The 72,089-nt window shown below is 38.9% G+C and overlaps 1 protein-coding gene and 1 pseudogene across 2 annotated transcripts; one reads left to right on the top strand and one right to left on the bottom strand.

Annotated features, from left to right (window-relative positions):
- Window positions 1-27,368: 27,368 nt before the first annotated feature.
- On the bottom strand, window positions 27,369-29,265 carry LOC308637875 (sorting nexin-25-like; the record flags this gene model as incomplete). Its single annotated transcript, XM_081274722.1, has 2 exons — window positions 27,369-27,374; window positions 28,684-29,265. 2 exons carry the CDS (start codon window positions 29,263-29,265, stop codon window positions 27,369-27,371), a joined length of 588 nt encoding a protein of 195 aa, XP_081130848.1.
- Window positions 29,266-29,281: 16 nt separating this feature from the next.
- On the top strand, window positions 29,282-37,981 carry LOC308637874 (annotated as a pseudogene). Its single transcript has 2 exons — window positions 29,282-30,285; window positions 37,940-37,981. The product of its transcript is annotated as an uncharacterized misc_RNA (transcript).
- Window positions 37,982-72,089: the final 34,108 nt, after the last annotated feature.

Genomic DNA, 72,089 nt, shown 5'->3' with positions numbered 1-72,089 from the left:
AGAACCAGCATCCTATATCCTCTCTGTATTAAGGCTAATTTGAGTTCATTACCAAACTATGTCCTGGTGTGTTTCCAGAATATGGACAATCCTTTTTAATCTCAATCAGGCATTTCTTTTCTTTAATTTGGTAATCTTAAAATGTCTTTGTGTGTGTGTGTGTGGTGGGGGGAGTAAGCTGGGATTGAACTCAGGGGCACTCGACCACTGAGCCACATCCCCAGTCCTATTTTGTATTTTATTTAGAGACCGGGTTTCAATGAGTTGCTTAGTACCTTGTTAAGTTTCTGAGGCTGGCTTTGAATTCAAGATCCTCCTGCCTTAGCCTCCGAGCCACCACTGGGATTAAGGTGCGTGCTACTGGGTCTGGCTAAAATGTCTTTTCATTTCTCTTTTTCTTGTCTTCCTTTTGTACCCCATAAGTTATCAGTCTCTGTATACATTGGACATCTGTATTATTGTGCCCTGGGTCTCTGCTTTACTATGCCGTGTTTAAAAATCACTATTTAGTGTCAGGGATTTCGGTGCCTCCATGGAGCCTTTGGCAAAGTCTAGGCACATGTTAGTGACATCTATCTATAGACATGTTAGGGGCACCTCATGGGTAGAGGTCAGGGATCTTTTATAGTGCACAAAACAGCCACTGCCATAACAAAGAATTAGCAAATCCAAAATATCAAGAGTCATCATTGACAAACCCTCTCCTAAAGTAAAGCTTGATCCTGATACGTCTTTAATTTCAAATGATTATGGAAAAAAACCAGAGCTTCCCTGGGAGCAATGTGTAGATATTTCCTCCCGCAAATAATATTCCCTGATATTATTGTTAATGCTGGAAACATTTGGGAGCATGTGTATGTAAATTTGAAGGAAAAAATATAAGCGTGATATTCTTAGTGTATTTAGCCCATATGCTAAATAATAGATACTATGATAAACCTTGATTAAGCCTTGACTATTTGCATATGCTCAGGGCTTGGGTTATTTGTGTGGGTTATATTTTCTAATTCATGAAAGCTTCACCTCCAAATACTTTCATCTTGACAGTTGTTTTTCAAAACAATGACATTTCTGACTTAGCCTCTTGCAGTATCTCTGGATCATGAAGCAAGTTGAAAACCTCAAAATTCTATATGGACTTAGAAGGGGAGTACTGTGGTCATCAACACAGTTTTTCTTAATCATGAGAGAGGACTAAAGTGGTAATTGAACACGTGTATTTTCTAAGAGATTTTTTAAAAGCCAATATTTAGCAGTGTTGGGTTCCAGTTAATCAACCTTTGACTGAAATTTTATTCAGCCCCTCAATCACCAGCATATATCAGTCTTATCATGGTGGAGAAATCCCATGAGACTATTGTACTGACTCAGGCTTATTATCTCATTTTCCCATAAATACACATATCTGAGGGCTTGCTGTTCTGTTTGCAAATTCATTTGCATGATTTCCTTCCATATTTCATAGAAGTTACTAAATTAATTACTTGATCTCTTTAAGAATAAGCATCCTGTATCCTCCCTTTCTGTACTAAGGCTAATTTAAAAGGAGGAATTTAATTCAATAGTCTTATTGTTTACTCAAATTACACAGTATAATGAGATCTCAGTAGGAAAAGATGCTGAATGCCACCTTTGAGACTCATTCTGTACATTGGGGGCAAAAATATGACTTAATGACTTCTAACCATGAAATCATTAAGACTGTAGATTATAGCCTTTGGATGGTCAACCTTGTAGATTCCTGGTATCTGATTGATTCTAAAAAGCTAAAAAAACAGGTTGAGAGAAATGTGGGCAATATCTTTCCAAAGTAGAAATCTCCATTGCCCTCATCACGGTGGATCATCTGGGTTTCAGAATTTCCAAAACTAGCTAATGCTCTACATTTGACAAAATAATGTGATAAGTAAAAACAGGACACAGAAAAAATATTCTCCCACTTATTTTTCTTTTCTATGGTTATTTCTTGATATTCCCTAACATGTTCTTTACTGAGAATTGGAATAAGGTAATGGGTACAGATATTGTCTACCTGGAGCAAATCTGGCTTGCTATTTTCATTTCTCTATGCTAGTCTGTCTCAGTAGTTCTGTGGGGTGAACAAGAGAAATAATAAGTGTAAGTGCACATTCTTTCAGAGATTTTTTTTAAGTTCAATAAAGATCATTTTCATTTATGAAAGCAGTTAATGCTGAAGTTATTCAACCCATCAATTTTTTGGATGTTGTGGCATTATTTATACCAGTGGAGTTGGACCACACCACTTGGCTTACACCTAACCATATTTCAAAAGGTGTTTAAATTTGCTTTTAAAGATGAAAAATTACATGAACAAAAAAATAGATGGAATATATTTTAATTATTTTGAGTTCACATTTTACCACTCACGAAATTCTAAAGGCAATAGAAATAGTAGCTACAGTATAGACAGTGTAATCAACAAGTCATTTGTCCAGTGTTTGCCATGGCTTGATGGAGTACTGAGCTTGACCCTGTGAAAACATCAAAGTGTTATCTGGTAGATTTTATCAACTCCAGGTACACTTCTCTTATCTATCTAGGATTCAGCTATCCAGAAGATCTCTTTAAGAAATCGTCAAGAGACATGAATTAAATCTTGGATCAGCCCACATAGAGTAGTAACGCTAGTCCTTACTGAATATCTTGTGACTGGAACTTTGTACATCAAGTTTAACAATTATGATTCTTGGATTCCCAAGCTCATAGCCTTTTTTTAGAAGCAGGAAGTGGTGGTATGGTGATAAATTTCCACGGCTGGCACCCCAATGCCTGAAAGCTTCTGCAAGAAGAGATTTGAAAAACAGATAAAAGACAAAAGTCTCCAGACCAGGAGGGCTTGTACAGGCACATCCAGTAACAAGGCCCAAGGCAGTCATGGATGACAGAGATGTACTTAACACATTGTGCTTAAAAAGACAGAGACACATGTGATATGCCACAAATATATTCCTTGCCAAACTGTTTAAACTCTTTGAAAAAAAAAAAAACAAACTTGGGCATAAGGAAGAAACCCCTTAAGTATCTGGAAAACTCAACCACTTTGCTGGATTCATTTTTTTTGGATAGCCAAGGGTTCAGCATTATTGATGAAGCAGGACTCATAGTACACAGCAAGTGACAGGATGTCGTTAAATTTGGGGTCATCCGCCATCACTTTTGATGGGTTCTGAGGGAAAGTGATTGAAAGCTCTAACAGTGAGAGAATATTTACAAATTTGTGCAAGGCCTTGAAGTTGGACTAGAAGTTGGAGTAGGCGATGGGGTTTCACACTGAATAAATATGAAGTTAATTTGCTTGGAACTTTTGTCCTTATCTTATCTCTGGAAAGTGACCACTTGGGGGTAGGGACTCCAAAAGGGGTGGGTCGTGGTACCAGTGCAAAACCTTCTCTCTTAAACATTTTTTGCAGCATCCTTCAATCACATGGGCCTTTCTCAGATCATCCTAAGTCAAAGCATGTTGCTTCAATATGATGCGGGGAGTACACCAAGGCAGGAGGACCACTTTGTAAGTTCAATTCAAATTCTAGAGCCATATCAATAAAGTGACCTTGATCAAGGTGAGCCTGAGCTCCTGGCCATGACACCTGTACTCCCAAATCACGATCCTCCTGATCATGATGAGACAATAAAGGGAGTGAATATTTTTTGAACTCCATTATCTTAGATATGTTACTAAGCATTAGTTTCTCACTGAGTGATGAGATTCTTCAAGATTCCTCTTTTTCCTCTTCGCAAACCTAGGACCTTGGGGTCCTGATTGTGGGAACAAACTGCCCTTCAGAACCTTCAATGATTTGGTCATAATAACAATGTTGTGATTATTAGCACATGTTGTTTAAATCTCAGCACGAGGGGCAAGCTGTCATAAAGCCTCCTTCTTTCCAGCATGTAGGCTAGGAAAGAATGTAAAAATGGGAATTATTTGGCTGATCAAGTGAAATGTACTAGGGAATTATAAAAATGTAGATGGCCAGACCAAGAAAGAGAGAACAGCTATGATTTCTAGTCTGTCCAGAGGTTTGGAGAGAGTTTGATAATGATCAATGATTGCCCGTTGGAGCTGGTATGGCCTATTAGGTTTAAGTACCCAGGATGGAAATCCTAATCAATCAAACGAGGGGGGCAGTGTGGCCACTCAGACAAGATGAACTTATTTCCATCCAAACCACCACTTCATTTACCAGGAGCAAGGCTTGTTGTGTCTCACTGAGAACTGTACTCTGCTCAAGTTTTGCTCTTAATGAGAATGATCTCCCTGGTCTAATTGGTTGGAGAGTAAATCTCAGTCTGTGTCCCCTGGGGAAATCTACAAATGCTCAGGGCTCATCTCTCATCACCATCTAGGCCCACCCCCTTGAATCCTCCTCACCATCGGAGCTGAAATGATCTATTTAAAATGTGAATCTAACAACTACTATTATCTTTCAAGATCTTTGGAATAAATCCAAATTCCTGATCCTGGACTACAAAGCCCTCCCGGAGATCTGGTCTCCTGATCAGTGATATAACCTCACCTTCTGCCTGTCTCTAGCTAGAAACTTATACTCTAACTTGTGGTCACCCAGGCACCTCTTTTCTTACACACCCTTCTCTGCCCTCCTCACCTGGCTATACCTCTTCATGCTTCAAGACTTAACTCAGATGCTTTTTCCAGCATGCTTTCCTTGCATCTCCACAGTGAGCTACAAGGAAGGCTGTGCTCTGTGCTCACATTCATCTTTCTGCACAGCTCTCTACTTACCATGAAACATCGAAATGGTTTGACTGTGTGCCCTCTTTCTGTATTAGTTAGCTTTATGTCACTGTGAGCCAAATACCTGAAAAGAACCACGTAGAGGAGAAAAAGTTTATTCTGCATCATGGTTTCAGAGGTTCAGTCCTTGGTTGGCCAACTCCATTGCTCTGGCCAGAGGTGAGACAGATCATCATGGAAAAAAGGTATGGCAGAGGAGTGCCACTCAGTTCTTGACAGCCAGGAAACAGAGAGAGCTTGAATGCAAGGAGGCGGGGATAATATCATCCCCCAGGGCACCCCCCAGTTACCTACTTCATCCAGCCACACCCTACTCCCTACAGTTACTACCCATTAGTCCACTGAATGGATTAATGTCCTGATTAGGTTACAACTCTCATAATCTAAGAATTTCACCTCCGAACAGTCCTTCATTGTCTCACACATAAGCTTTCAGGGGAACAACTCATATCCAAACCACAACATCTTCCCATCAGAAATATGTTAATTTCAAGGGCACAGACTATTTTCTCTCTAAACCATGAGCACTTAGCACAAGACCTAGCTTCTTTCTCACTATGTTTCTAGAAAGGAATGATTAATTGTGTATCTCGAAACTCCTGACAGTGCAATATATTTGTGGCCCCTGATTGGAGATCTACTTTCATTAACAAAGGGAAGTACTGGAGTGTTTACCAAACTAATATACATTAACTGGCTGTTGTCCACATTTTCCACTGAATAAAAATCCCTGTGTTTTAAGGATCTTCGCTGTTCCTTGCATCATAATAGGCATTATGTGGGTAGACCAGTGGCCAGGCAGGACACCTGCCCTCATAGGGTTTGCTTTCTAGGCACACAAAGCTAAATATACATGCTATAAGAAAAGTCGTAGGCTTGAGTTTTAATGAGTAAAGACCAAATGCTCCCAATTGAGTTAGGATAAAAGACACTCCAAGTAACCTTGGAATATGGCCAAGATTTAAAAAATTAGAGATTGGGGAGAGGTGAAGAGGGAGGGGGAGATGATACATTCTGTCCAGAGGAATATCATAGGCAAAGAGATTAAAAAAATAAAAACAACTCTGAGCATATTTAGGTAATAAGAGTACCTGTGACTATTTGCAATCTGATCTGAAATCAGTCTTTTCCACCCAGTACTCCCACCTCCACGTTCTAGTCATCCCAATTCTTCTCCTTAGCCTAATGGTTCACAGACTTGGGTGAGCCACAGAATAACTGAGTCTCACATCTCCAGTTCTCACACTGGATTTCAAATTCAGTGGGTTTAGCTGTGCCGATGCTGCAATTAAGGCCATGTTCTAGAACCACTGGGAAACTTCCCGGTTGGCAGCATCCTGAACAGGGTTGGGAGGTGGACCTTGGCACTTGCCCCCAGACTCTGGCCCTTTGGGCTCTGGAGGAACAACTGCCTTTGGAAACCACACCTACCACCCGTCAGCAGTGTGGTCACGCCATGTAAGTGGCAGATTAGGCAGTGTTTCCCCAGCATCCTGGCAAACGAAAGACTAACTTAGACCATCTGGTTCTGTAACACCCTCCTACACCACTGCTTAAAAGCAGCCGAACATATTTTCTCTTACATTTTGTCAATAAAATATTGCTCCCCCAGGCTGTCGGCTTGCCATGTTCCCAGCCCTTCAGCAAACTCGGAGCAGTTAGTGGTGGCAGCCCTTTAGCCCTTCAGACTTTTGTTGCTGATGCTCCCTGACCCGCTCTTCCTGGGGCACATTCTCTAAACTCAGACCTTAAAGTATTTTATTTTTTTTAAGTGGAACCAAAATATATTGAGACCTTTCTTGGCTGCTGTCCCCTTTCTGTCCTGTTAATTTTGCTTTGCCTTATGACAGTGAAAAATCAATGTCTAGCATTTCCAACGGCCAGGTAGAGTGTGTACACATTTATTAAGATTAATTAAAAAGTAACAAATTGTAAAGTAATAACATTAACAACCAGTAGAAAAAGTGTAGACATTTTGACAGTCTTTTTGAATTTCATTAAAAGATGGTGGTGACAAAAACCCCAGAGACGATTTCTACTTTACTAAAGAAATAGGTCACAGATTCAATTACAGTCACTGAAGCATGGACTCAATCTATCATGGCAAATTAAGTACATTTTAGCAACCTACTTTCCTTTAAAAATTTTATAGACACTTTCAGTGGAAGAAGAAAGACTATAGAAAAACGAAAAAAAAATTGCAAAACCACATCCCACCCTTACCGCCCCCCTTCTCAGGCTTTGAGTAAGCATTTGGCTTATTTGCTTTAGGTATAAGACATAAAATCATTAAGAAATACTCAGCTTGCTAACAATTATTACTTTTCCCTCGTTCATGGTTTAATGATGCAGATTTGGAACTGGGAGTGGGAGAAGGCTCCAAATGAGAACCGCTATTCTTCAAAGGGGGGCTTTGTTCTACAGGCTCAGCCCTCCTCCCTTCTCTTAAAAGAGGACTTTTGTACTTTATAGCTTTTATGAAAATTTTGCCTTAGACTCTTAGTAGATACCTTGTGTTCATTTTAGAAAAGATAAATAAGTAAATAAAGAGAAGTTGTCTGGCCCTTGGGTATGGTTTAGCCAAGTGCAAACATTGGGACAATGAAATACCCGTTTGCCCATAGTGAGATTGATTTCATGTTGACAACTGAAATTTATGAGGGGCCTCTTGCAGAGAAGCAGCGAATGTAGAGAATGAGGGGTCCAGGACCTTCTCTTGCCCTTTGATAGGGAGGAACCTGGGGCAAGAACATTGCCATCCTAGGGAAAGAGTCTTAGGAATCCTGTTTGGCATGGCCAGTTTAGGTCTTGTTCCCAAAACACAGTGCTACCAAATCACCTACTCAGCATAGTGCTGGCATTGCTTAATCCAGTCTCACCTTTTCTTCCAGAACTCTTGACTAGCCTTCTCTCCATGCCTCTGTATAATCAGGAACAAGATAAGCAATTTCATTTGCTCCACAGACCAGTGGTAGAGATCCCTCATGCATCTGTGAATGGTCTTGTTGCTACTGTCCAATTCAAGGAGAGCCTCTCTTCACCTGCCTACAAGTGGAAGCCTGGAAAACTGCATTTCTAATTTTAATGACAAAATTGCAGCTCCCTTGGGAATTCGGTTTAACATCAGCTCATAAGATGAAGATCTCATATGGTCAACATCACTCTTCAAACTATGGCAGATCCATAGGTATGCTCTTGCTTGGCAGGATATGTGGGACAGTGAGTCAAGAGCCTATATGTCTTCTTCCAGCCCTGGCTTCTTCAAACTAGAGAGAGATAAAGTAAGGGTGGACTGCTGGTCTACCTGGTATGCTGGGAAAATCCCACTAGAGACCCTGATCCTGGAAGGGGGCAGTGATGATCTGGGAGGTGACATATGGGAACAGAAAGGTAAAAAAATTGGCAGCCAATGGAGGCTGCTCGTTCTCCATGTACAGATGAGACACAGGTTGGTGCTCTTCTGTAGCAGCTATCCCTGCCTTGAATGTGCTGAGGCCTGCCCTGCTGCTCACTGTGTTTAAGGTGGTGGGCTGGCTGCATTTCCTCTATTTACCCTTAAGCTAATTCCAGGTAGAGGTAAAGCCTAGTGTGTCTCCAGAGCTGTAACTTGTATCCACTGCACTGCTGGTACAAAATCCCTCAATACTCAGTTGCATTTATAAATTTATAATATGCACAAAAGTCATATCATGTAATGATTTTGTACTTTATGTATACTTTTACAGTTACTGATTTATGCTTTTTCAACTTTATGATGGTGCAAAAGCGATAGATATTCAGTAGAAATATACTTTGAAATTTGAGAGGTTTTTTTTTTTTTGGTACTAGGGATTGAACCTAGGGGTGCTCAACCACTGAGCCACATCCCCATCCCTTTTTATATTTTATTTTGAGACAGGTATTGCTAAGTTGCTTAGAATTTTGCTAAGTTGCTGAACTTGTGATACTCCTGCCTCAGCCTCCCAAGCCTCTGGGATTACAGGCGAGCACCACTGTGCTGATGAAATTTGAGTTTTAATCTTTTCCTGGGCTCATGTGATGCAGGACTGATGGTCTCTCATGAGGCTGGTCAGTGGCAGCTCCCAGTGACCAGGGGAAAAGACCAATACTCTATGGTGTAGAGTGTTGCTAAGCTATGGTATTCAATCAGCTAAGTGTAGTAAGTGCATTTTGGACTTATGATATTTTCAGGTTAGGATGGGTTTAACATGACATAATCCAATTGTAAATTGATAAGCAAATATGTATTTTGAATTACACTTGGCACAGCCAGCATCTTACAATGAAAGCTCCTAAGGAACTGAGACCAAAAAAGAGCTGTTCCCATCTCAAGTTCACTTGCCAAGTATGGAAAATGCATGCAGTATTTAAATCAAAGTCCTGTCCTCACATATTCTGGTTTAACTCATTTGAAGTGGGCCAAGTATTGGTAGTTAATTTTCAAGTTTTATCAGGTGGTTCTAATGTATAGCACCGTCTAGTATCATTGAATTAAGTAGTTTTTCTTTCTCATTTTATATGTGTATAATTTAAAATAACTTTCAATGTGACTTCCTTTTTTTTTCTTCTCTGTCATTTAGGGAGCAGACAACTTCCAAAACTATCCTTGTTTGTGGAGAAGTATTCTTTACCATTGAAGAGACAAAGATGGTGCTGAGTATGGCGAGTCCCCACAGGGGCCTTGGAGTGTACCTACACATTCCCAAAACTGACAAAGCAGACAGGAAGTGAGGCTGCCCAGAAGAGCAAGTGCTTAGCTTTGCAACCTTCAAGATGATTTTAAACCTCAGAGGTCAATGCTGATAAGGTGAGCACTTGAGATCAATGCTGAGCAATAGGAGGTCAAGAACTGGTGGGAGGATCTCTGGAAATATGTGAGAGACAACTCACAACCTTGGGTAAAAGGCATCTCTCCCTTGTTTGAGTGTTTAAAAGGCACAATCAAATAGTGCACTAAGCTTAGCATCCCAGGGAGGTGGCATAGCAGGATGATTGGGATTAGAGACCTGGTAGCTAATTTGCCTGTATTGAGTACTCTATCACTTGCTAAGTGATTTTGAGCTGGGTACTTAGCCCCTATGCACCTCTCATTCATCGTCTGCAAAACAGAGACTATATTCACATCCACTTCACAGGGTTATTCCCAAGATTAAGTTAGTTAGTGTATGTAAGTTGCTTAGAGTATGTGCTGCTTTCAGAAATATCACCATCGTTATACGTACCATCCTAGGCATTAGGCAGAATAGTTCAGAATAGTTCAGTTGGCTCATTTCTTTGTCTTCAGTTACTGTGTGAGTCAGATTTCCATCACTATGACAAAAAGCTGAGATAAATAAACTTAATAAGAAAAAAAAACTTTGTCATGGTTTCAGATGTTTCAGTGCATGCAGAGTCTGTTGACTCCATTGACTTTGGGAGGCCTTGGCAAAGCAGAGCATCATGACAGGGAGCATGTGGTAGAGCACAGCTGCTCACCTCCTGCTGGCCGGGTAGCCAAGAGTAACAGGAAGGGGCCAGGCTCCCAAGAGCTCCCTTAAGGGCACTGTCCCTAATGACCAAACTTCCTTCCACTAGATCCTTCCAATAGCGCCACAGGCTGGGGTCCAAGTTTTCATTGTGCAGCCCTTTGGGACACATTCAAGATTCAAACTATGGCAATTACATTTTCCTGTCCTAGCTTAAATGATAGGAGAGCAAAAGTTGTATTTCAGGAAAAACTATTGATATCCATCCATAATAACTCCTTACTAACTCACCAGAGTAACATGGAATTAGAACCCCAAGACCTATCCCATTCTACTTCCTGTAGGTGAATTTGCTCAAGTTGCTTTGTGAATTCCAGTTTCATTAAGTGCAAACATGGAAATTCTCAATTTTCCTTGCATCTTCTACTGGGATTCTCCTTAAAGCCTTATGAAACAAATTCTTTGTGTTTATGTTCTATGTATTTGAGAGAATTTCTCATAACTCATTGTATTTAAGCCTCTTGCTCAACAGTTGAGAAAGATATAATTGTTTATAATTTACAGATGAAGAAATGGAGTTCAAGATGTTCATAGGACCACTGCGCTGGTTAAGTGGTGAGTACTTAAGTTTCCCAAGTTCAGCAGTATCTCTATTAGACCCTATGGGCATTGTTTTAGATAAATGGTACATGCAAACATGCTTCCGGAGATATAGCATATGATATAAATAGTATGTTGTGCTTAATTTGGCAATTGTCACTCTGGTATTATAAAGAGAAAGGTAACCTGGGATTGACAAGCTTCAGCCATGAGTCAGTCACTCATCACTCATTAGTACTGAATCTGGTACCCAAACAGTGACCAAATCCTGATATCTAGTGTTGGCTTAGGATGGATATCATACTATTGATTTATTTTATCGTTTACCCTCTTTTTTTGCTGATTAGAGTGACACATTATGGATCTATTAACAGTGATCTTTATCCACGTGGACACTAATTTATTGATATAACACTGAATAAGAGCTGGGGTCAGGGGTAGAAGGAAGAACTCTGCAAAGTAGACTAACCAGAGTTTCTTGCTTGAGTTACTACCTTCCATCCGAGCCTCATTCTGCCTTCCTCTGCTCCTGCTCCCTGAGAAGCTCAACTATCTCTTGATGAACTTGGCATAATATCTGTGCACAGCTGGACTGCAATATGGCTTGAGAAGAAGTACACTCACAGCCTGTGGTGTTAGATGAGCTTCAATTTGTTCAAACGACTCGCTGTGTCAGTCTGACTCCAGGCATCAGTGTGAAAAATGGGAAATTTAGTTACCTATATAGATAGTAATACCAACAGTCATACCTTGAAATTTTGTAATATTTTTCAAGTTGCTACACACATGCACGTAAGGTTTCAGGCAATTCCTTCAACTGTTGGGTGAAATAAACAGGATGACTATTAGGATAGAGTAAATAAACCTGAGACTCAGGGAATTTTGGACTCCTCTTATCCTACAGCTGATCAGGTACAGACATGTGCCTTTCTTGACTCTGTCCTTTTGTGTGGACATTCTTCTACCTGCCCGGAACTGCTGCCGTATTCTTTTCCCTAGAAATAGCCTTCCCTTTTTATTTTGGCTACTCCTGTGCTCTCAACTACAAACACTGGTTTCCTGTGGCAATGTGCTCACCAGGCCCTATTCCCCTGACCAGCCTTGATTGATACAGGGTTGGACATCAGAACCAATGTCAGCCATTGAACGTTTTGAATAGGAAATAGAATGTTTTGAATAGGAAATAGGAGATAGAATCAAGACTTTTCCAGTAATGGAAGCTTAGGCAGGCATGTCCTGTGTTGAACAAGCTGGCTTGCAGGAGAACAGTGGAGCTGACATCAGAGAATCAGAGCTGGGGACACAGGGAGAATTGGTGGCACTGGAATCAGTGGTTCCTACAGTTCCTAAGATGGCAGGCGTTGTCCCTTCTCCCCTAAGTTTCTTTAAGCTGGGGTTTCCTGTCATTTATGTCTCAAAAGTGTGTACCAACACAGTCTCATTTTTCTAAATTAATACAATGACATAATTTAAACCTAAAAATCATCTGGGTTTATGTCAAAAAAAGTCCTGTTTTCCATGTCTGTCCTTGCTCGGTAGTTGCTTAACTAATTCATTGAAACGGTTGTATGCGATTCAGAAAGTTGAATAAGACTGCTAATTAACTAGGCAGGTTATAGCTACCTAAGGTCTCATGGTAGAAATTGGCTCATACATAGATAAGTGATCCTCCACCCTCCACACCAAAATTAGTGGTATTCAAAACCATGAAGATCATGGGTTACAACTTCACATAAGGAATATAATTATATTCCTGAACAGATTTGAATGAGATCGTATTTCTTGGCTTTTCTAATCATGATTACAAATCCTTACTCTGTAGAAGTATTTTTGATTTGGGCCCAGAATATGGAGACAAAGAGACATGTGATGTAGTTCACTAAAGGTTAAAAATTTGGGCTCTGACATTTACCCTCTGGGTAACTTTAGGCCCATTTCTTCTCCTAATTCATCTGTAAAATTCGAGATAATAATAGACTCACTTCCTAAGGTTCAAGAGAAAGTAAAAGAGTCAATATTTGTAAAGTGCTTAAAATAGTATTTATGATATAATCTTTCTACATAAAATAGGCTATTGTTATTATTATTATTCAGCTTTTTATTTTGTAATTATTATAAGCAAATCCTTTCAAGTTGTACTTTTAAGTGTCAAGAGAAACAAATGGGGTCTCTAAAGAGAAGAACCTTTCCGTACACTTCTCAGGAGTTAAAAGTTGCTGAAAAACAGTTGATAAAATTTAAATTTAAAATGATTCTTTGGCAAGAAGATTCATGATGCTACTAAACAGAAGAATGTTAGAGAAAGAGAGATGTAGACAAGGAGTTCCTGAAACGTCCATGCTTAAGAAAAGGATATTTCTAAGAGTTAGGACTTAAGCATGTGATTATGAGTTTGGAAAATTCTTTTTAGTTTGAGCTACCTTTGAGAGCAAAGGTTAACAACTTGAAGGTAGGGACTCACATTTGTTTGTATCCCCAGCACTTAGCGAAGTGCCTGATTCCATGTCATGTTAAATATGAAAACGTCTTTCATTTTTGAATTTCATATTTTGCTATCACAGGATACTGGTAGCAGAGTTCACTAGTGGAACTGAGATGATAGGAATGACAGCCTGACTCTGATGTAGTTAACTAAAGATTTTTCATGCCTGGGAAGGGAAAAGGAGGAAATCTTCACATCATTTTTTTTTTTTCCCTGAGAGCCCAGAAACATTATAGGTACACAAAAGGAGTATCTTATAGTATAACTTCAGCTACTAAGAAAATAATCAGAGCCAATTATTTTTATAAGAGAAAAGTGATTACCATTGAGGTTAAAAGTGAGAGAAAATATTCTTGTGCACTAAGAATTATATGTCTTCTGAGTTTGCTCCTTGTATAATTCCTTTATATCCAACTCTAATAGCTAGTGACTGCCATTTCTATAAAATTGCATGTTTTATTCAGAAAAAAACACTAATATTTGCTCTATGGGCTGATACTCAACAAGCCACATCCAAGAAAATGTTTCTATCTACTGTACACTCACTGTTTTCGAGGTAGGGCTTCCTAATAATATCCATGTGTATGTCACAAATGGCATCACAAAGGAAATGAGTTTGTGTTTTCTCTTGAATCCAGCACTATTAGGCAATGATAGGGATTACATTTCAGAATTTTTAGCTCATAATATATATATATATATATATATATATATATATATATATATATATGTATTTTAGATTTTAGATTTTTGACTGAAAAATTCTTAATGGTTTCCTCTGCAAATGGAGCCAATTACCCAATGCTGAAAACAGGCATTTGGATTCATATATACAATTTAGGATGTGCAAAAATTTCAGTGTGCACTGTGTGGAATGTATTAGTCGAACTTCTGAGAGATTTAAGATTGGTGGAGTAGAGATAATGGGAGAGGGGTGCATGTAAACTGACACTCACCCATTTTGGAAAAACCAATGTAGAATCTGGCTTTTGGCTATTGTGTCTTCCTTACATAGAAACTTAAAACTACAAAGAGAAACGTAGGCCGTGTAATTCTTGCATTTGTGGATATTTACTTTAACAAAGCTTTTTATGCATGTTATTGCCTTTCATTTTAACAAAATCCTTCGAGGAAAGTAGGTCTTACCACCCCAAACACTTGTACTAATGAGGAAATTGTGGCTTGGAGAAATAAGTGGTTGGGGAGGCAGAATATGCTCAGAGGTTTAATTGGATAACCCTTTTCCTCATCGATGTTTATACAAAGGACCTAGCAGGTTTCCAAACCAAATGGGTATTTTAAGTTCTTGGTATTTTTTCCCACTTGTGGCCTCTCAACACTTACCTGCTGTAGAAGTCTGGGCTCTCCGGGGGGTGCTAGGCAATCCCCTGCTTTTTAGTCACCAGGTATCACTCATGCAATGCCTGTACTTTTGGCTTTTAAATTTTCTAAAGTTAATGCCTAAGACCTTCTTCAGAATATTTTCCCAGTGGTTTATTACTCTTTTATGATTATACATTGAACAAGTTTGATCTGGAATTTTTATGAATTAAAAAAGGTAACACATTATAATTTGTTAAAGTCTAGAAAAAGCAGATTTCTCTTATGATTTCCTAGAAACTATTTTTTTTTCTTTTGACTTTCCTTATGGACAATATAGACCATTCACTATTCTTATGAACAAGGATTTAGATGAGATTGGCTTCAGTGTTGAGATGGGGATTAGATTAAACCTATAAACCACACCTATACTCTCAGCTGAGATTAAAACGAACCCATGACCCAGTGTGAGGTGATGAGAGGGTGAGACACAGGTGAGGAAATTTTCAGGAGAGGCACCATTTTCTCATGAACAATATGGTGCAGAGGGACCATGTGAAATCTGGAGCTGCTCAGATTTATTTTGTTACCACAGGGAGAGCGTTTGGAACCATTGAAGCTACTGGGTGATGCTGGTAGATGAACCCAAGACTTTAAGGACTTGGTCCATGATGACATCCTCCGAGCAACCTAGACTTCTGAATTTTTCTTATGTGAGCTAATATTTTATTTGGATTGTTCAAGCTAGTTTGAATGGGCTTCCTGGCTCATTTACGTGTGTATTTGGCCCTGATACAAGTACATGAATAAGCCCTGGTATAAGTACAGGGATAAGCTCCCTGGATAAGTCCTTTCTTCCTTTTCTATCTTTCACCACTCCTGCCCTTGGAGTTTGAGAACTGCAGCCTGAAGACCTATATCCATGCCTATCTCCAGCAGTTTCCTCCTGTGCATACTTGAATAAGTAAATATTCCATATTGCATACTTGTGAGCAATTGATGATACAAAATAATATTTAGCCTACAAGGCTGTTGGGAGAGTCAAATGAGATCATGATTATAAAAATACCACACAAATATTAATTATCCTTCTAAAGAGTGCTAATTTAATGTAGAAACTACCGTCAAGCCCATTTCGCCCAAGTTCTTTCCAGAGATAAATTTATAATGATCTGCTAACAGATCTATAGCCAGATAGAAGCAAGAAGGGTTCTGTGAAAATAGGTCTTAGGTAGAATAATAAAACTCGAGTGTCATAATTATTTTATGTAGGGCCTGACTTAATGCCTCGTGGAATATTCCACTGCATGAAATCACTGCAGACTGTAAGCAGCAGATATTAGGAGGCAGAATTTACTCATTGTGATTGATCATATTAAAATAATTTGGTTCAAAATAGGCATCATTATATCTCATCTAGAATTTCCTCCTAATGTGAGGCAGAGTTTCTGCATGGTAAATTTGCTCAATTGTGCAGCAGCTGTTCCCGAGAGCTGGAGACCCTTGTAATTCCACGGGGCTGGAATTCGAAGGGCTCTGGAAGCTGGGCAGCCTCCCTTTGACCTCACTGGGGAGTGGGCATGCGCCGCAGCTTCTCCCATGTACCCGAGGCTCTCTCTTCTGGACTAACTATTGTCTGCCGCAGGACTGATGTTTTCAGGAAATGCTATTCAGTTGCATAAACAAGTTCAAAACCGGCTCCATTTTTCTCATCTGACGGAATCAGGCTGCTTAACATGGAAAATACATTCACTAGTGCTTACCCCTTTGTGGTCGAATTCATTCTGATGGCCCCATCTAGTGGAAGAAATAAAAAATGCTAGATTTCCCCCTGCTTTGGACATACATATACTCCCCTGAAGAATAAATTCCACTCAGTTCTCTCTCTCCATCTTTCTATATAATTTCTTCTCTTTCTCATAATGTATTTTAAATAAGCTATTTTGAAGAAATGCTGGTATTCCTCATATTTTCAGTATCTACTTCTTTCTTTACTGATAAGAAACAATTGCATATTATTTGCATGCAGAAGTATTAGACAGAAGTCTCTTGATACTTGGAGGATCCAGCCCTCCTTGCTACCACGTAGGCCAAGGTCAGATTGCATTTCTGCACTACTCCCAGCCTGCTGAGTTCTTGTCAGAATTCTAGAACCATAGTTTTTGTTACACTTACAGAGGAGATATTCTCTACCACTTCCCACTTTCACCCTACTTTGTTCTTGTACAAAGAAGAGTGTTCTTGTACATGTTCATAATCACGCATTCATCCCTTGAACGTGTATTTATTCACTATGCTCCCTGAGACATCAGCATGCTAGGTCCTAGGGAAATATTAATGGGCAAAACAGCCACATTCTCCACCCTTATGGAATTTGAACCTCAGTTGGAGTGTACACAGGGTAAATAATCAGACAATATATAATTGCCATCTGTGATAAATCTAGAAAGGGAAATTAAAGGGTACTATGAGACCATAAAAGAAAGACCTGAGCTATGATAACAGTTCTCTCATGGTAAAGGGGCATGTGAGCTGACATCTGAAGGAGCATTTGCCAACAGGACTATAAGTAGGCACAGCAAGAATAGAATCTGTGAGCTAAGAGAAGCATCGTGGTTCATGTAGAAAGAACTCAATAGCTGGGGTACAGACAGAAGAGAAGAGCTGACTACTGATGCTGATGTACGAGTGGGCAGGGCCCTGATTATGTGGGGTCTTGAGGACATGCTAGGAGCTTGACCATCTGACCATGTGGCTTGCAACCATGAAGTACATCAGATGACAATGATTTAGTCCAACCTTCCTCAGCTCTGACTCAGAACACTTGGGGCTTTCTGGGTGTCCTCATCTCTTTCTGGGCCATCAACAAATGCAGTGGGTTCCACTATGCATCCGGGCTTGTTCAGTCCAGCTCTTGATTCACAGCTGCATCATTAGAAGTTGCTGCCTACTTTCTCAAATTACAGTTATGTGTGTACATGCGTGTGCATGCATGTGTATGTGTGCGTGTGTGCAGCAGTGAGCCTCCAAGGTTTACCTAGCACCTGTGAGTGTTAGGTTTGTATGTATAAATGACTATGGATTCTGTCTCTAGGTGATAAAGATGAGTTTGCCTCCTCCAGCGGTCAGCCTGAAAGTTGCACAATACTGACATCTGCTGCTTGTGTGTGGTTGGAGATTGTACCAGGTCAGAGGCCCTCCAGAGTTTAGCCCACGCTGCAAAATGCAGCAAAACTAAATGTTTGAAAATATTGAACGCACACACACACACACATACACCTCCTTTATAATCTTTGATCTTAAATGTGTGGTTTTTCAATAATATGCTGAATACAAGGTTAATTTCAGTATGATGTTTACTTGCTGTCAATATTTGCAGTGGGTCAAAGATGTTCACATGATGGAATGAGAGGTTCTGCTTAGCTTTGCAGAAAAACAACTGACAACAAAGCACATTGACGTTTTCATCTCATATAATAATTCAAGGCATAGAATTAAGTGAATAAAAAGGTCTCATTCAAGATAAAGGCAACTTACTAATGGTGATTTTTATGGATGACTCATAATATTTGCATAGTAATTCATTATTTCTAAAGCTTTTTAAGAGAGAAATTTCCACAATCCTTCAGTCATTCAACCACTGTTCATTCACATAATGAGCATCCACTTTATGTGACTAATTGGTCTAGGCTGTAAGAAGTCTTCTGGTCCTAGGGTAATTAGCAGAGAAGATAGTACAGCTCTTAATTAAGTGTGCTTTGGAATCAGTATTAGCTACTATAAGTGGCTATGTATCCCAGTGTTTTGTGGCCAGGGATAGAAAATATATCTGTATAATAGAAATGTTATGAAGATTTGTTTTAGAGTAAGCATTCACCACAATGCCTAGTATATCCCAAGCTACCGATGGATAATGGCTTCGGGCAAGGCAAAAATTATTTTATTCCCAAATTTCCCAGTTAGAAAAGTTTTAGACAGGTTTTGTTGTTGTTGTTTTTCTTTTTTTCTTTCTTTCTTTTTTTTTTTTTTGCTGCTGCTGTTGTGGCCAAAAGACATGAGAAGAAAAATTTTAAAGGAGGAAAAGTTTATTTGGAGCTCACAGTTTCAGAGGAGGTGAGTCAGAACATCAGGGCAGATGTGCATGGTGAAGGAGAGCCGCTCAGGGCATGGTAACCAGGAAGCCAAGAAAGAGCTCCTCTCATCAGGGACAAAATATGAACCCCAATGCATACCCCCCAAGTGACCTCTTTCCCCCAGTCACAACCTGTCTACAGTTACCACCCAGTTAATCCATATCAGTGGATTAATGCAGAGATTAGATTAAGACTTCCATAATCCAATCATTTCACCTCTAAACTTTCTTGCATGGTCTCACACCCGAGCTTTTGGGGAACACCTCATCTCTAAATGATAACAGAAAACAAATGATATTAAGCTTGAACATAGTTAGTGATGGGAAGGTGATAAAAAAAGAAATAAATATGCAGTTTGTGGTTTGTCAATCTGGGAATATATGAAGGTTAATGGAAAAGAGAAGGTAGGAAGGCTAAAAAGGAGGGCTGGTCCTATTGTCAGCAAACTCTGACATCTGAGAGTAGGGAGGTTGAAGGAAGTGCTGTCCTCAGAGTAATGTTTTAGGGTAGAGGTTGCTGGGACTGGGTGATGGGAAGAGCCAGAGGTGGAAAACAGAACCATCCGTTAAGAGGCACTTACAAGGGTCCTGGACTGAATTCAGTGGGCCTTGAAGCCGACTGGAGGGCATGGTGGGAATGCCCTGGAGGATGGTGAAGAGTGAATCTGGATGACAGGTGGCCTGTTTGTTGTTTATTGATCTTGGTGTGAGATGGTTGCACTGTCACCTACGTGGATTTTATTCCTAGGAAACATAGAGAAAAGCTGTTGATATTGTGTAGAGATCAAGTTCCACTCCAGAGAACTCAGTGTGTCCCAGCAATGCATTTATGTAGGGAACCCTTTATCCGAGGGGGACTTCTGGTGACTGTAAGAACAGCCCCACATTCTTGCTTCTGAGAAGGAGCTGGGGATACTTTGCAAATATGAACTGATTGGTCTCAGACCTGGAAGATCTGGGCTTAGCTTTCCTAAGGAAGTGTCTAAAAGGTGATTCTAGAAAAGTAAAGAGAGTCAGGTTTTAAATGTAGTAAAAATTAAGAGGAATCAAATTAAAAGATGGAAGCTACTAACACATTTAATAAATAAACACAAAACTTTATTGTCTGTGGAAAATACTCATTTCTTATGACCAAAACAGTTTTTTAATACTTATCATAGGGTCATATAAAAAAAAACAAATTGTAAAGTATGGAGACCTTGGAAAAACTCAAACCCAACTTTACAAATCATTTATTAAACTATGTATTATCATTATGGATGTTTTAGTTATTAAGCAAGAAAGATTTTTAAGAATTGAAATGAATTAAATATTTGACTTAAGAAACTAAAGATAACACTAAAACATTCCAAATGAAAGTAAGAGAAAGGGATGAAAAATGTTGATCTTGTTGAGATGGACAACCAAAGTCCAATAATAAACCAAAAATTTCCTCAGAGCATCAAAATTGTGCCCTCTTCCCTGACAGTCTAGGAGAAAATACACAAGAAGAAATAGACACCTTTAGAATAAAACAGAAGACATAACTATAAAAGTTAAGAAATTAGATTAGAAGAAGAAGGAATTTATTTGTGGAAACTTGTCAATGAATTTCAAAATCCAGATTGAGTGGAAAATTCCAAAGAGCATGAATTCTTAAAATAGGCTCAGTCAAGATAAATATCCATACTGTTTCAATAACCAGCAAAGAAATGTAAACAGTATTATGAACAATGTTATGTATAAAAATTTGATAACCTGGATAAAACAGAACAACTGCTTGAATTACACAACCTGTGAAACTAACAGAAAGAAATAGATGATCTGAATAAACCTGTATCAGCTAAACAAATTGAACCAATAACTGATGACCTTCCAAAACAGAAAGCACCACGTTCAGATGGGTTACTGGTGAGTTTGAACAAATACATAAGACACATCGGTACCAATTCTTTACAGTCTCTTACAGAAAATAGAAACAGATGTAATACTTCCCAATGCATTCTGAGCATCCAGCATTACCCTAATACCAAAATCAAGCATTACCAGAAAAGAAAACTAAAGACCAATATTTCCCATCAAAATAGATAGAAATCAATTAATATAATCATCACATCAATAGGCTAATAATGAAAAATTATATGATCATATTAATAGATGGGGAAAACCATTTTATAAAATCTAACATTTATAAAAACTCTCAATGAATTAAGAACAGAGGGAAACTTCCTTAACTTGACAAAGAAATCTAACAAAAACCTACAGTTAATATCAGACTTAATGGTGAGAAGTCAGAAAATGTTGTTCTAAGAGCAAGAGAAAGGCAAAGATGCTGACTATCACTACTCTTATTCAGCTTTACCCTGGAAACCCTAGCTAATGCAATACAACAAGAAAAGGAAATACAATCATGGCAGGTTAGATTAAAAAAAAAAGACAAAAAAATTTCATTCACAGATGCAATGATTGTCTATGAAGAAGACTCCAAAGAATCAACATCAAAAAATTACTGGTTCTATTAAGCAATTACAGCAAGACTGTGGGACAGAATGCTAAGATATGAAAGTCAATTTCTTTTCTACATATCAACAAATAACACTTGAGATTTGAAATTAAAAACATAGTACCATTTATAGTGGCACTCAAAAAGGTGAAACAACTATAAGTCTAATAAAAAATATATGAGATTTATATAAGGGAAAACTGCAATTCTCTGATGAAGGAAACCAATGAAAATTTAAATAAATGAAGAGTAATTCCATACATGAGTAGGAAGCCTCAGTACTGTCAGGATGTTAGTGTTCCCCCAAATACACCTCTCTCTCTCTCTCTCTCTCTCTCTCTCTCTATATATATATATATATATATATATATACATATATATATATATATACACATATACATACACACACATCTATATATAATTAGTACAGACTCAATTTGAATAACATTATGTGATTTTATGGATATTAACAAACAGAATCGAAAATTTATATGAAAAGGCAAAAGACCCACTATAGCCAGCATGGTTTTGAGGAGAGGGGCAAAATCTGAACACAGACCCTACCTATTTTTAAGACTTACCATAAAGCTATAGTAATCAAGAAGGTGTGGTATTAGTAAATTTTTTCTTTTACTAATTCTTTTTACTTATATAAAACTTTAGGATACACTGTGACATAATCACAAATGTATGAATTAGAATTTGCTCTCATTCAGTCCCCAGAACTTCCCCAGTTCCCCTCCCTCTCCCAGTTCCCTTCCCTCTACTCTACTAATCTTTCTTCAATTTATTTATTTATGGTTTTTTTTAAATAAGTGTCTGTGGATAAATTGATGCTAGAATTCATTGTACTATATTCACGTGTGTATATATGAAAGTTTGATTGATTCATTCCACTGTTTTCCCCTTTCCTTATCCCTCCTTTCCCTCAGTCCCCTTCATCTACTCTACTGATCTTTCCTGTATTTGGATGCAATTTTCCCCCTTACAGGACACCAAATGTGCAAAATTACAACAGATTACAACCAAGGCACATTATAGTGAAAATGTGTAACATACAGAATAAGGATAAAATTTTAAAAGCTGCAAGAGAGAGGAATCAGATCACATATCAGGGGAGACCAATTCTTATCTCAGCAGATTTTTTCAATCCAGACCCCCAAAGCCAGAAGATCTTGGAACAACACATACCAAGCTCTGAAAGAAAATGGATGCCAACCAAGAATCTTATATCCAGCAAAACTAAGCTTTAGATTTGATGATGAAATCAAAACCTTCCAAGATAAACAAAATAAAAAAAAATTACAACTAAAAAGCCTGCACTACAGAACATCCTCAGCAAAATGTTCCATGAAGAGGAAATGAAAAACAATAATGAAAATCATGGGAGGAAGGGATTACACTAAAGGAAAAAGTAATCAGAGAAGAAACTAAGTCACGTTAAATACCAAAGATAAACAAAAATGGCTGGGAATACAAATCATGTCTCAATAATAACCCTGAATATTAATGGCCTGAACTCACTAATCAAAAGACATAGACTAGCAGATTGGATCCAAAAAAAAAAAAAAAAGAAAAAGAAAAAAAAAGAAAAAGACCCAACAATATGCTGCTTCCAAGAGACTCATCTCATAGAAAAAGACATCCACAGACAACAGACTGAAGGTGAAGGGTTGGGAAAATCATACCACTCACATGGACTGTGGAAGCAAGCAGGAGTTTCTATCCTCATATCAAATAAAGCAGACTTCAAACTAAAGTCAATCAAAAAGGCTAAAGAAGGACACTACATACTGCTCAAGGGAACCATACACCAACAAGACTTAATAATTATAAATATATATTCTCCAAACAATGGAGCATCTACATTCATCAAACAAACTCTTCTCAAGGTCAAGAGTCATATGAAACACAACATAATAATTTTGGGTGACTTTAACACACCTCTTTCATCACTAGATAGATCTTCCAAACAAAAGCTGAACAAAGAAACTATAGAACTGAATAATACAATCAATAACTTAGACTTAACTGACATATATAGAATATTTCATCCTTCAATGAGAGAATACACTTTCTTCTCAGCAGCACGTGATCCTTCTCTAAAATAAATCATATACTATGCCACAAAGCAACTCTTAGCAAATATAAATAAGTAGAGATACTACCCTGCATTCTATCAGATCATAATGGAATGAAATTAGAAATCAATAATAAAATAAGAAATAAAATCCACTCCAACACCTGGAGACTAAATAATATGCTACTGAATGAGCAATGGGTTACAGAAAACATTGAGGAGATTAAAAAAATTTTAGAAGTGAATGAGAACGCAGATATAATGTATTGAAATCTTTGGGACACTAAGAAAGCAGTTCTAAGATGAAAGTTCATTACACACACACACACACACACACACACACACACACACATACATATATTAATGCTCTATCTGACGAGCAAGTGGCAAAGATCTACAATTTTGTAGGCTTTATCTTCATGTTCTTATTTCATTTGCAGAAGCTCTTTAGTTTGGTGGCATCTGGCTTATTAATCTTTTATTTCTTACCCTTTAGGAGTATTATTAAGGCAGTCAGTTCCTGTGCTGCCCTGCTGAAGTGTTGGGCCTACAATTTTTTCTAGCAGTTGCAAAGCTTCTGGTCTAATGCCTAGGCCTTTTCTGATCCACTTTTATTTGGCTTTTGTGCAGGGTGAGAGAAAGGGGTCATATTTCATTCTTCTACATGTTGATTTCCAGTTTTCTGCAATATCATTTCCTAAAAAGGCCTTCTTTTCTCCAAAGTATGTTTCTAGCACTTTTGTCTAATATCAGATAACTGTATTTATGTGGGTTTGTCTCTGTGTCTTCTGCTCTGTTCCTTTGGTCTTTATGTCTGTTTTGGTCCCAGTGCCATGCTGTTTTTGTTACTATAACTCTGCAGTATACTTTGAGGTCCAGTGTTGTGATGACTCCAGCCTTGTTTTCCTAGCTAAGGATTGTTTTGGCTATTCTGAGTTCTTTATGCTTTCCAGATGAATTCCAGCACTACTTCTAGTTCAGTGAAGAATGTCATTAATGTTTTGATAGAGATTGCTTTGAATCTGTACAGCACTTTTTGTGGTATGAACATTCTGACAATATTAATTCTGCCTGTCTGAAAACAAGGGAGGTCTGTCCATCCTCAAAGGTCTTCTTCAATTTCTTTCTTTGGTTTTCATTGTAAATGTCATTGACCTCTTTTGTTAGATTGATTCCCAAGCATTTTACTTTTTTGAGGTTACTGTGAATGAGATAGTTTTCCTAATTTCTTTGTCACAGATTCATTATTGGAGTATAGAAAAGCAATTGACCTATGAATGTTGATCTTTCCTGCTACTTTGATAAATTCATTTATCAGCTCTTCAAGTCTTCTGATGGAGGTTTCTTGGGTCTTCTAAATATAGCATCATATCATCAGTGAACAGAGGTAATTTGAGCTATTATTTTTCCCTATTTATATCCCTTTAATTTTCTTCTCTTGCCTAAATTTTCTAGCTAGAGTTTCAAGGACTGTGTTGAATAGGGCATCCTTATCTTGTTCCTGTTTTTAGAGGAAATGCTTTCAGTTTTTCTTCATTCAGTATATTTGTGGCCTTGGGTTTGTCATATATATGGCCTTTACACTGATGAGGTAAGTTCCTTCTATCTCTAGTTTTTCTAGTGTTTAGACATGAAATAATGTTGTACTTTGTCATTTTTTTTTTGGTATCTACTAAGATTATTATATGGTTCTTATGTGGTGAATTACATATCTTGACTTCTGAATGTTGAACTAACCTTACATCCCTGAGATAAAACCCGCTAGATCATGGTGCCCCATATTTTTAATGTGATTTTGTACGTGATTTTCCAATATTTTATTGAGAACTTTTACATTTATATTCATCAAGTATATTGGCTTGAAATTTTTATACCTCTATGTGTCCTTGTCTGTTTTTGGTACTGGGGTGATACTAATTTTGTAGAATGAGTTTGACAGTGTTCTCTCCTTTTCTATTTCATGGAATAATTTGAGGATTGGTGTTAGTTCTTCTTTAAAAGTGTGTTAGAATTCTGCTGAGGATCTGCCTGGTCCTAGGCTTTCTTATGTTGGAAGATTTTTTTATAGCTGCTTCAATTTCATTAGTTGATATTGATCTGTTTAAGTTTTCAATAAACTCATACTTCAATTTGAATAGGTCATATGTCTCTATGAATTTGTCAATATCTTCAATATTTTCTAGTTTATTATAATATAAATTTTCAATATAGTTTCTGATGATCTCCTGGGCTTCAGTACTCTCTGTGGTAATTTTTCCTTTTTCATTTCTGATTTTGTTAATTTGAGTGCTTCCTCTTTCTTTTGGTTAGTTTGGCCAAGAATTTATTAATTTTGTTTAGCCTTTAAAAAAATCAGCTCTTCATTTCATAGATCTTTTGTATTGCTCTTTTTTTTTTCAATTCTCAATTTCATTGCTTTTGACTCTGATTTTAATTTTTTCCCAGCTTCTACTGATTTGGGTGTTTTTTCCTTCTATTTATGGGGCCTTGTGATGCAGTGTTAGATTATTAATTTCATATCATTCTATGAAAAGGTAAAATGCCCACAATAACAAGCACAGTATTGAAAGAGAAGAACAAAATCTGAATTGACACTACCCATCTTCAAGACTTAGCATAAAGTTATGGTAATTAAGACAGTGTGGTATTGAGAGAGAGAGAGAGAGAGAGAGAGAGAGAGAGAGAGAGAGAGAGAAGGAATCAACGGAACAGAATAGATAACCCAGAAACAACCCACAGGAATATGTATAGTCAATTAATTTTTGACCAAGGAACAAAGGCAAGTCAATGGATAAAGAAAAGTCTTTTCAATAGATGGAGCTGAAACAATGAGGAAAAAAAAAACAGCTACAAACAGGCCTTATGCTTGCCACAAAAATCAGTCAAAAATAGATTATGTACCTAAATGTAAATGCAAAATTATGAAGCTCCTAGAAGATAACAGAAGAGAAAATCCAGATGACTTTGGGTTGGCATTGATGTTTTAGATCAAAATAATGAGTTGGACTTAAAATTAAAAAGTCCCTGCAGAAGACACTGTCAAGAAAATGAAAAGATAAATCATAGTAATGGATAAAATATTTGCAAAGCATATGTCTGCTATAGGACTGGTATCCAAAATATGACAATCTATCTCTGAAAACTCACAATAACAAAAAAACCCAATTTAAATGGGTGAAAGAGCTGAACAGTTACCTCACTAAAGAAGATGTGCAGATGGAAAATAAACATACAAAGAAAGTCTTAACATCACATTTAAGTGTGGAATTGCAAACTAAACCAGCAATGAGTTATATTACTGTGCACCTGTTACAATGGCTAAAATCCAGAATACTGATAGTACCAAATGCTGGCAAGGATATAGAGCGACAGGACTCTCTTAATTCCTGGTGGGAATGCAAAGTGATGCAACCACTTTGGAAGACAGTTAGGCAGTTTCTTAATAAATAAACATAGTCCTGCCATATAATCAGCAACTGCCATTAGTATTTATCCAAACAAATTGAAAATTCATGTTCACATAAAAACCTGTTTACATATGTTTACATAGCTTTATTCATAATTGACCAAACATGGCAGCAACTAAGATATCCTTCAAGGAAATGAATAAACAAATGATAGCAAGCCCATACAATACTATTTTATCATGCAAAAGAAAAAAAGAAAAGAATGAAGGAATAAATGAGTTAGCAAGCTATGACAAGACATGTAGAATAAGTGAAGGAAGTCAGCCTGTAAAGGTTAAATACTACATGATTCCATCTCTGGAACATTCTGGAAATGGCATAACTACAGTAAAAATATCAATGTTTTTGCCAGGGGCTTGGGTTGTGGAGGGCAAGAGAGGGAAGAAGGGATTGAATAGGTGGAATTTGGGATTTTTAGGGCAGTGAAACTGTTCTGCATGATTTTATATTGGTGCATACATGCTGTTTTATGTTTATCAGAATCCATAAAGTATATAGTACCCAAAGTGAACCCTAATACAAACTATCGAATTAGTTAAAAGGAATGCATCAGTATTGGCTCCTCAATTCTAAAAAACAAAATCACAATACATGAGATGTTTGCAATAAGGAAAACGGTGTGTGGACGTGGAATGGGAAAGAGGGGCCGATGGGAAGCCCAAGTACTTTCTCCTCAATTTCTCTGTACATGTAAAACTGCTCTAAAAAAGAGGTCTATTCATTTTTAAGTGTTTTTATTAGTGAATTCTAGTTATACATAATAGTGGGGTTCATTTTGATATGACCATACATGTATGGGATATAGTTTAATTCATTTTGGTCTGTTCATTTTTAAAAGTTATATAAAAATAACTAAAATTTTAAAAAAGATACCAAGGTGGTTTCATTGAACACTCTTTTAAAACTGTTAAACATTATCCAAATACATTATCCAAATGATGATAGAATATGAGGAAAAGGCAAATCTTACTTCTTTGAAAAATGACCAAAATGAAATAAAAATAATGCTCCATCTTACTTATAAATGAAGATTCAAACATTCGCTACAACATCAGCATAGAGAATACAATCATGTATTAAAAGAAAAAAAAAATCTTTACAGGCTGTAGCTTTCATTTTGAAAGCTTCAGAAAGTACCAATAGTTTGGGATCCTATTAAGAATTCCATGTCAAATCTATTCAGGAAGTAAGTGCTTGGAAATTCACCATACCCAACATTGTATTAAAAATTCTTGAAATCCTACAGTAAAGAAACGTGTTATGGGTTTTAAACCAGTTCCTCATAGTTGGCGAGAGAACACTGCAACTTTTGTGAGTCACCCATTAACATCCCATAAAAGGATACAGGACTCAAAGCAGCCAGGCTTCCATTCTTCAAGTTGCTTAAACAGTAAATAGACAGAGGGTCCCAAGATGCCCTGTCCCCATCCTGGCATCCAGGGAGTATGTTACTCACAGGGTGAAGGGGAATTGAGGTTACAGATGGAGGTAAGGTTGCTGATGTGTTGGCATTCACATAAGAATCATCCTGAATCATCCAACGGGGTTCAAAGTAATCATGGGTCTTCAAAATGGAAGAGGAGGCAGGAAAGAAAATTAGAGAAAGAGAGATGAAATGGGAACAGGTCAGGATGATGTGATATGACAATGACCATCCACCCTTGTTTGTTTGCAGATTCAAGAAGGGGTCCTAGGCAGACTCTAGAAGAGGGAGGAGACAAGAAATGAGACCATCCCCGGGGGGCCTCCAAAAATGAGTGCATCCCTTTTGGCACCTCGATTTTAGCCAAGTGGTTTAAACAGAGAGGGGGAGATGTTGAGAGCCACAGCCAAAGGGGCCCCAGCAAACTTCCAGCTGCCTGCTGATGATTGGCTCACAGCGGCCCCAGCAACATCTAGCTGATTGGCTCCTCTGCGGTGATGTTCATTGATCTGTTCTCTGTACTCCAACTGGGCAAGCAGCATTTGGTTAATGTAATCTGGATTACTCAATAACTCCACTATTGGCTTCAAGACTTTCGTCGTGAGAATTTCTGCGAGCATTATACGTAAGCTGAGAGACTGGACATCCTTTGATGGGAGTAGACAGAACACCAGAACCCGAGAACATGTTTGTAAAAATCTTACTTCTTCATCTGAGTTCCTTAAGCATGCATGCAACACAAAAGGCCTTGGCTGTTCTTCATGTCTGGTATTAGCAGCTTTCAGGTCACAGAAATGAGTGAGTAAAGTTCTTACAACATCATTGCAGACAACTTTAACCACATCCACGTGACTCAATCTGTGTCGCAGCTGTCTGGCAATTTCCCAAAAGTCTTCCAAAAGCAGATTGTAAAGCTGCCCCTCATCTCTGCTGAGATTTCCATACCAGGAGAGAATGTAATCTCTGTAACTGTAGTCAAACACTTCTTTCAGAGCTTTATCCATATTATGAGAAATTACTACTCTTCTAGGTCTCATTTGAGTTTCCACACACACAACTCCGCAGCGGGCAGCCGGGGGCAGCGGCCATCCTGCCCCGGGCTGCGCGGGCGGGCAGCAGCCAGAGTTGCTGGAGAACGCCCAGGCGGCGGCGGCGGCGGCGGCGGCGGCGCCCAGGGGTCCCGGCGGCGGTTGCTGGCGGGTGCCGGTGGCCGTGGCCGCATTCGCCGCCGTGGCTCTCTCCTTCTTGGGGCCCGGCTGCTGGGAGGCGGCGGGAGGCGCGGGGCCGTGCACCGTCCTGCTCCGGCTCAGCCTGTACCTGAGCTGCGCGGCGGCCGGCCGCCTTCCTGCTGGGGACCCTCTTCGCCGTCGTTGGCTGGAGCCTTCGCGCCTCGCCGCCCGACTTCGTCGGCGCCTGGAGCCGGCTGGCCGCTGCCCCCGGCTGCCCGCTGCGGAGTTGTGTGTGTGGAAACTCAAATGAGACCTAGAAGAGTAGTAATTTCTCATAATATGGATAAAGCTCTGAAAGAAGTGTTTGACTACAGTTACAGAGATTACATTCTCTCCTGGTATGGAAATCTCAGCAGAGATGAGGGGCAGCTTTACAATCTGCTTTTGGAAGACTTTTGGGAAATTGCCAGACAGCTGCGACACAGATTGAGTCACGTGGATGTGGTTAAAGTTGTCTGCAATGATGTTGTAAGAACTTTACTCACTCATTTCTGTGACCTGAAAGCTGCTAATACCAGACATGAAGAACAGCCAAGGCCTTTTGTGTTGCATGCATGCTTAAGGAACTCAGATGAAGAAGTAAGATTTTTACAAACATGTTCTCGGGTTCTGGTGTTCTGTCTACTCCCATCAAAGGATGTCCAGTCTCTCAGCTTACGTATAATGCTCGCAGAAATTCTCACGACGAAAGTCTTGAAGCCAATAGTGGAGTTATTGAGTAATCCAGATTACATTAACCAAATGCTGCTTGCCCAGTTGGAGTACAGAGAACAGATCAATGAACATCACCGCAGAGGAGCCAATCAGCTAGATGTTGCTGGGGCCGCTGTGAGCCAATCATCAGCAGGCAGCTGGAAGTTTGCTGGGGCCCCTTTGGCTGTGGCTCTCAACAGGACCTGTGTTGACCAGCAGCACAGGAAGGTGACACATTTGTGTTGTTCTGAGTTTGTGGAAACTTTTAGAACTGTTATAGAAAACAAATACAGAGACTGTTTCGACACCACCTTTAAAAACCTTATGATTTATTTTTGTGCTTTTACAATTAATCCTATGAAACACAAAGGGAAAGCAAATTAGAATTAGTCTCAAGTCAAAATTTTAGAACACGTTTAGAGTGTGCTTGTAAAGACCTTCATCACGGCTGTGGTATAGAGGAAGGAAGTAGTATTTGCAGATTTAATGTGTAATAAAGTTCACTCACATGTGTGAAAACCCAAAAAACCCATTATAGAATTCCAAACAGGGAAATGTCATTCTCTTAATTTCGTTCTCATTATGCTCAGTCCCCCTGCCACTCCCTACTCCAACATCACAAGGAACCCACCATTCTTGGTGCCTTGTGTGTATTCCAGACTTATCTTATGAAATTCAAGGCAAAAGGGAGACTCATAATTTATACAAAAGATCACACATATCATGTTACATTGTTTTCTTTTATACCTTCTCTCTCTCTCTCTCTCTCACTCACACACACACACACACACACACACACACACACACATATATTGGGATTGAAACCAGTGCTTAACCACTGAGACACACCCCCGACTCTTTTAATATTTTATTTATAAAAAGGATCTCGCTAAGTTGCTGAGGCTTTTTGCTTTTTAATTGAACCATTATTCTTTTTAAAATTTTGTTTTTTTCTAGATAGACATGACAGTAGAATATATTTTGATATATTTTACATATATAGAATAAGTATAACTTTTTCCAATTAGGAGCCCACTATTGTGGTTATGTATTATGTGGAGTTACATTGGTCGTGTATTCACATATAAGGATAGGAAAGTTATATCTGATTCATTCTATAGTCTTTTCTATTTCCATCCCCTCCGTCCCTTCATCCCACCTTGTATAGTCCAGTGAATTTACAATCTTCCCCTCCCTTGTTGTAGCTTAGCATCCACATATCAGATGAGATCCGGTGTGTTCAGGGTTGTATGGCCGTAGATGCATCCATATATCAGAGAGAACATTCTGTCTTTGATTTGTGGGGGGGGGGGACTGGCTTGTTTTGCTTAGCATGGTATTCTCCAGTTCCATTCATTTATCAGCAAATGCAATGATTTCATTCTTCTTTGCAGCTGAGTAATATTTCATTGTGTATATGTACCACATTTTCTTTATCCAACTGTTGCTACTCCAAAAGGATAGATATATTCTGAACTTTCTGAAACTTCTACAATTTTAAGGAAAGAATTCTAAAAAAAAAAATCAGGACAAAATGACTTGTGTAATAGAAAGTGTATCAGACTAGACAGCCATCATCATTTTCCAGCTTATCCCAACCAAAATCTTTCTATGTGAGCCTGAAAAAATTATGTAATTACTCTGGTCCTTTATCTTATTTGTCCTGCTACATTTGCAAGAATATTTAGTACCCCAAATCTGTCTCAGATTTGCCCCTCCTGTTTCTCCCTGGTACTGGTGCATTGGATTTACTCTGTTGATTGCAATTAAAATCAACTTTCTCTAGCTTGAATTCACTTCTGGGAACAGTAGTGGTTAATACACTGGAAGAATGTCGATCCAAAATCTTTGCATTTTGAATACTAAGTTTTATGATGCCACCTTGCATAGAGGCTTATAAAATGGTAGAAAGGATGAATGGTGAGAAGGAGGATTCACCTTTCCACACACTCAAGTCTAATTGCTTATGCAAAACCTAAGTTGACTTGGTTGACACTCAGCAAGCAGGTCTTTGCTACAGTTCTAGATTTGGAAATCATCAGAGTTTAGTGGTGGTCAGCCCAGGGGCACAGATGACATACCCACAGAGACGGGTACCCAGAGGAGAAAACCAGGCAAACGATTGATGGATGTCTTACATGCCATCCCTTCTCTCTCCCTCAAAAACCCACCAAAACTAAAGACAGAGACAGGGAGTGTAGTTTCCATGCAGTTGGTTTATTTTGGGAAATGGTCTCAAAACAGGAATGAGGTCCTGCCAGAGCAGAAGGAAAAGAGGAAAAATCTTAAAAGTGTTCTTCAAGCTGATCTCTAGGTTGGGCAATGGGAGCTGTGTTCCTTGGAGACATTCTGAGGAGCCCTGAGAAATGAATCCCAATCAGCTTTAGCCCCAGTGAGCAAAGGTTGCTCATGGGCATTAACTCCCTCAGACTTGTAGGCACCCTGCACAGAGATGACAAGAAGCCCTGGACTTCTTTTTTGTTTGTTCCTTCCTTGGTTTCATGAAATACACTCCTATTTTAAACATCTATGTTATAGACACTAGGAAATGTTTAAAGATAAGAGATTCATTCTTTGCCATTCAATAGGGATGAGCCAACACAGGGATGGAGAAATGGAGAGGGTGTGGAAGAGGTGAAGAACGACACAGGTGGCCACAGATCCAACCTTTGTACCTACATGAGCCCTAATTTTCCACCCTTAATTACTTCTCACTCTTCCTATTGAGGAAGATGAAGATGAGTGTCAAAGTGGTTCAGCAACATCCCTGTCTATTGCCTGATAGTGATGAACAAGTCCTTCCTTCTCTGATGGAGGCTGCCTCCACATCTGTCATTGTTCCCCTTCACACATCAAAATCTGCCAAGGCCTGCTGAGGGTTCCTGGGATGCTTCAGTTCTAGCACAAGTCTCTCAGGGGTGCTTGCAGTAATTTTAGGGAGCCCAGGCCCCTGTGAAATGGGAAATATGTCAGACAGTAGTACCCATTTACCACCTGGCACCTCAATGGAAGTGTTTGTGAATTCCAGGAGCTCAGAGGTTGCTCCATCTCCCTCCAGAAACTCCAGAAATAGGCCAGAGTTCCTTTGGCAGCAGGAAGGGCTGCCAGAGTCAAGAAGCCAAAGAATGGCTTATACTAGAATGTACATGTCCTCAAGATCTATTTATTTATTTTTCTGAAATTCAAATTTAATTGGGCATCTTGTCTTTATATGGCAGACTTACAACTGAATAATAGCTTTCCCCAAAAAATATCACCACCAATGGGGAAATAGAGGAGTGATAGTGTGGTTTTGGTTGCAGGAGGAAAAAAAAAAGTGAGTACTCTACCATTTTGGATATGAGGGGAACCATGTTTTTTTTTTTTCTTTTCCAGGTGGATGTGATTCTCTTTGGACAGTACAGGCCACATGACTTGATGACACCCAGAAATAGTGGGTACCATGTATTCTGGAGACAGCTATTCCCTGATGATATAAGTTCCTCGAACACATCCTACTCCTCATCAGCTTTATCTTTGTGATGGAGAAAAATTGTTTCTTATCAAGGATTAGGCTCAAAAGACCTTTCAACCACTTCACATTCATTAGGATGGATATTATCAAAAGGAATGAAGATAACAAGAGCTGTAAGGCCATGGAGATACTGGAAGATTGGAACTTCACTGCTGTAAGAGGGGCCCTTTTCATATAACAGGGTACACTTTAGGCTCTCAATAGACATCCTGATGATTTACCACTGGTGGTACATTTAAAACTTTATATATATATATATTTTCTTCCTGTTTTCTCTCTTCCTCTCTCCAATCTCAGGAAAACCAAGATTAACATTCTTTCAGTGCTAGATCAATTTGTCTTCGTTTCTGCTCAGTAAAGAAACTCTGGGCCTGGAAACAGGAAGCAATGGCTCTTTCAAGGATGAAAGTCGAACATTAATTAGACTTACTGAAAATGATACCTGGTTAACAGCCCTTATATCCCCCTTTTAAAGCTTTCTGTTTCTCTGATAGCTAGAATGGGAGCCTCCATGATGTAAGTCTTTGCCTTTCTCCTTGGCTGGCAAAGCAATAAAACTCCCCTCCTCCTTTTCTCAAAACATTGTCCTTGTTATTGGACTGGCACTAGGGCCAAGGAGCAAACTTTTAGTATCGGTGGTGGAAATGTGAAATGGTTGCAGCCAGTGGAGGGAAATATTTGTTGGTACCTTAAAAGTTAAAGACAGAATTACTATGTGATCCAGAAATTCTATTTCTGGGTGTATGTTCAAAAGAATTGAAAGGAGGAGTCCAAACATAGATTTGCGCACCAATGTTCAAAACAGTAATGACAACAGTCAGAAGGGGGAAAACGACCCAAAATATATTAACAAAATGGTGGATACAATATGTGGTGTACACAGAAAATGGAATTTTATTCAGCCTCTGACACATCTAAAACATGATGAACCTCGAAGATACTGGGGTAAGTGAAATAAACCAGACACAAAATGGCAGACATTGCATGGTTTCACTTATACGAGGCATCTACAATGGCTAAGCTCATAGAGACAGAAAGTAGAATGGAGGTTGTTAACAGGCTAGGGGAGGGGGACAATGAGTTAGTGTTTCATCAAGACAAGAGTTTCTTTTTGAGAAAAATAAAAAGGTTCTGGAGATGGATGGTGATGATAGCTGCACAGTATGAAGTCACTTAATGCCACTCAACCGTACACTTAAAATAGTTGAGGTGATACATTTTGTGACATGCATATTTTATATGAAAATTATTTAAAGTGAAGTTTTAGAAAATTATTTAAAACTAACATTGTCAACTGCCTAATGTTATTTCTGAAAGCCTGCAGAAGGTGTCTCATTAGAGACTTCTAGTGAAGTCGTTTTCCTTCAGTGTTAGACTAGACTGTTGGCCACATTGTGGGCAAAGCACACAGTGTGGCGAGGTCCCCATATTCAAAGGCATAAAGAGACCAAAACCCAAGGAGGCAATGGCAGAGTCCTGCCCTTCATCGCACGCAGGCAATAGACTCCAGGCAACAGACTTTGAGTAAATACTGTGCTGCATGTCTGCAGTGTTGAAACATTTTCTCCATCTCTTTTCCCCTTCTCCCAATGTATATGGTTAGATTTGCGCAAATAAAATGAATATTTGATGCAATTCAACTGGAAAAACTATTATTTATCTGCCTTTTACTATGCATCAGGCTATGGGTACTGTTGTTTTAATTTCTCTACTTGGAATGTTTCATTTACTTCATACAATAAACAAGTAGGTCAATTTGTAAATGCCGCACAGCCTTATAAAGACACATGGAATAATTTTGTGTCCATCCTTTAACTGTGAAAGATTTGACTGAGGACCCATTTTCTCTTGTAGTAATTGAACTTGGAGAGATAAAGGCAGTGATGGACAGAAAAGAGGTTCTGGTAGAGTTGAGCCTATAGACTCAGGACCATAACTGTTAACTGGGTTTGGATACTTGCACATAGGGTGTTATGGTTTGGATACGAGGTGATCCCCAGGCTTCTGTGTTAATGCATGAATATTTGGAGGTAAAGAGATTGGATGGTGAGAACTGTGACCTAATTAGTCCATCCTAGTTTGGATGGACTGACTGGGTTGAAACAGTAGGCAGGTGAAATGTGGTTGGAAGTGTTGGGTTCCTGGGGACATGTCCTAGAAGAGTGCTTCTCCTGTGGTCCTTTTCCCCATTCCCTCTCTCTCATCTTCCTCCCTGACATGAGAGGAGCAGTTTTCCTCTAATGAGCCCTTTCCCCATGATATGCTGCTTCAACTTGAGACCAGAGCCATGGCGTTGGCTGTTTATACACTAAGACCTGCAAAACCCTGAGTCCTCAATAGGCTTTTCCTCCACTATGTTGTTCTCGTTGGTCACAGAGATGCAAAAGCTGAGTAAAGCATAGGGGCTGTTGGGTGATAGAGGAGACTGAGAAGCAGAGATGAGTGACATCGTCCCGAGATAAAGAGGAAGCTGCCTCTATCACTGAGAATTCTTAAATTTCCATGAAAACTGTCTGCACTTGTGACCTCTGTGCTCTAAATTGTCCCTTTGTGTACATTCCTTCTTTCTTTGATGTAAGCCAGCTTGAGAGAGTTTCTGTTCTGCTCAGCCTGGAGTCGGGCACAAGCACAGGTCATTGGAACTTCAGTTGCATCCATAAATGTTTCATATGCATTATGAGGAGAAGGGGTTTTGTCTAATGGGAAAAACCAAGAGTCAGGATTTAGGAGATGCACTTTGGTTACAGTAATGCCATTAGCTGGCTGTGTGACCTGGGGCAAAATACCCTTTCTCAGCCTTGGTTTTCTGGTCTATAAAATGAGGGTAATACTGCTTGCCATGTCTATTTCATGGACGGAAGATATATATAAGTAATATGTTAAAGTGTTTTAGAAGATTATGAAGTGATGTGTAAATGCGAGTAATCATTATTACATTTGACCAAAATAAAAGCGTATTTATGTTATACCCTTTTTATACTAGTAATATTTCTAAAAGCTTGTCTGGCATTTCTGTTCCATTAAAAGTACTCAGAACTATTTTCACAACTGTTCTCCCTGGTCGAAGACCAGCAGGCCACATGTAGTTTTCTAATTTTTGCATCTTTATGCTTTATCTCTTCAACTAGATTTTCAAAGTTACAAAAGACAGGAACTCTGATTTTTTATATTTTCTTCTTCTTTGGACCAAGCATATTCTTATAAATTTTTGAAAATATGTGTTGAGGGCATATAGGACAGAAAGGAAAGTTGGATGGCTAGTGTTCTAGGCTATTCTTCTGTGGTCATGTAAGAGAAATTTAAGATCTCTGTGACTACGGCTCTCCTAGGAAAACAATAGGAAAAAAAACTGTGGATATTCATACATATTGTGTGCAGTGCCTATGGATTTCAAGGATGCTTTTTTTTTTGCGGGAGCAATACAAATAACATCACTGTTACTGATTCTTCCAGTTTGGTGAAGCTGTTTTAAAATTCAATGTTCCTGTGTTTGCTAGCATGAATATATTTAGGATACCTGCTCAATTGAAAAAAATTCCAGTCTTTCTGGGTAGGAGATGTTCGTCACTTGGTCAAGATTTCAATATTTGGAAAGTTAAGCATTTATTGTTCTATTGGTCAAACAAATAGAAATTGAATTGCAAAATGATCACAAAATTCCCAGCTGTCCTTTGATAAAAATAGATAACGTGTCCAGGCATGCACTTTCGAGGTATTTAAGCTGTGATCAATTTTATTTATTAGAAACAGCTAATATTTTTCAGAGGGGAAGGGGATGATTCCTACTGACAGTTTTTACCTTCTTGGATTCTGGAATCAAATTGTACTTATTGGCGACTTTACTCTATGTCCCTATAACACCTGTCAAGAATAATGCTGAACCTCCGAAGTCCATATTCTGGAACAGGGGGCCGCAGACTACCCATGGCTCAAATCTGCCTATCACCTGATTTTGCAAATAAAGTTTTATTGGAATGCAACCATACCATTGTGGCCGCTTTTGACTACATCAGCAAAGCTGAAAAGTTACAACAGAGAACGCCTAACCCCCAAAGCCTAAAATATTTGCTCTCTTGTCCTTTACAGAAAATGCTTGCAAATCCCCATAAGAAGCAGCCTGTAAAGTTGAATATTTGTTTTGCATGTAAGGATGAGGGTGCGTCCTCACATGCAAAGCTTATAAGGTCTAGTAGAACTTCTATATATATTTATTTTTATTTTGTCAGTTTTGACTTTTGACCACTCCTAACTAAGCCTTCTTTTCCACATCTCTAGAGTGAAGAAGCAAATAACATCCATGTCATTGAGTTCGTGTGAAGACGAAAAGTGACGGTAAGTGGTGACATATTTTGTACAGCTTGAACCCGAACTCCTAACCACTATCCTGTATCCACTGAGTAAAAGAAAAAGAAAACATAGAGGAGGGAGAGGAAGATGAGGACTGGGAGAGGGTGAGGATACGGTCATCTCCTGCAGCTCCAGGGAAGCCAGCTAAACCCAGCCCTATTCTCCTAGCAGGGGCTTCCCTCCCCCGCCCAGAGCCACACCACCACCAAAAGGCCAGAGACTCTGTTTGCTAGTTACTCACTTGACCCAGAGAAGCAAGCTCCCCTCTAATTTCAATCTCTGCTTTCTATCGCTAAGATAAACCAGTAATGATTTGCCAATGAGATGCAATTACACCACCTGCAGAGGTCAATACTCCATCAGTGGTCCCGTTCTGAGCACGGCTTTGATCAGTTGGTCAAAAATTTCCTTTCTTTCGATGCTTTGTTAAACCATGATCGATTGAGAGGTTTAAGGGGTTAAGATTGGATGCGATTTTGTTTTTGATTTAACTTTCGAACAGCCCTTCAAACTGGGGCCATGTGTGTCCGAGTCTCCCTGGAGAAGTTTCCAGCCACCCAGAGACCAGACAGTTAGGACTTCTTCATATTCCTATGGCCACCTCCCTTCTTCTTTTCCAAATAAAGGTCAGATGCTGGAGAACAGCAAATAATGTAGACTCTTCTGACTGTTTTCAGGGACAATAAGGAAGTCCACAGCAAAACAGAATATGTTTTTTTCATTAAATATTTTTAGATCTTTCTCAGTCTTTCCCCAGGGCTTGGTCTCCTTTTCTCTATTTTTCTCCACCCCCCACCCCCCATCTCAGACTTTCTCCTCTAAATTAGAACAGCTTGTTCTTCCTCATTTTAGAAATCTCACTCAAAGTAATGAAGCCCTTGTAGATAACCAAAGAAGACTATTGACTGTTTCTTAAACACTCTCCTTGGGAGCCTGATCACCACATGAGGATCTGATGCTGATTTACAGGACTAGAGCAATATTAGGCAGAGAATAAGTCTAAATGAAAAATCCAACCTTCATCTGAAACGTTGACAGTTCATTAGATCTTGGTGTTCATCTGGGTCATAATCAAAGTAGAATGCCTGATTTTTTTTTTTTTTTGAGGGGTAGAGCGGTGGGGGTCTTTTACCTTTCTTGCTATAATTAAATTTATCTGAAACTTTAAGCTTAGGTCAAAGGTAGAATTTTCATCTTGGTTTTGATATGGAGTCACATTTACTTAAGATTTACAATAGAGGCTTGTGACTGGTGGCAAGGTTAGGATTTCATTACTTTGTGTTTAAAATTTAAATCTTTAATCTTCCTGGATTTTACTTTTATAATATGACAAAATGCTTCAAATTTAACAAATACATAGTTATTTTTTTCCCCAGAAATTCTTCTTATAGGAATCTGTAATCTGAAATAATAGCCCATGGACTTTTTATAAGATATTTACCACATTTTTTTTGCGGCGGGGGGGCGGGGGGTGTCCAGGCTAATCAGGACAAAACCAAAACAAGTGGCTGTCCATCGATAAGAGAAAGATTGAAAAAAGTTTGTATAATTCCATTATGGAATATTTAATGTTTCCTAAAAGGGATAAATTAAACTTCAATTTGCTGACCAACAAACTCTAGATAGGGCAAAGGGGAGGTAGGGGATGGGTGGGGGCATGGGGATAGGAAAACAGTGGAATGAGACGGACATCATTACTCTAAGTACATGTATGAAGACACAAATGGTGTGACTATGTTGTGTACAAGAGATATGAAAAATTGTGCTATATATGTGTAAATTGGAATGAAATGCATTCTTCTGTCATCCATAACAAATTAGAATAAATTTTAAAAAATCTAAAAAAACCACTGTATTATCATGAGAAAGGCACCAAATGAGAATAACAATCCTAAATCACTCATATTGTTTATGTATTTTTAATGTAGAGAGACTTCAGTAAGAAAAAAAACAAAATATGATTACATATGACAAATTTTTTTTTTTTAAGAATAAAACAAGTAAATGAGTAGAAGTATTTCCGTCCTCATAAAACTTAGCACCAAGTTCTTCAGGAGCCACACATGCAAACAGAGGTATCCTGTGTGGTGTCCTTTGTACCATCAGCCTCTGGGAGAACTGGGATAATCCAGGGAGGAAGCAGGGTCTGTGTCAGACTTGGTGGCAGGAGAATCCTCGAGCTATTTGTTCTGGATTATGGTGATTTGACTTGGTTTTCCTGAGATGGTGTCCCACCTGCACTCACTTCCCTGATGGCTCACCCATCATTTTGCCCTCAGAGGGTTCAGATGTCTCCAATCATATAGTTTTATAGCAAAATTTTAACCTATCTCCTATTAATTTGAATTAATTGTATACATTTTGTGGATTAAAAAAGAATTAGATTTGTAGACTGTAGGATCCAGGTTTGAGTTAAGCCTCCCAAAATCATCTTTGTAACCTCAAATAAATGCCTACTAGTTTAAGATTCCTCTGTCAACAAGTGGGGACAGGACCGTCTCTTGAGTATATCTCTCTCAGGAGAGTAGGCGGTATTTTGGAGTTGGGTGATAAAAATACTTCATATTATCTGCAAGTTCAAAATGCTATAAATGATCTCACTTCTATTTGATTATCTTCTTTTTGGGAAAGAAATAATTTACATTCTTCTTTTGTGAGGTTCTGGCAGGAAATCACGTTTTCCTTTTGGTCTTTTTGCCTCTGGTGTGTGAGTAGCCAGGGGCAGACAGAGTTCAGGATGGCTGGTGTCAGGGAACACTCCACAGACCCAGAGAAAAGAATTTTCAGGCTTCTGCCTAGTGGGTGAGAAGTCAGTATTCCCAGGGTCTCCTCTATTATGACAGTCAACTAGCCTTTGACAAAACCAGCCACTAACTCATCAGTTCTGGTCAATAACAGGAAAATAATCTATTTTTGTATCACTTTCTGTTCTTCACGTGGATGTCAATCTGGTATTTTCTCTTTTTTCCCATTTTTGGTTATAAAATCACCCCCTCTTTATAGAGTCATTGCATTAATAAAACATGAAGGGAATGCCCTTCATGTTTTGGTGGGCAGCATCAAGAGCACAAACCTGTCACCACGACGATATGAGGTGTCTCCCAAACGCTCTAATGTTAGACAATGCAAGAAAGTTTAGAGGTGAAATGATTGGGTTATGAGATCGTTAATCTAATCAGTACAGAACTGCGGATAGGGATTGATGGGGTGGTCACTGTAAGTAGGTAAGTTGTGGCTAGAGAAGGTGGGTCATGGGGGTGTGCCTTTGGGGTATATGTTTTGTCTTTGGTAAGCAGAAAGTTCTCTCTCCCTCTCCCTCTCCCCCTCCCCCTCCCTCTTCCTCTCCCTCTCCCTCCTGGTGTCATGTCCTAAGCTGCTTTCTCCCTCAATTCCCTTCAGTCATAATGTTCTGCCTCATCTTGGGCCCAGAGCAATGGAGCTGCCCATCTATGGACTGAGACCTCAGAATCCATGAGTCCCAAGTAAACTTTTCCTCCTTTAAAATTGTTTTTGTCAGATCTTTCGGTCACGGCAGTGAAAAAGCTGACTAAAACAATGCCCATTATTAGAACATATTAACAACCAACATTAATCTTATTGTCTGCAGGTAACTGATCAGTGTACATATATTCTCTGGCGTAAGGATACCCAACTTGCCCAAGGTCATATTGCCAGTGAGCAATGGAATCAGGACCTTGCTCGTTATTATTTAATGAGCAACCCAAATTATTCTAACATAAAGTTAAAGGGCTAATTACCTTGACCAAATTAAAGAGCATATCACGTGGACCCAAGGGACAGCAAGTCACTCCAGTGTCTCTCCTCCTGTAATACAGAGAGACTTCTTTTATCTGGGGTTTCCCAGAGAAGCTTACAGGTAGTCTAGCTGTCAGCCAAACTACTCACTGATGAAACTCTTCTGAAGACATTTCAAAGGAATTAAACACATGCTTTTGGAGAAGCTGCTCTATCTAGCCACTGTCACATTCTGGTACTAGCAATGTCACCACCTCCTCCCTCCCTGCCCCAGCTCTAGGGACTCCTGCTTAGCTCTCATAAGAGGCAATGTTTAAATGTGCCTTTTTGTTCTCTTTTGGGTGCATAAGCTATTAATTAATTTTAGTTGTAAAGAAATGGGAGTTGCCCTGTGTCCTTTGTTCTTGTGATTGGGTGTTCTTTTGTCAGAGAACACGGAGGCCCATTGTTCTAACTCCTCTCTTGTTCACATTGTATTTTTCATGACAGAGCATATTTATTGTCTTCCATCCAGATTTGGGGATCTGTTTGTGGTGTTTTTTTTTTTTTTTTCATTTTTGGCAGTGGCCCTTCTGTGGGGTTGCAAATGGCTCAGTCAGTGGTGTACTTGAACAAGGCTGCTAAAAATGACCAGACCTGTCTCCCTCCTTGTGTATTTCAGGAGGCTTTTCCAGTGCAGGTGCTGATCAAGGACAGTGGAGAGTGCTCAGTGCCAGGAGACTAATTTTATCCCCATGGAAAAAAAAAGAGCCAGGGGATGGATCCCTGGTGTTTACCTATCACAGAGAATGTGGCATGCATGCATCTATCTTCCATTCAGTCTCCCTTCACAAGTGGTGAGCCCCACTCTTGTAGACTGCAAGTATCATCAGTGACAGCTTTTCAGGGAGCCTTAACAGCTTGTCAGGAAACTAATCAATGTGGCTTTTTACAAAGGAATCTACTTGATCAATATCACCCAGCAAGCCCAGACCTAACAAACAGATTGCATAAGAGTTTTCAAAATCAATAGACGTTCCATGGAACATAAATTATTGGGGATACTTAATGTATCATAAATGCTTCATGCTGATAGCTCTTTCTCTGGTAGCTATAGTAATATGTTAAAGGTGATAAGAGAGACAGTACTTAGGCTGCCAGACAGTCTCTAAAACACATTCTCAAAATGGGGCACATATGTACAATTAGCTTAGAAGCTGTAACTCTGGTTTTAAAGGAAAATTTGTTTGAATATGCTATTTTAATTTTTTTCCCATGCTGTAGATTGTAAACTTTGTTGACATATAGGTTTATTTTGGTGTCTCTGAGTGATGGGCATGTGCATGTAGTAGGCATAACAACAAATTCTTGCTGAGTTGATCATCAGTCCCTACATTCCTCCTGGGACTCATGCTAAGAGGTCATCCTGGTCATCTCACCCTCTGACTTTTTCCCTAGGGTTCTTGGAGGAACTGCGATTCTAAATGCTTTACAATTTCCTGGCAAACAGTCTGAAAGTATAGACATTAGAAGATGCTGAAATCCCTAGAAATTAAACTTAAGGTATGCCTATACCAGAGGAAACACATCAGAACTTTACCCATTTGTTTTTCTTCCCAGTGTTTATGTCATTGAGAATTGTCTTGCCTCATAATGAATTGCTGCACAACTGAATGTTTGTGAATCAGCAATTGGGCTGGGCCCAGGGTGGGATTTTCTGCAGCTCTTGCCTGGGGTCAGTCATGTGTCTCCTGTGATTTGGTCCTTCAGCTGTACTGAAGTCCAAGTTGATCTCACCCCATATCAGGGAATTGGTCCTGTTGGCCTCTGAGCCTTTCTCTTCATATGTCCTTTCTTCTTCAGAGAGGTTATCCTGGGATTCCTCATCTCATGGTACTTTATTCCAAGAGGATAAAAATGAAAGTTGCAAGGACTTTTGAGGCCTAGTCTTAAGAGTCACACAATATCAATACCTTTACATTCTGTTGGTCATAGTAAGACATAGGGCCAGTCCAGAGTTGAAGGGTAGGGGAATGGACTCCACTTCTTACTGAAGGAGTTGCAAAGTCATGTTTCAAAGGACCAGAAGACATGATGAAAACAATTACTACACAAAACACATCTACCACAATTTCCTTCTATTCTGTCCCCCATCACAAACCTAATTCAAGGAGCAATATTTTCTCTGCTCCAAAAGGGGCTTTAACAAAAGGGAATGGAAGAGTGGAAAGAAGAACAGAGTGAATCTTTTCCAGATATTTATGTTTCAGGATTAAGCGTTTGGGGTAAGGGAGAAACAAGGCATAGAAAAGAAGCTGGGATAAAACATTGTGAGATAGTCTCTACACAGAGTAGAAAAACTCCCTTGGGTCAGGGTTGGGGGTGAGGGTCAAGGAGGATGCAGAGGGGAGAATTCAGAGAACTAAGAGAAGGCTCTGAAACAGGCTTGCAGAGATGGTCATGCTCCAAAGTCGTGGAAGACGCAAAATAAATCCCACAATGTTGAGTATGTGTCAAGATATAGCCTGGGGACTACCCAACGTGAAAGCATCATAAGTCAAAGGGAAAATGGAGACCTATGTGCAGCAGCAGCCAAAGAGCAGAACAGGGATGATGTCCCAGAAGGTATCTGCATTGACAGAAAATGTAGAGGACTGGAGATCACCCTTTGCACTCTGCTTTCATGTGGCCAACACCTTGAAATACTCCTACTCAATCCCTATAATCTTCCCTGGGGGAGGTTGAAGAGCCAAGTTGTCTAAGACTACACACCCACCTCCATAATGGGACAGGGACTTGATATTGGCATATCTTAGGTAATTCCACAATCAGATCTCTTGAAGCCATGCCACTGAAGGGTCTTATCCAACGTGATGCCTGTGGGAATCTGGAAAACACACTAGGGAAATCACCTTTGGGAGGGAAATTCTTGGTCTCCTATGTACTGGGAATTCATGGGGGTATTTATTCTTTCCATTGAATTGAAGAAAAGGAAATGCTTCCAGAACCCAAGTACGAATTTCCTTCACAGACGTTGTTGAAACAGAGAGTGCTTATCTTGTTACCTCTGGACCAGCAGTTCAGTTCCTCGTATTTTTGTCCAGGTTCACATTCTCAGATTGAACAAATATTTGTTAAACATGTATTGTGGAGCAGGATGTAACAGTAACCAAAAATAGACTTGGTCCTTTCTTTTTCAGAGGTTAGAAGATCAAGAGAGACCCTCAGTGGAATCCTTCAATAGGTTCTAGGAGATAAGTGTGTGAAGTTTCTAGAACCTCCCAGACACTGGCTTTTCCTGGGACAAATCAAGTCAAACTGATTCATCTCTGGCAAAAATTTTCCACCTAGAGCTAAAATGAAAACAAAATTGATTACCACTACTGACCGTGATTAAACACTCTGCTGTATCCCTAAATCTCATAACATATCTGACAGTCCAGTGTCTCCTGATTGATTCTGTGCAAAGGTCCTCTTGAAAATGACTCAATATAATACATTTATTATCTCCCTTTCATCCTAAAATAAGCACAACTAATCTTGCTCGTTTTGCTAACAGTCTTTTCAAACCCTTTTATCTCCTATGTGTGATAAGAGCTGATAAGATAAACTAATGCAATGTGAGGATGGGTAATTATGATTCAATGATGAAAAAAAAAAATAATAAGTTCAAACTTGGTAGGAAATGAAGGCATGTAGACCATTAATAATAATTTGAAAACATAAACAGAAATGCCATGGAGCTTTGGGAATTTAGTATTAGGGTAATATAAAAATATATTGATATTTTTTATGACTCCTGTTGAACCTCACTCCAAGAATGATGAGAACTTACAATAAGTCACCTACTATTTTCAACTTTCAGAGAAGCCCATCAGTCAGCTGGAAAGGGAGAGGGCTCTGACATTTGTGAATAAGCACATGGCCCATTCTCCTAGATCATTTCTCCTCTAAATGTTCTGAGAGATATTCATATATAATTCTAGGGGCAAAAATCTTTTCTCTGACAACGAACAATCTGTTGTTATATCCTGGATAAGCCTAGCCAGACTCAAAAATTGGTTACATGTCAGATACAAGCTTGGAGGGCAACTTGAAATTTCTCAGGGATGTAAAATAACCCTTAGATCTCAACCCAAACAAAACAAACAGTTTTTTGAAAAACAATCCATTAATCCATTTGCTTGTTATCAGAAGAGCAGCCTTTGAAACTTTACAATATTTTGATTTTTCAAATAGTAAGTCAAGAAGAGTAGTCCTTGAAAGCATAGTTTAAAGATTTATGGATAGGAAAGGTAGCAGAATACAACAATTACTAATAGGGCATTATGTAAAATTGTGGATGTGTAACCGACGTGATTCTGCAATCTGCATTTGGGGTAAAATTGGGGGTTCATAACCCACTTCAATCTAATGTATGAAATATGATATGTCAAGAGCTTTGTAATGTTGTGAACAACCAATAAAAAAAAATAAAAATAAATAAAGATTTATGTATCATTAACTTGGGGGTAGGCACCTGGTTGGAGAGGGGATGCTTTCTGCTGCTGAAATTCTTTGGACTTTTATTTCTATTGGCATTGAAATGCTAAATGCAGTCAAGGGCTAACTCTGTGGTTGGCAAATAAAAGGCAAGACACTTATGAGGTTTTAGTTCTCCAAAGAACATTCTTAAGCACCTTAAGGTCTCAACAATATTTGCCTATTTCTAGAATATTAAAGAGCTTGAAAAATTGATAGGCTGAATTATCCTACCTACATATCACATGAAAAGATTCTGTTGTGAAAACAATCATGCCTGAGTCTGTTGATTAGATGAGTGGCTGGGACTGAAGCTATTGCTGGATGCTTACTGCTGTAGTGGCACATGCAGGTTTCTAACCCCAGATTCACCTCTCTCTGACTGCTTGATCTAAGACAGATCACTCCCCTGTCTGCTCAACATAAGAACAATAATGATGCTTACCTCTCAGGATTGTTGCCCAGATAAAAATGGCTTCCAATGGCCAAGTGACCTCAGCAAAGTGATAAATAATAGTTTCAGAAAAGCTCATTAAGTTATTAGACAACAAAAAAATAAACATCTCAGCACAATGAATAAAACAATACAAGAACACATGAATTCCTCAATATTTCTTTCATAAAAAGAAACAAATTAAGTAAAAATAAGGACCAAACTGAAATTCTGAAAATTGAAAAGTACAATGAAGGAAAAGAAAAATAGCAATGGAGAACATCAGCCCAGGAATAGGAGATTTCTACCATCATTTCTATAGAGAAACATAAGTTTTTGTAACTACTTACATGTCAGAACACCTTTGTAAGAGTTCAGCAGTCCAGCAGAGAAGTACCATTATACTACTGAAGCAAAAATTTCAAGAACAGAATATAAGAAGAACAGTTTAACTTTATCTGTGTTGCTCCTCACTCAAGATAGCACAGGTCAGTGCCAAGAGGGACCCTTTTGGCCTGTAATTTCTCCCATGGGAAAAAGTGACAGCCTAGTGAGTAATCACCTGGCTTCTCCAGCTATGTAGTACATTGTCCCAAAGGTCCATTATTTGCTTGCCCATACTAGGTGATTGGCATGGCTAAAGGATGGAAGAATTTAGAAGGTGGGAAGAGAGGCAGAGACCCATAGAAATGAGTGATGAGAACTCTACAAAGGGCTGTGGAGCCTACTATTCATATTTTGGACTCTATCTGGAAACATGCCCATGAACCTCTGTGGACATCTTGATTGCTGACTTCAACTGGCTCAACTGGTTCACAGTTATTCCCAAAGTTTGTGAGCACACACAACCAGCCAGCTTGACTCTGAGAGGAGCATACAAACTGAGTATGTCAGGGCAATGATCTAGGGGAAACAAAAGGGGGACTCTTATTAACTTCTATGGCTGTGCAGGATCAAGAGAAGGCACAAAATCATAACAACTCCCTTACCTCCCCAAAAGGGAACAAGATATATGTTACAGTTTAGTTATGAGGTGTCCCCAAAAGCTCACATGTGAGACAATGCAAGAAGGTTCAGTGGAGAAATGATAGAGTGAAGTGGTAGGTTTTAGTTAGAAGAAGTGGGAATTGGAGTATGGCTTTGGAGTATATATTTGTGTCTGGAGGATGGAGTCTTGCTCTCTCTGCTTCTGATCATGATGTGAGCTTCTCCCCTCTGTTGCAGTCTCCCACCATAATGTTCAGCCTCACCTTCAGCCCAGAGGAATGGAGCTAGCCTTCTTTGGACTAAGACCACTGAAACCATGAGCCCTCAAATAGTCTTATAGTCATGGCTATGAAATAGCTGACTAAAACAATATGCAACTGGCACATCCATAGAAAATCACTGAGAGAGTCTCAGAATAACAAGTTGGGTTGTTTAGTGAAGATGTTTCTCTCATAAAGCTAGTTAGTGGAAATGGCAAGAGATGACCACTACTTCAAATGGGAAGATAGAAACACAAGATTTCAAGGAACATGGAAAACCAGGAAAATGATGTCAAAGGAATACAATAACTAGTAACTGGCCCTAAAGAAATGTTTATCTCTAGATCACCTGACAAAGGATGAAAAATATTTGTTTCAAGGAAGCTCATTAAGTTATTAGACAAAAAAATACACATCTCAGCATAATGAATAAAACAATACAGGAACACATGAATTCCTCAATATTTCCTCCATAAAAAGAAAGAAATTAAATTTTAAAAAAGGGACCAAACTGAAATTCTGAAAGTGGAAAAATATAATGAATGAAGTGAAAATGGCAATGAAGAGCATCAACCCAGACTTGATCAAGCAGAAGCATCTGTGAACTCAAAGATAGATTGAAACCATCCAGTCAGAAGAGAAAACAAGAGAATGAAAAGGAATGAAGGAAGACTATGGGATTTATGGGAAACAATCAAGAGAATAAATATGTGTATTACATGAGTTATAAAGGAGGGAAGAGAGAAAGAGAAAGAAAGGAGGTGAAAGCTCGTTTAAAGTAACTTTCTCCTTGTGGGGCTAGAAATGAAAATCTTGGTATGGGAAACTCAAAGTTTCTAAACAAATTTCTAAAACCAAACAGGTCTTCATTGAGATAGATTATAATTGAACTATCAAAAACCAATGACAAAGAATTTTGAAAGTAGCAAGAGAAAACAGGTTCATCCATACATGGAAACCTCTAAAAGACTCTTAAGCAAATTTTTTAGAAAATATAAATAATGGAAAATTATTCAGTCTTGAAAGAGAATGAAATCCTACCATTTGTAATAACAAGGATGAACAATGAACTTGGAGGTTGTTATGTTAAGTGAAATAAGCCAGACACAGAAAGAATATTATTTCATGATCTTACTTATATGTGGAATCTAAAAAATTTTGAAATTATAGGATCAGAGTAAAATGGTGGGTACCAGGGGTTGGGGATAGAGAAAACTAGGACACCCTGGTTGAAGAATAACAACTTTCAGTTACAAGATGAATAAGTCTTATAGGACTAATGAATGGGTAATCATTGTAAATTATAATGTATGTGTACTTGAAATTTGCCAAGAGTATAAGCTTTTAGTGTTCTCACCCCACCCCCTGACAACACACACACACAGTAACCGCACATATAAGGTAACATATTAATTAGCTTGTGATAATCATTTTACAATGTTTACATATATCAAAACTTGAGTGCGGTGGCTTATGTCTGTAATCTCAGTGTCTGAGGAGGCAGCTTAGTGAGACCCTGTCTCAAAATTACAAATAAAAAAGCCTGGGTATGTAGCTTGATAGGAAAGCACCCCTGGGTTCTGTCCCACTGAAAAAAAATCTCATTTTACACTTTTATATACATACATCATAAAAGCTACCTATGCTAAGCCCCAGGCCAACATCATTCTAAATGGAGAAAAATTAAAAGCATTCTCTCTAAAAACAAGACAGGGATGACCTCTTTCACCACTTCTGTTTAACATAGTTCTTGAAACACTGGCCAGAGCAATTAGACAGATAAAAGAAAGGCATATGGATAGGTAATAAGAACTCAAATTAGCACTATCTGCAGACAATATGATTCTATACCTAGAAGACCCAAAAAATCCCACCAGAAAACTTCTAGAACTAGTAAATGAATTCAGCAAAGTAGCAAGATACAAAATCAACACCCATAAATCAAAGGCATTTCTGTACCAGTGACAAATCCTCTGAAAGGGAAATGAGGAAAAATACCCCATTTACAATAGCATAAAAAATAAAATAAAATACTTAGGAATCAACTTAACAAAAGAGGTGAAAGATTCCTACAATTAAAACTACAGAACTCTAAAGAAAGAAATTAAAGAAGACCTCAGAAGATGGAAAGATCTACCTTGGACTTGGATAGGCAGAATTAATATTGCCAAAATGACCATATCACCAAAGCACCTTACAGATTTAATGCAATTCAAATCAAAATCCCAATGACATTCCTCATACAAATAGAAAAAACAGTCATGAAATTCATCTGGAAAAATAAGAGACCCAGAATAGCAAAAGCAATCCTTAGCAGGAAGAGTGAAGCAGGTGGCATCATTATAGCAGAACTTAAACTATACTACAGAGCAGTAGTAACAAAACAGCATGGTATTGGCACCAAAACAGGATGATAGACCAATGGTACAGAATAGAGGACACAGAGACTAACCCACAAAATTACAGTTATCTTATATTAGAAAAATGCACCAAAAATGTACATTGGAGAAAAGATATGGTGCTTGGAAAACTGGAAATCCATATGCAACAAAATGAAATTAAACTCCTGTCACCATGCACAAAACTCAATTCAAAGTAAATAAAGGACCTAAGAATTAAACCAGAGACATTGCATATATTAGAAGGAAAAGTAGGCCCAAATATTCATCATGTTAGATTCGGCCCCAACTTCCTTAATAAGACTCCTATATAAACACAAAAATTAATATCAAGAATCAATAAATGGGATGGATTCAGACTAAAAAGCTTCTCAGCAAAAGAAACAATCTATGAGGTGAATAGAGAGCCTACATCTTGGGAGCAAATTTTTAACCCCTCACACATCAGATAGAGCACAAATCTCTAGAATATATAAAGAACTAAAAAATCTTAACACCAAAAAAAAAAAAAACCCAAATTACCCAATCAATAAATGGACCAAGGACATGAACAGACACTTCTCAGAAGAAGATATACAATCAATCAACAAATATATGAAAAAATGTTCAACATCTCTAGCAATTAGAGAAATGCAAGTCAAAACTACTCTAAGATTTCTCACTCCAGTCAGAATGAGATCCATTAAGAAATATAAACAATGATAAGTGTTGGTGAGGATGTGGGGGAAAAGGTACACTCATACATTGCTGGTAGGACTGAAAATTGGTGCAGCCAATATGGAAAACAGTATGGAGAATCCTTGGAAAACTGGGAATGGAACCACCATCTGACCCAGCTATCCCACACCTCTGTCTATACCCAAAGGACTTAAAAACAGCATACTACAGGGACACAGCCACATCAATATTTATAGCAGCACAATGCACAATAGCTAAACTGTGGAACCAACCTAGATGCCTTCAGTAGATGAATGGATAAAGAAATTGTGGTATATATACACAATGGAATATTACTCAGCAATAAAAGAGGTTAAAATCTTGGCATTTGCAGGTAAATGGATGGAGTTGGAGAAGATAATGCTCAGTGAAATTAGCCAATCCCTCCCCTCAAAAAAAAAAAAAAAGCCAAATGATTTTTCAGATTTAAGGATGCTGGGGGGTGGGGATGGGAGAGTTAAATGAACTATAGATGAGGCAAAGGGGAAAAAGGGAGGGAGGGTTAGGGTGGGGGATAGGGGTAGAAAAGATGGTGGAATGTGATTGTCCTCACTACCCTAAGCATATGTATGAAGATGTGAAGGATGTGAGTCTACTTTGTGTACAATCAGACATATGAACACTTGTGTTCTATATGTGTAATATGAATTGTAATGCATTCTGTTGTCATATATAACAAATTAAAATTAAGAAAAATTCAAAAAGAATAAAACCTGATTTAAGACCAGGCAAAGACCCAAATAGATGTTTTTCCAGAGATGTTCAAATGGCTAATGAACACATGAAAAGAGACTCAGCATTGTCAGCCAGCAAGAGAGTGCTGAGCTAAATGACAAAGATACTATTTCTCTCCCACGGGGATGACTGTAAAAAGACAGGTAATAGCAACCATTGAGGAGGTTGTGGAGAAGTTGGAACTCATACACATCACAGGTGGAAATGGTGAAGCCCCTCTGCCAGTTATTTAAAAAGTTAAACATAGAGTTAGCATATGACCTGGCCATCCCACTCCCAGGTGTGTACCCAAGGAAAACAAAAACATGTCCACACAAAGACTTGTCCACCAACGTTCATAGCATCATTATTTATATTGACCCAAACATGGAAACATCCCAGATCCATGCATCAACTGATGAATATCTGAGAAACATGTGTTCTGTTCACATAATGGAATATTATTCAGCCAAAGGAAAGAAGTAAGGAAGAACTAATAATGCTACAATATGAATGAGCCTTGGAAACATTGTGCTAAGTGATACAGACTGTCACAAAAAAACCACATATTGTCCAATTATATATGTATATGAAACATCCAGAATAGGGGTATATTTGTAGAGGAGATGAGTGGTGCCTGGGTTTGGGGAATTAGAAGGCAATGGGGAGTGACTGTTGTTCATGGATATAAAGTTTCACTTGGATGATGAAAATGTCTTCAAATTGTGGTGATGGCCACAGGTTTCTGAGTATACTAAACCCTCTGAACTATATGCTTTAAATGGATGAGCCGTATGATTTGGAGTTGTATCTCACTAAAACTGTTCTGTAAAGAAATGACTTACAGCACTTAGCGGGTGTGGTACTCACAGTGAAGACCTAATGAATACTGTCTATTAGTGATGCTCTGTGAGCTTCCTTCTTCCATTAAGAGGCTCAGTCTGTAGTTTAGGGATCTTTTCACCTATGGTGGGTGGTGGTGGTGGGAGAGGGGATATGTGGGTAGAATTTCAGTGAGGGGGGAGTCTCTCTTTGCCATGAAAGCGGGCCAGCAGCACGGCACTGGAACCCGCCACACATGGAGATTGAGCATGGCGGCTGTCTGGCAGCGTGGAGACACAGGGTTACTGATCCTTCAGGGCTGGAGCATGCCAGACTGCAACCAGTGACAGTGCAGAACAAGGGCCGAGTACCGAGTTCTGGACATAGCATAGGAACAGCCCAGCTCCCTCCACTTCACCGGAAACCCCAGCGCTGGAAACAGGTGGTTGCCATCTTGGAAAATCTCTCTCAGCAACTTTTGGCGGGTGTAGCTGACAGCGTGATGGGCGTCTGAACAGGTGTGTGGTTCTCAACTCCCCCTCCCCCAGATGTGATGACTTGGTGACTACCCAACACAGAGATAGCGCTCAGTTGATCAGGAGCACAGGGCGGCAAGGGCACCACACGCCCAGCCCAGAGTGAACCAACCCAGGGCTGAGGACAAGAGATACTTCACTTGGGGCCTGGTGGGCAGGAGAGAGGAGGGGGGATAGAGACCAGGAGCAACCCAAAGAGACCAGGATTGGAGAGGCACCACGCAGGTAAGGGAGAGCTGCCTCACAGGGATTGCTTTCCTCACCCTGAGGGCAGAGACTCAACCTGGAATGCACAACGTCACCTACTGGAAGAGAGGAAAACAGAATTCTAAGAGTGCTTTTCTTCTTCTTTTTCCTTCTTTCTTTTTGTCTTTTTATCTTTTTTTCTTTGTTTTTCTTTTCATTCCTTTCTCTCAATCTCTTTATTCCCCTTTTTTCTTCTTCTTTTTAAATTTTTCTTCCTCCTTCTCTTCCTCTCTCACCCTCCAAGTGTTACTATTTCTACTGCGTGTAATTTACTAAATGCAAATAGGTGTTTGTTTCTATGCTTTATATTGTCCTCCCACATACTTGTCTACCCTAAAATGCCTCCTGTCTATTCTCCTGCTAATAATCCCCTTCATTAGAGATCTCCTCCAAACTTGCTAAGATATATTAACCCCATACCCTCACATCTTTTCCCCTTAACATAACGTCCTATGCCCGACCCTCAGTTCTCTATACGCCACCAGAAACTGAATACCTTTTATGAAACTAATGACTATATTTTAAATTATGTTTGAATCCAACATCTCTACACATAGAGAATAACTATAAATGTATTAATAACAAAAGCTTGCCAAAGATGATGTATAGTAGATATTGGGATCTGTTAACACTGCCTCCCATCACAAAGGAGAGATCTCAGAACTATACAAGAGAAATATAAATCTATAGGGGAAAAACAATAACACAACAGTCACACAGAGCTGGAAAGAAATGTAAGCAACATGAAAAGACAAGGAAAGAAAGGACAATGCAGGACAATACAACATTGGAGGAGATAACAGCTACAGCAGAAAGAATGTCAGATAAAGATTTCAGGATTTACATGGTTCAGATGATCTGGAGTCTCAGGGAAGACTTTAGACAACAAATGCAGACAATGAAAGATCACTTTGACAATGAATTACATAAACAAATCCAAGAAGCAAAAGATCAATTCTACGGGGAGATAGAAGTTATACAAAACAAACAAACAAAACCCCCCAAAACAAACAACAAACACACAAACAAACAGTAATCCTAGAAATGAAAGAAATGAAAAACCAAATTAAAAACTAAAATGAGAGTATCACCAGGAGAGTAGAACACTTAGAAGACAGGACATCAGACAATAAAGACAAAGTATATCATCTCAAAAAGAACACAGACAGCACCAGAAGACTGATAAGAAACCACGAACAGAACATCCAAGAAATATAGGATAGCAAAAAGAGACCAAATTTAAGAGTTATTGGGATAGAGGAAGGTATAGAGGCCCAAACCAAAGGAATGATCAATTTGTTCAATGAAATAATGTTAGAAAACTTTCCAGACATGAAGAATAAAACAGAAATCCAAATCCTAGAAGCCTACAGGATGCTGAGTGTGCAAAATCACAAGAGATCCACACCAAGACACATTATAATGAAAATGCCCAACATACAGAACAAGGAGAGAATATTAAAAGCCACAAGAGAAAGGAAATGGATTACATTTAGGGGTAAACAAATTAGGATAATGGCTGATCGTTCAACACAGACTCTAAAAGCTAGAACATCTGGAACAACATATTTCAAACACTGAAAGAAAATGGGTTCCAACCAAGAATCTTGTAGACAGCAAATTTTTTTTATTGGTTGTTCACAACATTACAAAGCTCTTGACATATCATATTTCATACATTAGAATCAAGTGGGTTATGAACTCCCATTTTTACCCCAAATACAGATTGCAGAATCACATCGGTTGCACACCACATTTTTACATACTGCCATATTAGTGACTGTTGTATTCTGCTACCTTTCCTAACCTCTACTATCCCCCTTCCCCTCCCCTCCCATCTTCTCTCTCTACCCCATCTACTGTAATTCATTTCCCTCCATGTTTGTTATCCCATTCCCCCATAACCTCTTATATGTAATTTTGTATAACAATGAGGGGCTCCCTCCATTTCCATGTGATTTCCCTTTTTTTCTCCCTTTCCCTCCCACCTCATGACTCTGTTTAATGTTAGTCTTTTCTTCCTGCTCTTCCTCCCTGTTCTGTTCTTAGTTGCTCTCATTATATCAAAGAAGACATTTGGTATTTGTTTTTTAGGGCTTGGCTAGCTTCACTAAGCATAATCTGCTCTAGTGCCATCCATTTCCCTGCAAATTCCGTGATTTTGTCATTTTTTAGTGCTGCGTAATACTCCATGGTGTATAAATGCCACATTTTTTTTTTATCCATTCATCTATTGAAGGGCATCTGGGTTGATTCCACAGTCTAGCAATTGTGAATTGTGCTGCTATGAACATCGATGTGGCAGTATCCCTGTAGTGTGCTCTTTTAAGGTCTTCAGGAAATAGTCCGAGAAGGGCAATAGCTGGGTCAAATGGTGGTTCCATTCCCAGCTTTCCCAGGAATCTCCATACTGCTTTCCAAATTGGCCACACCCGTTTGCAGTCCCACCAGCAGTGTACAAGAGTACCCTTTTCCCCACATCCTCGCCAGCACTCATTGTTGTTTGACTTCATCATGGTTGCCAATCTTACTGGGGTGAGGTGGTATCTTAGGGTGGTTTTGATTTGCATTTCCTTGACTGCTAGAGATGGTGAGCATTTTTTCATGTACTTGTTGATTGATTGTATGTCCTTCTCTGTGAAGTGTTTGTTCATGTCCTTGGCCCATTTGTTGATTGGGTTATTTGTTATCTTATTGTCTAATTTTTTGAGTTCTTTGTATACTCTGGATATTAGGGCTCTATCTGAAGTGTGAGGAGTAAAAATTTGTTCCCAGGATGTAGGCTCCCTATTTACCTCTCTTATTGTTTCTCTTGCTGAGAAAAAACTTTTCAGTTTAAGAAAGTCCCATTTGTTGATTCTTGTTATTAACTCTTGTGCTATGGGTGTCCTATTAAGGAATTTTGAGCCCGACCCCACAATCTGTAGATCGGAGCCTACTTTTTCTTCTATCAGACGGAGAGTCTCTGATTTGATATCTAGCTCCTTGATCCACTTTGAGTTGACTTTTGTGCATGGCGACAGGAGGGGATTCAGTTTCATTTTGTTGCATAAGGATTTCCAGTTTTCCCAACACCATTTGTTGAAGATGCTATCCTTTCTCCATTGCATGTTTTTAGCTCCTTTATCAAATATAAGATAGTTGTAGCTTTGTGGATTAGTCTCTGTGTCCTCTATTCTGTACCATTGGTCCACCTGCCTGTTCTGGTACCAGTACCATGCTGTTTTTATTACTACTGCTCTGTAATATAATTTGAAATCTGGTATCGCTATACCACCTGATTCACACTTCCTGCTTAGAATTGTTTTTGCTATTCTTGGTCTTTTATTTTTCCATATGAATTTCATGATTGCTTTATCTATTTCTATAAGAAATGCCATTGGGATTTTGATTGGCATTGCATTAAACCTATAGAGAACTTTTGGTAATATCGCCATTTTGATGATGTTAGTTCTGCCTATCCATGAACAAGGTATATTTTTCCATCTTCTAAGATCCTCTTCTATTTCTCTCTTTAGGGTTCTGTAGTTTTCATTGTATAGGTCTTTCACCTCTTTTGTTAGGTTGATTCCCAAGTATTTTATTTTTTTTGAGGATATTGTGAATGGAGTGTTTTTCCTCATTTCCGTTTCAGAAGTTTTGTCGCTGATATACAGAAATGCCTTTGATTTATGTGTGTTGATTTTACATCCTGCCACTTTGCTGAATTCATTTATTAGTTCTAGTAGTTTTTTTGTAGACCCTTTTGGGTCTTCTAGGTATAGAATCATGTCATCCGCAAATAGTGATAATTTAAGTTCTTCTTTCCCTATTTTTATGCCTTTAATTTCTTTCATCTGTCTAATTGCTCTGGCCAGTGTTTCGAGAACTATATTGAATAGAAGTGGTGATAGGGGGCATCCCTGTCTTGTTCCAGATTTTAGAGGGAATGCCTTCAATTTTTCTCCATTCAGAATGATGCTAGCCTGAGGCTTAGCATTGATAGCTTTTACAATGTCGAGGTAAGTTCCTGTTATCCCTAGTTTTTCTAATGTTTTGAACATAAAGGGATGCTGTACTTTGTCAAATGCTTTTTCTGCGTCTATCGAGATGATCATATGGTTCTTATCTTTAAGTCTATTGATGTGGTGAATAACATTTATTGATTTCCGTATATTGAACCATCCTTGCATCCCAGGGATGAATCCTACTTGATCATGGTGCACAATTTTTTTGATGTGCCTTTGTATCCGATTCACCAGAATTTTATTGAGGATTTTTGCATCTAGGTTCATCAGAGATATTGGTCTGTAGTTTTCTTTCTTTGAGGTGTCTTTGTCTGGTTTCGGAATCAGGGTGATGTTGGCCTCATAGAATGTATTTGGCAGAGCTCCCTCTTTTTCTATTTCCTAAAATAACTTGAAAAGTATTGGTATTAATTCTTCTTTAAAGGCTTTGTAAAACTCCGCTGTATACCCATCCGGTCCTGGGTTTTTCTTGGTTGGAAGTCTTTTGATTGCTTCTTCTATTTCATCTATTGATATTGGTCTGTTTAAGTTGTGAGTATCCTCCTGACTCAGTCTGGGCAAATCATATGACTTAAGGAATTTATCGATGTCTTCACTATCTTCTATTTTATTGGAATATAGGTTTTCAAAATAATTTCTAATTGTCTTCTGTATTTCTGAAGCATCTGTTGTAATATTGCCTTTTTCATCCTGTATGTTAGTAATTTGAGTTCTCTCTCTTCTTCTCTTCGTTAGCATGTCTAGGGGTCTGTTGATCTTATTTATTTTTTCAAAGAACCAACTGTTTGTTTTGTTAATTTTTTCAATAGTTTCTTTTGTTTCAATTTCATTGATTTCAGCTCTGATTTTAGTTAATTCTTGCCTTCTGCTACATTTGCTGTTGTTTTGCTCTTCCTTTTCTAGGGCTTTGAGATGAAGTGTGAGCTCATTTATTTGTTGTTTTTTCCTTTTTTTGAGGAATGACCTCCAGGCGATGAATTTCCCTCTTAAAACTGCTTTCATTGTGTCCCATAGATTCCGATATGTTGTGTCTGTATTTTCATTTATCTCTAAGAATTTTTTGATTTCCTCCTTTATGTCTTCTGTAACCCATTGATCATTCAGTAACATATTGTTCATTGTACATGTGATGTAGGATTTTTCCTTCCTTCTTTTATCATTGATTTCCAGTTTCATTCCATTATGATCTGATAAAGTGCATGGTATTATCTCTACCCCTTTATATTTATTGTGGGTTGCCCTATGGCATAATATATGATCTATTTTTGAGAAGGTTCCATGTGCTGCTGAGAAAAAAGTATATCCACTTGATGATGGTTGATATATTCCATATATGTCAGTTAAGTCTAGGTTATTGATTGTGATATTGAGGTCAATAGTTTCTTTATTCAACTTTTGTTTGGAGGGTCTGTCCAATGGTGAGAGAGGTGTGTTGAAGTCACCCATGATTATTGTGTTGTGGTCTATTTGATTCTTGAACTTGAGGAGAGTTTGTTTTATGAACGTCACAGCGCCATTATTTGGTGCATAAATATTGATAATTGTTATGTCTTGTTAGTGAATGGTTCCTTTTAATAGTATATAATGTCCTTCCTTATCCCTTTTGATTAACTTAGTCTTGAAGTTGATTTTATTCGATATGAGAATGGCCACCCCTGCTTGCTTACGAGGACCGTGTACGTGGTATATTTTTTCCCAACCTTTTACCTTGAGCCTGTGTATGTCTTTTCCAATCAGATGTGTCTCCTGGAGGCAGCATATTGTTGGATTTGTTTTTTAAATCCATGTTACCAGCCTATGTCGCTTTATTGGAGAGTTTAAGTCATTAACGTTTAGAGTTACTATTGATATATGGTTTGTACTTCCTGCCATGTTTGATTATTTATCTCTTTTTTTTTTCTAATTTAGTTTGTTTCTCCATGATTAGCTTTCCCCCCATCCTCTGTCTTTACCGAGGCACTTCCTGCTGATGGTTTTGGTTATTGTTTTTCATTTCTTCCTTGTGTAGAGTTTTGCTCAAGACGCTTTGCAATGCTGGTTTTCTGGCTACAAATTCTTTTAGCTTTTGTTTATCGTGAAATATTTTTATTTCATTGTCATATCTGAAGCTTAATTTTGCTGGATACAGAATTCTTGGTTGGCATCCATTGTCTTTCAGTGTTTGAAATACGTTGTTCCAGGATCTTCTTGCTTTCAGCATCTGTGATGAAAAATCCATTGTTAACCTTATTGGTTTACCCCTAAATGTAATCTGCCTCTTTTCTCTTGTAGCTTTTAATATTTTCTCTTTGTTCTGTATATTGGATATCTTCATAACAAAGTGTCTTGGCGTTGGTCTACTGTGATTTTGTGTGCTCAGTGTCCTGTATGCATGTACAATTTGTTGTTTCCTTTTTTATTTATCTGTTTCCTTTTTTGTTTCTGGAAAGTTTTCTGTAATTATTTCATTCAGCAAGTTACTCATTCCCTTGGCATGAATCTCTGTGCCTTCCTCTATCCCGATGACTCGTAAGTTTGGTTTTTTTAAGTTATCCCAAATCTCTTGGATGTTTTTCTCGTGATTTTTTACCAGCCTATCTGAGTTGGCTAGACTCTTTTCAAGATGATATATTTTGTCTTCATTATCTGACGTTCTGGCTTCTACTTGCTCCACTCTGTTAGTGATACTCTCGATTGAGTTTTTAATTTGGTTTATCGTTTCCTTCATTTCTAGAATTATTGTTTGATTTTTTTAATAATCTCTATCTCCTGATAAAGATGCTTAACTTCTTCTTTTATCTGTTTATGTAATTCATTTTCAATGTGATCTTTAAGGTTCCTTTCCATCTGTCTAAGGTGTTCCTTGAGTTCTTTATATGGCCATTTTTCTGATGACTCCAGGTCCTCCTGAATATTTAGGCTGTCCTTCATTGTTTGTACTCCTTTTCTTCCTTGCTTTTTTATGCTCATGATACTTCTTGTTCTGTTTGAGTGCTGAGTTACTGTTTACTCTTATAAATTTATTTGATGCTTGGGAGGAGAGATATTAGAAGGGAAGGGAAGAATTTACTAAAGAGAGTAAGTGTAGGCAGGTAGAATTCAAGAAAGGGGGAATAAGAAAATTGAAGAGAAATGAAAAGACAAAAGAAAAAAAGTGAAAAGAAAGAGTAAACGAAAAAATAAAAATTTAAAACCAAAAAAAAAATTATAATAATAATAAACAAATGGAAATTAAAGTTTAAAAAATAATAGTAATAATAATATAATAAAAAGAATTAAAAAAATTGAAACCATTAATAAGAAAGTTGAAGAGCAACAACAACATCAACAACAAAAAGTGAAAATAAAATTTAAAAAAATACCAATAATAATCATTAAAAAATAATACTAATAATAATAAATGCAGTCATAGAGCTCAATTAACTTCTCTTCCAGTAGGTGGGAACTGGGCCAGGCTTCTCTTCTTGATGGGTGGGAACCAATCACTGTTCCTCAGCTCTTCTTCCCAGACTGTGCGGGTCTCCAATCCTGAGTGCCTAGGGCCTTTTCTTGTGGTTCCTCAAGCCAGGCCCCGCTCACCTGTGAAGCTCGCCACAATACTGGCTACACGCTGGGTCTGCTGCTCCTGGGAGCCCTGTTTCCATGGATGCCTGGGCAAACCCTTTCTGTTTGCCTCCCTCAGACCCTAAGTTTGTAGGGCTTGGGGCTGAGGACCCCCAGCGAATTTGTTTGCCCTCAGGTAGCAACTCCCCTGGTAGCTGGTGCAAGGGACCTCTGTTGTCAGCAGAGGGATACCCTGGGTCTGACTATCGTGCTCAGTTGGCTTTTACCTCTGTGAGTTCAGGTGGGCCGACTAGTTATTTCAGTGGGATCATTAGTGCTGAGTCACTAGAACCAGGCAAACCAGAACTAGAATGCAGCCCAATCCGGGCTCGGTGTGTTCTGAGAGGGGCAGACTGTTCGCCCGGGATCCCCTTCAGCTCAACAATGCCTAGTGGTCCTGAGCGAACAGTATTTTGACAGTTTATTTCTCCCTATGCTCACGCAGCTAAAGGGGTTAGAGACTTGATCTCTCCGCGTCTGCCGCCATGTTGGATCACTTAGATTTTAAATTGTCACTCATCTTATCAGCTGTTTCATTTAACTCAGCAGCTCACTCGCGCGGTGAAGAGTCTGCTCTATGGTGCTCCGCAGGAGGAGGAGGCAGCGGCGGTGGCGGCGGCGCGGTGGCGGCTCAGCTGTGGCCTTCGGGACCCCCGGGGAGGGGGTGTGGGCTGGGGGAGGGGAGGCAGCACCTCGGGGCCGCGCGGGCCGGGTACTGGACACGCGGGAGAGCGGGCAGGGTGGGGGAAAGAAATTGAGATCTAGATTTAGGGACTGAGCATGGGAGGAGAGACAGCTGGGGAGAAGCAAAGCGGAAAGGCGGAGAGGAGAAGGAGAAGGGGCCGAGGGAGCCGGGCAGCTGGGGCTGCAGCCTTACTGCTCACGCTGAAGTCATGATGGACTCACTCCACCTTGGCTGGAGTCATGGCGGATTCACTCCACCTAGGCCCCTTTCTTGACACGGTGCTGGGTTTTTGTCGACAGATCTCCTTTAATGATCTTTACCTCATCTTTTCAGACGCGGTAGCGCGGAGCACGGAGCGGCTTACTCACTTCCCGCCACCATCTTCCCTAGTCTCTCCGTAGACAGCAAAATTAAGCTTCAGGTTTGAAGATGAAATAAAAACCTTCCATGATAAACAAAAGTTAAAAGAATTTGCAGCTAGAAAACCAGTACTTCAAAACATCCTTGGCAAAACATTACATGAAGAGGAAATGAAAAATAACAATGAAAACCTACAGTGGGAGGTAGTATACTAAAGGAAAAACTAATCAAAGAGGAAAAACAAATCAAGTTAAATAAAAAATAAATAAATATGTCTAGAAATACAAACCGTATCTCATAGTAACCCTAAATATTAATGGCTTAAACTCACCAATCAAAAGACATAGGCTAATAGAGTGTATTAAAAAAAAGAGATCCAACACTATGCTGTCTACAGGAGACTCATTTGGTAGGAAAAGACATACACAGACTGAAGGTGAAAGGTTGGGAAAAATCATACCACTCACATGGACCTTGGAAGCAAGCAGGGGTGTCCATACTCATATCAAAAAAAGTAGATTCAAGCTAAAGTTGATCAAAATGTATGAAGAAGGACACTACATACTGCTCAAGGGAACCATACACCAACAAGATATAACAATCATTAATATATATGCCCCAAACAATGGTGCAGCTATGTTCATCAAACAAACCATTCTTAAGCTCAAGAGTCAAATAGACCACAACACAATAATCATGGATGATTTTAACACACCTCTCTCACCCTGGACAGATCTTCCAAACAAAAATTGAATAAACAAACTGTAGAACTCAATAACATGTTTAATAACTTAGATTTAATTGTCATATACAGAATATATTAACCAACATCAAGCGGATACACTTTTTTCTCAGCAGCACATGGATCCTTCTCAAAAACAGACCATATATTATGCCACAGGCCATCTTTTACCAAATACAAAGGAGTAGAGATACTACCATGCATTTTATCCGATCATAATGGAATGAAATTGGAAATCAACAATAAAATAAGGAATAAAAATTCCTACATCCCATGGAGAATAAACAATATGCTACTGAATGAACAATGGGTTATAGAAGACATCAAGGAGAAAATTTAAAAATTCTTAGAGGTAAATGAAAACACAGACACAATATATTGAAATCTCTGGGACACTATGAAAGCAGTACTAAGAGGAAAATTCATTGCATGGAGTTCATTCCTTAAAAGAAGAAAAAGCCAACAAATAAATGACCTCACACTACAGCTCAAATCCCTAGAAAAAGAACAAATCAGCAGCAAAATCATAGAAGGCAAGAAATAATTAAAATTAGAGCTGAAATTTATGAAATCAAAACAAAAGAAACAATTGAAAAAACTGACAAAACTGAAAGTTGGTTCTTTGAAAAAATAAATAAAATTGACATATCCTTAGCCATGCCAACAAAGAGAAGAAGAGGGAGAACCCAAATTGCTAGCATATGGGATGAAAAAGGCAATATCACAACAGACACTACAGAAATACAGAAGATAATTAGAAATTATTTTGAAACCTTATACTCTAATAAAATAGAAAAAAGATAGTGAAGGCATCAATAAATTCCTAAAGTCATATGACCTGCCCAGATTGAGTCAGGAAGATATACACAACTTAAACAGACCAATATCAAGTGAGGAAATAGAAGAAGCCATCAAAATATTACCAACCAAAAAAAAAAAAGCCCAGGACCAGATGGATATACAGCCAAGTTTTACAAGACCTTTAAAGAAGAACTAATACCAATATTCTTCAATCTATTTCAGGAAATATAAAAAGAGAGAGTACTTCCAAATTCATTCTCTGAGGCCAATATTACCCTGATTCCAAAACCAGACAAAGACACCTCAAAGAAAGAAATCTTCAGACCAATACCTCTAATGAATATAGATGCAAATATCCTCAATAAAATTTTGGCAAATCAAATACAAAAATATATCAAAAAGATTGTGCACCATGATCAAGTGGGATTCATCCCAGGGATGCAAGGTTAGTTCAACATATGGAAATCAATAAATGTGATTCACCACATCAATAGACTTAAAGATAAGAACCATATGATCATATCAATAGATGCAGATAAAAGCATTTGACAAAATACAGCACCCCTTTATATTCAAAACACTAGAAAAACTAGGGATAACAGGAACTTATCTCAACATTGTAAAGGCTATCTACACTAAGCCTCAGGCCAACATCATTCTAAACGGAGAAAAACTGAAGGCATTCCCTCTAAAATCTGGAACAAGACAGGGATGCCCTCTCTCACCACTTCTATTCAACATAGTTCTTGAAACACTGGCCAGAGCAATTAGATAGATGAAAGAAATTAAAGGAATGACTATAGGAAAAGAAGAACTTAAACGAGCACTATTTGCTGATGATATGATTCTATACCTAGAAGACCCAAAAAAACTCCACCAGGAAACTTCTAGAACTAGTAAATGAATTCAGCAAAGTGGCAGGATATAAAATCAACACCCATAAATCAAAGGCATTTCTGTATATCAGTGACAAATCCTCTGAAAAAGAAATGAGGAAAACTACCCCATTCACAATATCCTCAGAAAAAAATAAAATACTTGGGAATCAACTTAACAAAAGAGGTGAAAGATCTATACAATGAAATCTACAGAACCCTAAAGAGAGAAATAGAATAAGACCTTATAAGATGGAAAGATCTACCTTGCTCATGGATAGACAGAATTAATATTATTAAAATGACCATACTACCAAAAGCACTATACAGGTTCAGTGCAATTCAAATCAAAATCCCAAAGTCATTCCTCATAGAAATATAAAAAGCAGTCATGAAATTCATCTGGAAAAATAAGAGACCCAGAATAGCTAAAGCAATTCTAAGCAGGAAGAGTGAAACAGGTGGTATCACTATACCGTAAACTATACTACAGAGCAATAGTAACAAAAACAGCATGGTACTGGCACCAAAACAGGCTGATAGACCAATTGTACAGAATAGAGGACACAGAGACTAACCCACAAAATTACAATTATCTTATATTAGACAAAGGTGCTAAAACCATGCAATGGCGAAAGGATAGGATCTTCAACAAATGGTGCTGGGAAAACTGGAAATCCATATGCAACAAAATGAAATTGAATCCCCATCTCTCACCATGCACAAAAGTTAACTCAAAATGTATCAAGGATATAGGGATTAAACCAGAGACTCTGTGTCTAATAGAAGAAAAAGTAGTTCCTAATCTCCATCATGTGGGGCTAGCCTCCAAATTCCGTAATAAGACATCTATAGCACAAGAATTAAAACCAAGAATCAACAAATGGGATGGATTCAAACTAAAAAGCTTTTCCTCAGCAAAAGGAATAATCTGCGAGGTGAACAGGGAGCCTACATCCTGGGAACAAATTTTTACCCCCTCACACATCAGATAGAGCTCTAATCTCTAGGATATATAAAGAGCTCATCAAGATAAGCACCAAACAAACAAATAATCCAATCAATAAATGGGCCAAGGACCTGAACAGACACTTCTCAGAAGAGGATATACAATTAATCAACAAATATATGAAAAAATGCTCATCATCTCTAGCAATCAGAGAAATGCAAATCAAAACTACTCTAAGATACCATCTCACTCCAGTAAGAATGGCAGCCATTATGAAGACAAACAACAACAAGTGCTGGTGAGGATGCGGGGGGTGGGGGACAGTACACTCATACACTGCTGGTGGGACTGCAAATTAGTGCAGCCAATTTGAAAAGCAGTATGGAGATTCCTTGGAAAGCTTGGAATGGAACCACCATTTGACCCAGCTATTTCTCTTCTCGGACTATACCCAAAGGACCTAAAAACAGCATACTACAGGGACACAGCCACATCAATGTTTATAGCAGCACAATTCACAATAGCTAAACTGTGGAGCCAACCTAGATGTCCTTCAGTGGATGAATGGATTAAAAATAGTGGCATTTATATACAATGGAATATTACTCAGCAATAAAGAAGAATAAGATCATGGCATTTGCAGGGAAATGGATGGCATTAGAGAAGATTATGCTAAGTGAAAATACCCAATCCCACAAAAACAAATGCCAAATGTTTTCTCTGATATAAGAGGGTTGACTCAAAGTGGGGTAGGGAGGGAGAGCATGGGAAAAAGATTACCTCTAGATAGGGAATAGGGGTGGGAGGAAAAGGGAGGGGGAAGGGGAATAGCGAGGACGGTGGAAGGAGGCAGTCATCATTATACAAAATACATATATGAAGATGTGAATTTGGTGTCAACATACCTTTACACAGAGATGTGATAGATAAATTGTGGTATAAAGGTGTATTAAGAATTGTAATGCAAAAAAAGTCAATAAGAGAGCTCATGTATAATGGCATAATTTGACATGAACATACTTTATATACATAGTTATGAAAAATTGTTCTGTGAATGGATGATAATGTAATGCATTCCACTGTTGTCATGTATGAAAGAAATAAAAAATTATAACCTTTAAAAAATGAAAAAAAAGAATTTCAGTGAGTAAGTCAATGAACTTCAATGTCAAAAAAAATGATGGATATCTCTGCTATCTTCAATTATTCTGCTTTTAATCTTCAATTATGAATCTGCATAACAAACTATAATAGTATTAATGGTACCTGTGATTTTTTTTCACCTTCAGAAGTCCTTGGTATTTTCACATGATATTACAATTTTCACAGGGATCTTGAAATATTACTAAACAGTGCTTTGAAATTAGTGTAGCTGTTAGTTCACTGGGAGGTCTTCTTAGTTAATATCACAGGCCTTTGTGTTACGGGTGGATAGGCTCACGCTCTAAAGGGTGGTACAGGGCTCCATATTCCACTTGCATACCCTGGTGGAGGGGAACATGTGGGAGGAGCCATCCTCCAAGTCAGGAGGTCCTCTCTTATTGTTTCCCTCCTCCCCTGGGATTATTAGCCACCTGAGGTTAAAGGAGGAAACAGGTAGCAAGAGCCCTCATTTACTTTTCTGGACTAAACAATTCAGCTATGACCTGGGAGGGGTTGATGCAGAACTTATAGTGCAAATTAGCCACTGTTCCTTGTATTTATCATGCCTTGAATGACAGGGCAAGGTGAGTGGATAGACGTCACTCCCAGAATTCTACAATAAAACCCTGTCCAGTCCTATCAGATTAGTCCCTCTAACTAGAGGTTAACCTTTAATGGACACCTACTCTATCCCCAAGCACATGAATTCATTCCATCTAATTCTTACAGTTATCTGAGATAAGGGTATCAGTATTATGAATGTACAGATGAGTTGTGGGAATTGGGGTATGGAGAAGTTCAACAATATTTTCAAAGTCACCTGGGTAAAGAATGGGAAACTGGGATTCAAACCTAGGGTGCTCTCATTCTGGAGTCTGTGTTTTTTTAATACTTCCCACAAAGACAAACAGAAAAAAATGATTTTACTTTCCTGTTTGGTTTCTTTTTATTTTCTTTCTTCTATTTTTAATTTTTATTTATTTATTTTTAGTCATACATGACAGTAGAATGCATTTTGATATATAATACGTACATGGAATGTACATACATCAATCATATTGACTATTCTATTTTGGTTTCTTTTTTAAAAATAACTTTATTTTATTTGTTTATTTTTATGTGGTGCTGAGGATTGAACACAATGCCTCAACTATGCTAGGCGAGTGCTCTACTGCTGAGCCACAACCCCAGCCCTGGGTTTGGTTTCTTAATAAGAAACCTGACATGTTTGTCATAATGCATCTTGGGGGAAGAAAATTCTCCCACCACTACAAAAATGACACAGAAAATACATTTTCTTCATGTTTTTCCTTGCGTGGATGTAGTGGAACAATTCTTTCTTCACTGCAAATTCTTTCCTTGATTTGGTGATGAAGTACTTAGAATTGCCTTTTAAATACTGATTCTATCAGATAGGATTGAATTCTTTCTTGCTGGAGAGTAAATGTTGATACAAGCCTTTTTTCTAAAAACTATTCCTGCATTCTAGACATTTTTTGCTAATTGGAACTCTGATTTTCATTCCTCTTTTATTATGAGCTGTGTTAATTTTCTTAGTCAGCTTTCTGTTACTGTAACAAAACACCAGAGGTAATAAACTATAAAGGCAGAAGGTTCATTTTAGCTCAGATTTGGAGGTTTCAGTCCATGGAGTGTTGGGCATGCTGTTTTGCGATTTGAGGCAAAGCAATTCCTCATGGGAGGTACCAACCTCCTTTTCCCTGACAATAGTCAGCCTCAACCAGTATGATTGATAGCCTCTCAAGCATCTAGCCACTCCATGTACCAATGCAAGTGTTCAGTAAATATCTGTTCAATGAATCAACAAAGAGTAAACTAATGCTTTGTAGAGTGCACTCACGAAAAGGCTCACATGAAGTGATTTTTCTGGAATGTCAAAGCAGATGGGTGCCTCTGATAAGCCAGCCCTAACAGGCATTGCTTGATTCTCTTTTCTTACACAGTGGTGCATCATGACTCAGAGTCAAGGCTGGTACACAGTCACCTCTTCTAGCAGCTTTCTTGGCAGAAGTCGCACAACAGATCTCCCCTCTGGAGCTACCTGTCCTTCCTTCATGAAACACCAAGGTAGGACATGGTACCAATGGGGATTCCTTCCACTGGACCCAAGACTTTTGTGTATGTGAAGGATTTGAGGGCAGAAGAATGGAAGTATTTCTTACTTTTCTCTCTCTGTTCTGAAATTAGATTTTCTGGGACAAAAAAGAATGCCAAAGGTAATGAAATCTCCACGGTTACAGACACAGTTTAAATTAACAGTATGAGTCAGTGTTCAGAATAGAAATAGTAGCAAAAAGCTGACATCCTGGGAACAAATGACTCAATTAACTGTATGTGCAGTGCCACCCAGTTAAAATTTCCCTGATGATTTGTAGAACCCATGGGAGTTAGACCCCAAAGGGGTTGTGAAAAAATTCATATCAACTTACCTTGGTATCTGGTTCATGGTGTTGCTCCCTGAGAACCTTTGGCTTCCTGACCCACTGTGGACTTTTATCTGCTTGTTACCCATTTGCAAGAGGACTGGTGCACCTCCCACGTGAGAAAACATGCCAGTGGTCACCTCCATAATTCTCTTTGCAGGAATCTAGATCCTTGGATAGTAAACTCATTTCCCCAGCTCCCTGAGAAGGGAGAAGTTGTAGAATAGGTTTTAGCAACTGCTTCTAAAGAAAGGGCTAGATCAAATGGTGTGTGGAAGGGAAATACCTTTGAGGATAAATTTACTCATGTTTTCCCAAAGGAAGGAACAGCACCAATATCCTGGGAATGATACCCATGAAGAGGGACAGTTGTGCTTATAATGACCAAATGTCCTTTGCACCAAATGGAAATCAACTGAACCGAAACTTGATGAGAATAGCAAAGAGGGAAACGGGGTTCTGAGGTCTTCTGGAGACTCAGTAGGAACAGGGAAGTCATGTGAGGCTAGAATCCCTCTCTCCAGTTTCATCCTTTTAATGTTCTCTCCTCCAAGTCCCAAACATTCCTCCATTTTCTATTTTTGAAGGGGAACATGCTTTGCTGACCCCTGCCTGGCCAGAAAATCAAATAGAGGCCCGTTGTTTCTATAGTGATAAGGATGGCAGGTCAGGAGAGAAGGGACACATGTTTTGGAATGGAGAGTGAGAACTCACAACTCGCCAGGCTTGGTGGTGCACGCCTGTTAATCCCAGCGCCTTGGGAGGCTGAGACAGGAGGATCATGAGTTAAAGCCAGCAAAAGTAAGACACTAAGCAACTCAGTGAAACCCTGTCTCTAAAATATTAAATTGGGCTGGGGATGGGCTCAGAGTTCAAGTGCCCCTGAGTTCAATCCCCAGTACCAAAAAAAAAAAAAAAAAAAAAAAAAAAAAAGAATTCACAACTCATCCTGTGCCCTTGTCCCCCTGCCCCGCACTGCCCATACACACATCTGATTATATTTCTGAATCTTGGCAACCAGATGGATCTATGGGTTAGAAAGAGTGTGGCAGCGCCTCTAAGTGGAGGGTTTCTGGAGCTCCAACAGAGTTGTTCTTTCTGAAGCAAAATATTGCAGGGTTCACTGCAGTTAGCCAAGGACATGATCTGCAATCCAGGATGATTGTGTCTAGAAATACCCCCAAGGACATGTGCTCTACTTTCATTGTAATTTCTTTTCATCTGTATATGATATACAGAGCCCAAGACCCATCATCCACCTATCCTCCCATACTTCCTCCATATGTTTCTTTTTTCTTTTTTTATGGTGAGGGGGAGGTACCAGGGATTGAACTCAGGGGCACTCAACCACTGAGCCCCATCCCCAGTCCTGTTTTATATATATTTTTTTAGAGACAGGGTCTCACTGAATTGTTTAGCACCTCACTGTAACTGAGGCTGGCTTTGAACTCACGATCCTCCTGCCTCAGCGTCCTGGGCTGCTGGGATTTCAGACATGTGCCACCGCACCCGGCTCCTATTTATTAATCCCTTCAATTAACAAACACTTGATTTATACAAATGTGCCCGAAACTGTGCTCTGTGTTTTAGCGGACACAGAGATAAATGATTAAGTTTTCATTCTCAAAAGTGCTTATACCATCTCTAGAAGGGATCAGGGAAAGGTGGAAAATCTCTCAGTTGCTGAGAGCAGTCAGCAAACATCTAACCTCTTATGTCCCCTGACATGCTCAAAAGCCAGTTAGATTCGGGGTCGGTCAGGCCATTGAGGGTCAAGGTGTATGCTGAGGTTTACCCATCCCTCCTGGAGAAGTCATTAAATGATTCTGCCACTCACACGCCAAGCCGGATAACTGAATCTAACCTGCTTTATAAATTAGCTTAACCAGGAAGGAAGGGCACATCCCCCATCTGCCTCTCCTATCCCTTCCTGGAGGGTTGTCCCTCTCCTGGGATTCCCCAGTTTCTACTTTGCTGTGACCCTAGCCTACCTGAGGATGTCCCTTTGGGAAGCACTGAGTCTCTTATTTCAGAAAATTGCAGCAGAACAGAAGAGGGAGGCATCAGCTCACGGGGGGCAGTGGTTGGTGGTCATTTTCTGACATGGGCAATGATCTCAACTTGGACAAGGTTACACAGAGCCACTCAACGTTTTTGTCTTCATTGTGACTGAACAGTGCCAATTTGAAGCATCCTTTCAGATGGCTCACCCAGAATCTGGTGCTGAAACAGCAAGAATATGGGGTTTGGAGGCTGCAATATGATATCATCTTACGAAGAGTTTCTCTGTAGGCCCGGGAGGTGGGCAGAGCAAGCGGAGATCATCCTGTTTTGCAGACAACACTAAGGCTTAAGCATGAGAGCAACGGGCATTTCCTGCTCGTTCTCTGTGAGTCAGAACACTACCCCATGCTTAGTTCATAAAACTCTTACAACAGACTTACACCACTAGTTTACAGATGAGGAAACTGAGGCCTAGAAAGGATATGCAGGTAAGAGAGTAGTAAAGCCAAGTTTCCAGACCAGGGCTTCTAGGCCAAGTCTACTTTCTTAAAGACCCTTGTATCTCAAGGGCCACCTGTAGTGGGTCTAGGAGGGAACCCAGGTGCTTGACTCCCAGCCTGGTATTTTTCCACTAGTTCATTTTCTCAGCATTTTCTCCACTTTGCCTGATTCCAGCTTAGCAGAAGGGTCTCTGGAGAAGCTGAAAAGGTAAAACATTTAAAACTTTAGGTTCTGGGCTGGGGGAATAGCTCAGTGGTTGCCCAGCATGCATGTTGCCCTGGATTCAATCCCAGCCTGACAAAATAAATAAATAAGTAAATTAAATACATAAATACACAGATAGACAAATAAATAAATAACATTAAACAAAGATGCAGGCGCTCCCATAACCAGAGAGCATTTTTGCAGGTACGGATTGTGCCACTGGGTGGAGAAGGGTTCCCAGCACTGAGGACTTTCGAGGTTCTCAGGCTCCATTGTGAGTATGCTGCCTGAATCACCTTAGGTATTCTTTTTCTCCTTAAAAGATGAAAAAAAAAATGAGGTTCAGAGAGAGTCACTGCTGTGCCCAGGTCACACGGCTGATAAGGCCCGCTGAGCTCTGAATTGTGATTT

The sequence above is a fragment of the Spermophilus citellus genome (genome assembly GCF_964194105.1).
Source record: "Spermophilus citellus genome assembly, chromosome: 18".
Lineage (NCBI taxonomy): Eukaryota > Metazoa > Chordata > Mammalia > Rodentia > Sciuridae > Spermophilus > Spermophilus citellus.
The sequence above is the reverse complement of the archived record's forward strand: the minus strand, read 5'-3'. Positions and strand labels throughout refer to the sequence as shown.